Genomic DNA, 72,089 nt, shown 5'->3' with positions numbered 1-72,089 from the left:
CAACTCTTTCCCCCCTAGGGAGAATATGGGATCTGGGGTTTTTCACCCTCTTGCTCTGTGCTGAGCCAGGGGAGAGGCTATGGCAAGTGCTTACATGCTAGTCAGGCCACCATTTTTGTTCTCAGAGGTTCTGAATCTGGGAGCTTTCCTGTTAGTGCTCAGACTCAGACAAGGGAGAAACCAGCCCCTCGAGCAGCCTCCACAAACATCAGAACATTGGACATCTGGTCCAGTCCCTTTCCTCCCTTCCCAGGGAGAATCTGGGAGCTGGGCATTTGCTCCCAATCATGTGATGCTGTGCTGGGAAAGGGGTTATGGTGAGGGAGCTTCTCAATCAGCTTTGATATGGTTGGTTTCCTGCTTGCCCTGGGTGCAGGAGCCTCTCGACTGGTTTCTGGATTCATCACAAAGGGAGTTGTTGGTCTGTGTAGAATTGTTCAATTGGTGTGCCCATGGGGAGAAGGAGTGTCCAGGGCTTCCTATTCCTCCCTCTTATTGACATCACCACCCTGGAATACAAACCTTTCTCTCATTTCTGGGCTTTTGCACATGTTGTTCCCTCTATTGGGAAGAAAACTCTCTCCTCTTTTTCTGCCAGTATCTTAACATCTGTCAAGATGCTTCTCTGATATGACCTACCCTCTCACCCCCAGTAAGATTTATATGTCCCTCCTCTGCATTCTGGTAGCACTCTGTTTTACCTTCAAAATGCACTCACAACACTGTATTATAATTATTGTTATACTAGTATGTTTTTTTCCTATTTGACATTAACCTTATTTTTGTTTCCCTAGAACCTAGCACGTGAACTGGAATACAGCGAGAAGAACAAATAAGGAACAGTAGGAAAACTTGTCCTCTAGATACCTCCTTTTTCTTTGTGAGAAACAGTAGCCCGGGAGACCAGGAACTTGAGTTATATTCATAGCAATGCCACTAACTAGCTGTGTAAACTTGCATGAAGTCATTCTTTAGTTGTCACTCTCCATCTGTAAAATGAGGTTATTTGACTAAACCATGATCAGTCAACAATTTTGGTTAGCAGCATAACTATTTTTTTTCAACTAAATCATATTGTAAAACCCAAATAAAACACTGGAGCTATTCTGCATGACAAAAGGAGGCTGTCTAGGGCCCTGACAATTTAACCTTCCCTTTCCCATTGCCCCATCCCCACCTGCTCCATGCTTGGAGTACAGTTTGAAAACCACAGAACTAGGTGATCTATAAGATTCCAATCATCCCAAACACTCTTGGATTACTTATGTAATAAATTGAGCTGACCTCTTCCTCACTGATGTACCCCTTTCCCAGGCCCTGGGGTACATCTCCATCTTCACTGGGTTTTATTTTTGTAAGCCTGACAGCGTAAGGAAGTCAAGTTATTGTGGAAGTCAATAATCTCTGTTTTGGCATTTAGAATGTTTGTTGGCTGGTTTATTGGGGTATGTATGCTATCCTATTAATGAAGAAAAAGAATGGTATGTGTATCTTGGCTTTGAAATTGGAATATCATTTTAGAATCCTGTGTGGGATCAAACTATACAGTGGTGGCCAAGAGCCAGGGATAGAAAAAATTTAAGTGATCCTGTATGTGTAGTTTTTAATTCCTTCTGGTTTCTGAAAGGTGCTATATAAAAATATTATTGACCTGAGTAGTCAATTAAATTTTGGCACAGAGGGAACAAGTTTATTCTTTAGTGATACAGGGCAATAATTAAAATACAGTAATATGAGATCACTGTTTTTAACTTGCATCTAGTTGGTTGTTCGATTTATGGGAGAGATAAGGATTATTTTACAATTGGAGACAAATATAAGTAATCATAAAATTCTGCCTCTTTTTAAGAAAATTTTTGTGACAGAACTATTTATCAATCTTCTTTTAAAGCCCAGGCTTTATATATCTGATTACTTATATTTTCATGAGATTAGTACTATTATTCCCATGTTTAATTAAGGAAACTGAGTCTTGGATATGTTTAAGAACTTACTGAAATTCACAAAACTTGCAAGTGTAGTGTATGTAATAGAACTGTCAAAAGTACATGGAAAAACTACGTTACTTTAAAAATCTGTTTGTTCTGGAAGAATGTAAAAATGGAAAAACTTACCTCAAGATAAGGGATTAAAACCTACATTATCAACTTTGCTTCCAATCATATTGCAGTAACTGGTAGTATAGTTAACCTCGTATAGTACACTACTAGAAAACTAGACAAACAATGTGAACAGTTGATTTCTGACACTGAGCAGCAAGCAGTACAGGAGAGTGATCCTGGATAAAGGGGAACAAACAAGGTAAGTCCTACAGTTGTCCAAATTTTCTGCCTGGAGGCATTTTCTGTATCATTACAGGAAAGGGGGAGCCCAGACAGAACAATGGTCTATCTGAAAGGGGATAGAAATCAGAATTTGGGAGACTGATGCACATGTAACTTCCAAGGTAAAATAATGGGAAAAAAAGGAGTTATGGAGAGAAAAAGCTCAATAAATCTGCATGGATTTCCCTGAGTCTGGCTGAACATGAGCAGCACATGCATAACATGAAAATACGTGAAGCCAAACAAAGAATAACTATCATGGAAAGAACAATTACTACAAGGCTGTAGCTGAGCAATTTCCAGAGCACACACAGCACTGGAAGAATTTCCAGTTCTAACCATCCAGAGTGCAGAAACCTTGTTGAACATGTGGGGCACTCAGTAGGGCCCTTAGAAGGATCATGACTGTGTAGTAAGTCTAAGTTAGACATAGAGTATAGTATATGTTTGGTCACCTTTTTAAAATCTTGAAAATAAGGCTCAAAAGAATTAAGCTGATCTGCAAGAGACTTCATGACCTGTGAAAACCAAATTCAACACCTTTAAAGGATGACAACAAAATCCATACACTCAACAATGTTACATCCACAAATTGAGCATCTAATAAAAAGTTACAGTACATGTGAAGAAGCACAGGAAAATCTGACTCATAACCAGGAGAAAAACAGTCAATAGAAACAGACTCAGAAATGTAAGAACTGATAAAATTAGCAGATAGAGACTTTAAAACAGCTATTATAAATATGATTAAGGATTTAAAAGAAAATTTGAACATAATAAAGAGAGAAATTTAATATATAAAAAAGAATCTTTAGAGTTAAAAATATATAATATCTGAAACATTTTAAAAATCATTAGATGAGGTTAACAACAGAGTAGACACTGTGAAAGAAAAGAGCATTGAACTTGGAGACATAGCAATAGACTGTATCATAACTGGAATACAAAGAAAAAACACTAAAAAATTATCAAATCTACAGTGACAAAAGGGACAATATTAAGGATGCTAGTATATATTTAACTGAAGTCTCAGAGAGGGGATGGTCAGAAACATCATTTGAAACAATAATGGTTAAATATTTTTTATCAATTTTATAAAACCACATATCCAAGAAGCTAAAGAAACAAAAGCAAACTCAAAACCCACAAAAGGATGAACAAAAAGAAAATCACACCAATGCATATCATAATCAAAATGCTGAAGATCAATGAATGAGAAAAATCTTAAAAGCAGCCAGGAAGGGGTTTGGTCAGAAGACACACAGCATACATGAGAGGAAATATAAGAATGTCTTGTAACTTTTCTTCAGAAAAGAGTGAAAAGTAACAAGGACAAATATAAAAAATAGAAAGCAAATAACAAGATGTTAGACTTAAACAAATACATTAGTGAAAATAATGAAAACCCCAATTAAAAGGCAGACATTGTCAAGCTGGATAGAAAAGCAAAACTCTATGTTGTTTACAGAAAAACAAATGTTGAATATAAAGACTCAGATTAAATGTAAAAAGAGAGTAAAAGGTATACAAGCATCATTAGAAAACTAGAATGGCTATATTACGATCAAACAAAGTAGACTTTCAGACAAGGAATATAGCAGAAATAGAAAAGGGGCATTCATAGTTATAAATGGGCCACCAACTCATCAAAAAGATGCAATAGTCTTAATGTGTATGTACCTATTAGCAGAGCTTCAAAATCCATGAAGCAAAAACTGAAATATAAAGAGATAAATAAACATATACACAATTATAGTTGGAGATTTCACATTCCTTCTCTCAATAATTGATACAGCAAGTAGACAAAAAAAATCAGTAAGGATATAGAATAACACTATAAACCAACTTCACCTAATTGACATTTATAGAACACTATACTCAATAATGCAGAATACACATTCTTTTAAAGTGCATATGAAACATTCATCATAATAGACCATATGCTGGGACACAAAACAAGTCTAAATATGTTTCAACAGACTAAAATCACACAGAGTATCTTCTCTGACTGCAACACAATTAAATCAGAAGTCAGATCAGAACAGTATCTGGAAAATCCTCAAACATTTGGAAATTTTCCTGAGGCAAATGCCTGTGAAAAAAGCCTAAGGATATAGGGGATAGTTTGTGTTAATTTCACATTCAATAGCCTGATAACTCCCAACCGAGAATTATCCTTCCTCACTAGTGTTTGTCACCATGCAACAGCTGACTTTCATATGGAGAGAACTCGAAAACTTTATTTATCCACATTATCATCCCAGAAAGTACTCATCTCTTAAGAATTGGAAAGGAAACTGGATATAATTTGTAATTTACTAGAGAAACAGGTTTGATTTAATGTTAAGAATATAAACCAAAAAAAGTCAATGCAACTTGTTTTATTCTATTTGAACATATCATATAATTCTCACTACCCCAGCCTGCATGTTTAGAAAAAGGAAAAGCACTCTTTCACTTATACTTCACTCATTATGTTAGATTCAGCCCAATGGTCCAGCCTATGGGAACTATTTGTATCTGACTTGATTGTCATTTTCTACTCTGGGCCATCTCCCCATTTGGTAAGCATCTTTCAGACATATCATTCACACTTTCATTCTGCTTTTCTGTCATTAAAACAGATTTTTACACCATGACTCTCTTCCCTTAAGGGTAAGTTCCTTCCCATAAGCTTTCTCAGTCTGTTATGGGAATAGTTATGACACTGGAGGCCTTTTACTTTGAGTAAGTAGTTCAAACATTTTAGAATCACCAAGATGTATTTCTCCATGTTGCCTATAAGATGAATTTGAAACACCAGCAAATACCTAGCTAAAATCCAGATATACCAGCCCATGGCATTTCCTTCATTTAATAATGCTATCTACCATAAGTAGAAAAGATGATATGGCTGACCTTTCAGATACTGTTCTCTTTCAGGCAGGAAAGAGGTTGATGACAGAAGAGAAAGGAAATAGCTCCAGTATGCCATGTCCTGTCCTTGGTGAGCTGGCCAACACTACATTTAATAGTCATCAAGAACATTGCCCAAGTGTGGTGCTTCATGTTGATCATACCAACGTGCAGTCTGTTACTGTCTACAAACCATCCCTACCCACTGCTGGTCTGCCCATTGAGATCTGTGCCAAGGTTGCTGTTAAGGGTACTGAGTTTTTCATCAAAGGTTCTGTCTTCCATTATTGCTGTAGCCACTTGTATTATTTCCACTTATTTCAGGAGTTGCTGTTCACACTGTAACATACAGCTATTTGTTTACTTATTTGTCTGCTTACTTATTTATTATTCAGTGTTTCACTGGAGTTCTAGAAAGATGGGATTCAACCATGAACTGATAGGAATTGGGTAGACAGAAAATCTGAATGAGAGATGTGAAATTACACTTATTCTTCTACTCCAACACTAAGTTTTATCCCAACTTGTGATCTTTGATTTTCTCTTCCTGTAGAATGTGTTCTTTTCAAGTTTACTGCATCCTCAAAAAATAAAACATTAAAGTCATCCTCCAAACGGCTTCTAGACATGTTTGGATGCAGTGGTGATTCCACTTAGGCTCAGGCTGCAAAAAATCCTACATATATCATTCCCACTGGGGGCCATCGGACTATGAGAGCCATTCAAAGATGAATAACACATAGTCTCTGAACTCAAGGAACTTGCAAGTTACTTTACGTAAATCCCCAAAATTAGCAGGATATGTTCATATAGTAAAGGTCACTGATATATTTGTGAAGCATTAATCTTTCCTATGGCTCTATTAGGCACGGCAAAAGGAGAAAGGGAAATAAACAGAAAATAAGGGTGGGGGCTTCCCTGGTGGTGCAGTAGTTGAGAGTCCGCCTACCGATGCAGGGGACACGGGTTCGTGCCCCGGTCCAGGAAGATCCCACATGCCGCGGAGTGGCTGGGCCCGTGAGCCATGGCCTCTGAACCTGCGTGTCCGGGGACTGTGCTCCACAATGAGAGAGGCCACAACAGTAAGAGGCCCGTGTACCACAAAAAAAAAAAAAGAAAAAGAAAAAGAAAAAGAAAATAAGGGTGGCGTGAACACGTGGAGATTTGGGGAGAAGGGCGAGCTCCGAGAGGGAATGCAGACTTCCTCGTCATTTTCCACATACCTTGCCCTATGCATCTCTTGCATCTGGGTGTTCCTGAGTTATACCCTTTTTAATGAACCTGTAATATAGTACACTTTATGATTAGTCATAACAGCAAATAGACCTTCAAGATGGTGGAGGAGTAAGATGTGGAGATCAACTTCTTCCCAAAAACTACATTGGACATACATCTACATGTGGAACAACTCCTACAGAACACCTACTGAACACTGGCAGAAGACCTTAGACTTCCCAAAAGCTATGTGGCTGACAGTGTCTAGGTGCTCCGGCTGGGTGTCAGGCCAGTGCGCCTGAGGTGGGAGAGCTGAGTTCAGGACACTGGTCCACCAGAGACTTCCCAGCTCCACATAATATCAAATGGCAAAAGCTCTCCCAGAGATCTCCATCTCAACGCTAAGACCCAGCTCTACTCAATGACCAGCAAGCTAGAGTACTGGACACCCTATGCCAAACAACTAGCAAGACAGGAACACAATCCCACCTATTAGCAGAGAGGCTGCCTAAAATCATAATAAGGTCACAGACACCCCAAAACACACCACCAGACATGGTCCTGCCCACCAGAAAGACAAGATCCAGCCTCATCCACCAGAACACAGGCACCAGTCCCCTCCACCAGGAAGCCTACACAACACACTGAACCAACTTTACCCACTGGGGGCAGACACCAAAACAACAGGAACTATGAACCTGCAGCCTGCGAAAATGACAACCCAAACACAGTAAGCTAAGCAAAATGACAGAGAAACACACAGCAGACAAAGGAGCAAGGTGAAAACCCACCAGACCAAAGGAATGAAGAGGAAATAAGCAGTCAACCTGAAAAAGAATTCAGAGTAATGATAGTAAACATGATCTAAAATCTTGGAAATAGAATGGAGAAAATAAAAGAAATGTTTAACAAGGACCTACAAGAACTAAAGAACAAACAAACAATGATGAACAATACAGTAAATGAAATTAAAAATTCCCTAGAAGGAATCAATAGCAGAATAACTGAGGCAGAAGAACGGATAAGTGACCTGGAAGATTAGAGTGGAAATAACTGCACAGAGCAGAATAAAAAAAAAGAATGAAAAGAATTGAGGACAGTCTCAAAGACTTCTAGGAAAACATTAAATACACCAACATTTGAATTATAGGGATCCCAGAAGAAGAGAAAAGGAAGGGACTGAGAAAATATTTGAAGAGATTACAGTTGAAAACTTCCCTAATATGGGAAAGGAAATAGTTAATCAAGTCCAGGAAGTGCAGAGAATTCCATACAGGATATAACCAAGGAGAAACATGCCAAGACACATATTAATCAAACTATCAAAAATTAAATACAAAGAACAAATATTAAAAGCAGCAAGGGAAAAACAAGTAAAACATAAGGGAATCACCATAAGGTTAACAGCTGATCTTTCAGCAGAAACTCTGCAAGCCAGAAGGGAGTGGCAGGACATATTTAAAGTGATGAAAGGGAAAAACCTACAACCAAGATTACTCTACCCAACAAGGATCTCATTCAGATTTCACACAGAAATTAAAACCTTTACAGACAAGCAAAAGTTAAGAGAATTCAGCACCACCAAACCAGCTGTACAACAAATGCTAAAGGAACTTCTCTAGGCAGGAAACACAAGAGAAGGAAAAAACCTATAACAACAAACGCAAAACCATTAAGAAAATGGTAATAGGAACATACATATTGATAACAACCTTAAATGCAAATGGATTAAATGCTCCAACCAAAAGACATAGACTGGCTGAATGGACACAAAAACAACACCCACATATATGCTATCCACAAGAGACCCACTTCAGACCTAGGGACACATACAGACTGAAAGTGAGGGGATGGAAAAAGATATTCCATGCAAATGGAAACCAAAAGAAAGCTGGAGCAGCAATTCTTATATCAAAAAAAAATAGACTTTAAAATAAAGATTATTACAAGAGACAAAGAAGGACATTATGTAATGATCAAGGGATCAATCCAAGAAAAAGATATAACAATTGTAAATATTTATGCACCCAATATAGGAGGACTAAACTATATAAGGCAAATGCTAACAGCTATAAAAGGGGAAATTGACAGTAACACAGTCATAGTAGGGGACTTTAACACTCTACTTTTACCAATGGACAGATCATCCAAAATAAAAATAAATAAGGAAACACAAGCTTTAAATGATACATTAAACAAAATGGACTTAACTGATATATATAGGACATTCCATCCAAAAACAACAGAATACACTTTCAAGTGTTCATAGAACATTCTCCAGGATAGATCCTATCATGGGTCACAAATAAAGCCTTGGTAAATTTAAGAAAATTGAAATCATATCAAGTATCTTTTCTGACCATGCTATGCAACTAGATACCAATTACAGGAAAAAATCTGTAAAATACAAACACAGGGAGGCTAAACAATACACTACTAAGTAACCAAGAGATCACTGAAGAAATCTAAGAGGAAATCAAAAAATACCTAGAAACAAATGACAATGAAAACACGACGACCTAAAATGTAGGGGATGTAGCAAAAGCAGTTCTACGAGGGAATTTTATAACAATACAATCCTACCTCAAGAAACAAGAAACACCTCAAATAAACAACCTAACCTTAAACCTAGAGCGATTAGAGAAAGAAGAACAAAAAAACCCCAAATTTAGCAGAACGAAAGAAATCATAATGATCAGATGAAAAAGAAATGAAAAAAACAATAGCAAAGATCAATAAAACTAAAAGCTGGTTCTTTGAGAAGATAAACAAAATTGATAAACCATTAGCCACACTCATGAAGAAAAAAAAGGAGAAGACTCAAATCAATACAATTAGAAATGAAAAAGGAGAAGTAACCATTGACGCTACAGAAATACAAAGGATCATGAGAGATTACTACAAGCAACTATATGCCAATAAAATGGACAACCTGGAAGAAATGGACAAATTCTTACTTAGAAAAGCACAACCCTCCGAGACTGACCCAGGAAGAAAGAGAAAATTTAAACAGACCAATCACAAGCACTGAAATTGAGACTGTCATTAAAAATCTTCCAACAAACAAAAGCCCAGGACCAGATGGCTTCACAGGTGAATTCTATCAAACATTTAGAGAAGAGCTAACACCTATTCTCAAACTCTTCCAAAATATAGCAGAGGGAGGAACACTCCCAAACTCATTCTACAAGCACACCATCACCCTGATACCAAAACCAGACAAGGATGTCACAAAGTAAGAAAACTACAGGCCAATATTACTGATGAACATAGATGCAAAAATCCTCAACAAAATACTAGCAAACAGAATCCAACAGCACATTAAAGGATCATACACCATGATCAAGTGGTGTTTACCCCAGGAATGCAAGGATTCCTAAATATACACAAATCAATCGATGTGATAAACCATATTAAAAAATTGAGGGAGAAAAAACATATGATCAACTCAATAGATGCAGAAAAAGCTTTCAACAAAATTCAACACCCATTTATGATAGACACCCTCCAGAAAGTAGGCGTAGAGGGTACTTACCTCAACACAATAAAGGCAATGTATGAAAAACCCACAGTCAACATCATTCTCAATGATGAAAAGCTGAAAACATTTCCTCTAAGATCAGGAACAAGACAAGGTTGCCCACTCTCACCACTCTTATTCAACATAGTTCTGGAAGTTTTAGCCACAACAATGAGAGAAGGAAAGGAAATAAAAGGAAATCTGAAATCTGAAAAGAAGAAGTAAAGCTGTCACTGTTTTCAGATGACATGATACTATACATAGAGAATCCTAAAGATGCTACCAGAAAACTACTGGAGCTAATCAATGAATTTGGTAAAGTAGCAGGATACAAAATTAATGCACAGAAATATCTTCCATTCCTATACACTAATGATGAAAACTCTCAAAGAGTAATTAAGGAAACACTCCCATTTACCATTGCAACAAAAAAGAATAAAGTAGCGAGGAATAAACCTACCTAAAGAGACAAAAGACCTGTATGCAGAAAACTATAAGCCACTGATGAAAGAAATTAAAGATGATACAAACAGATGGAGAGATATATCATGTTCTTGGAGTAGAAGAATCAACATTGTGAAAATGACTATACTACCCAAAGCAATCTACAGATTCAGTGCAATCCCTATCAAACTACCAATGGGGTTTTTCACAGAACTAGAACAAAAAATTTCACAATATGTATGGAAACACAAAAGACCCTGAATAGCCAAAGTAATCTTGAGAAAGAAAAACGGAGCTGAGGAATCAGGTTCCCAGACTTCAGACTATACAACAAAGCTACAGTAATCAAGACAGTATGGCACTGGCACAAAAACAGAAATATAGTTAAATGGAACAGGATAGAAAACCCAGCGAGAAACCCACACACATATGGTCACCTTACCTTTGATAAGGGAGGCCAAGAATATACAATGGAGAAAGGCAGCCTCTTCAATAAGTGGTGCTGAGAATACTGGACAGCTACATGTAAAAGAAAGAAATTAGAACACTCCCTAACACCATACACAAAAATAAACTCAAAAAGGATTAAAGACCTAAATGTAAGACCAGACACTATAAAACTCTTAGAGGAAAACATAGGCAGAACACTCTATGACATAAATCACAGCAAGATCCTTTTTGATCCACCTACTAGAGAAATGGAAATAAAAATAAATAGATGGAACCTAATGAAACATAAAAGCTTTTGCACAGCAAAGGAAAACATAAACAAGACAAAAAGACAACCCTCAGAATGGGAGAAATATTTGCAAATGAAGCAACTGACAAAGGATTAATCTCCAAAATTTACAAGCAGCTCATGCAGCTCAATATCAATAAGACAAACAACTCAATCCAAAATCGGCAGAAAACTTACATAGACATTTCTCCAAAGAAGATATACAGATTGCTAACAAACAGATGAAAGGATGCTCAGCATCACTAATCATTAGAGAAATGCAAATGAAAACTATAATGAGGTATCACCTCACACCAGTCAGAATGGCCATCATCAAAAATCTACAAACAATAAATGCTGGAGGGGGTGTGGAGAAAAGGGAACCCTCTTGTACTGTTGGTGGGAAAGTAAATTGATACAACCACTATGGAGAACAGTATGGAGGTTCCTTAAAATCTAAAAATAGAACTACCATATGACGCAGCAATCCCACTACTGGGCATATACCCTGAGAAACCCATAATTCAAAAAGAGTCATGTACCACAATGTTCATTGCAGCTCTATTTACAATAGCCAGGACATGGAAGCAACCTATGTGTCCATCAACAGATGAATGGATAAAGAAGATGTGGCACATATATACAATGGAACATTACTCAGCCATAAAAAGAAATGCAATTGAGTTATTTGTAGTGAGGTGGATGGACCTAGAGTCTGTCACACAGAGTGATGTATGTCAGAAAGAAAAATACCATATGCTAACACATATATATGGAATCTTAAAAAAATATATGGTTCTGAAGAGCCTAGGGGCAGGACAGGAATAAAGATGCAGACGTAGAGAATGGACTTGAGGACACAGGGAGTAGGAAGGGTTATTTGGGACGAAGTGAGAGAGTGGCATGGACATATATACACTACGAAATGTAAAACAGATAGCTAGTAGGAAGCAGCCACATAGCATAGGGAGATCAGCTCGGTGCTTTGTGACCACCTAGAGGTGTGGGATAGCGAGGGTGGGAGGGAGAGGCAAGAGGGAGGAGATAGGGGGATATATGTATATGTATAGCTGATTCACTTTGTTATACAGCAGAACCTAACACACCATTGTAAAGCAATTATACTCTAATAAAGATGTTAAAAAAAAAAAAGAAAAAAGAAAGTAAGGGTGACCCAGCAGCTTCTTTCTTTTCATCGATGTAAATTCAGCACTCCAAGATTCTGAAATTTTAAGAGCTTGATAAGCTGCAGATTTTACAATAAGTTAAAGGACATGGATAGATTGTCAGATATTTTCCTCCTCAAGGTAAAGGATGTGGGCAATAGGTGGTGGGTAATAGTTACATGTATTTATATACATGCCACTTGTTCTCAGATTATTATCCATCTTTGAGGACAAATTTTCAAAAAAATGGTAATCAACTACAACTTGCCAGAAAAGAGTGATACATATTAGAGAGATATTAGCAGTTATACTCAACGATGATGTGTATTGGAGAAATACTGGCAGTTACACTAATGTTACCTACACCTCCCATCCACTGGGATTTGTTTCCCTACTTGCAAATGGCTAGGGGCTTAACTCATGGTCCTATGTTTCCTAAAGAAGCTTACTTTTCTCCCTTTAGAAAAATGTGTCCCCAATACAGAATAGCCTCCTAAAATAGAATCCAGAAAGAATTCCCTGCTAGTCTAAAGTGACTTTCAGAGACAATGTATTTTGACAACACCTTAAATTTTAGAAAGATAAACATAAAGTCAAGAGAATAAAGGCTCTCTTTTATTTTCTTTTGGAAAGAAAAAATAGCTTTAAAGTTATTGAACTGTATTTCTTTCTTGCAAGCTTCTCTATTCTGTTTATACCATGAGTCATTGTTTATTTAATTTAATTAACATTGGCCAGTGCCTGCAAACTAAAACACCATCTTAAAGCATTTGCTTGAAAAGTCTCCTTGTCCCTGAGCTGTCATTTCTTAGCATGATGGATAATGGATAGAAATAATTACCCTGAACAAGGTTAGACAGCTTAAATGATTAGAGTTTCAAAGAATTAGCAGCCTTAGCTAAACACCTTATTTTCCAAGATTAAAGAAAAATATCATAGAGACTGTGATGAATCTGAAAACCCTCTTCAAAGAGTGCCATTGTCAATGACAGGTAAGTTTACGCCAAGTATATTTGCAGAGACTCATTTAAATCAGACTGCCACGCAATACCTCATAAATTCCTCCACCAAAGTGACTTGAGATAGTTTTGAATGCCAAGTGTCAATGCAGGACACATAAGTGGATATATTGAGGCTTTGTCTGTACATCCCAAGGTCTTCATTAATCTCTCACAGACAGCACTTTATGTCTCTTCTGTAAGTCTAAATACATAAGGGTTTTTATTTGTTTTATTTTTTTTAAATAGGTTTTAATATTATCTGTAACTAGGATTGCATTTCCTGATGCAGGCCCATTCTCTTGGCTCTCACGGAATTGCTTTCTGTGCTGACACTTGGAAGGATTTACCACATCTACTTTATTAGAGCATTTTTATTGTTTAATAAATTTTTTTATTTTTATGTCCAATACTGTAAATAGTGAGAAGATGATGGAAAACTTTGGCGCCAATCAAATATCTAAGGAGGTAAGCAAATCAACTTAATAAAAGCTGTATTCTTTTCAGAACTATTTCTCAGACACACAGTGAACAGAGCTACAAAAGGACATTCAGGCTGATGGTTCTTTTCCCTTCCTGGAAAAAGAGGAGGCTCAATTTCCTGCCTATGGTCAAGAATAAGTTCTCTCCTCTCTTCTGTTGACATGCAGTTTTTATCCCAACCCAATGGAAAACATTTTCCAAGTATTTAAGAGGAATTTGAGGAAGAAAAATTGAGGCCATTTTAAAGAATTAGTTACTGCACCTGGTGAAAATCATGCAACTCACTACTTATGTGAAAAGTTAGTCTCCAGATTGAGTTCATGTTTCATCTGTAAAGCGGGGAGGATGATATTTATTTCACACTGATGATCTGAGATCCTAATGAGATTACATATATAAAAACACACAGCACAATATTTAGCCCACTGCGGGCAAAATTTTAAAAAAAAATGTTTGGAAGGGTAAAGTTGTATTCCCAGGGTCATGCAAGTAGAAGAGCTGGGATAGGAACCCAGGTCTAATATTAGAGCCTGTGGTTTTATTTAACCTCTACATCGGTGCTTCTCAAAGTGTGGTCCCCAGACCACCAGTATCAGAATGATGTGGGAACTTGTTTGAAACATAAAGTCTTGTGCCCCACCCCAGACATAATAAATCAGAAATTCTGGGGATTAGACCCATCTGCCAGTGTTTTAATGAGCCCTCAGGTGATTCTGACGCATGCTAACATTTGAGAACCACCGACCTATACTATACCACCTACCCACTGAAACAGAAAGAGCCTTCTCCAAGGCACTGAACAGAAGCTTTCTGTCTTGGTGTCATATAGAGATCCTGTGTGACTCTTCCTAGGAAATGACACAGGACATGCACTGGATCAGCTTCAGGTGGATCAGATCAGATTTGTCAGGAGACAGGTGGGTGGAACACTGACTGACTCTCCCCAACTGCAAAAGAAAAGCAACAGGAAGAAGCTACTGCCTCCTCTCCCTTGCCTGGCTCTTCTCCCTGATTACTTCTTTCCTCAGCTGACTCCAGGAAAGCTAGAAGTGACAGAATACAAATAATAGTCATTAATTTCTTACTGTAAATGATTTACCATGTATGCCTCATTACTACAATACATGATAATCATGCACGTGATTATAGAAGCCTTAAATTACTTAACTTCAGCCTTAAATCTTTCTCTTATATGTGTAGTTCTCTCAGAATCTGAATGCCTATCATTATTTAAAACCATTACCATAAGTATTACTTCTAGGTTTGCTTTTGTTTCTTCTTTTTCGTGCTCAAAAAAGTCTGGTTAACAGGGAGACAAAATCCTACCATATTCTATTTAAAAACTGGCATGATCTTTTTAAAAGTTTATGAGTAAAATGTGTGTAAATATTACCACCATATATATGTACTCTTTCTCTGAGTTTAAAGTTACCAAAGTGATGCCTCTTCCTTTTGGCCTTGGAGCTTAAATTCTTCTACCCTAGCAGAGAATGAAGAATTTTCCATGTATCTTGCAGAGAGTTGCTTTATTGCCACTGTAATAGCATGAAACTGAATGCATGATGATATTTTAAGAGAGATGTGGGAGAGAGCAGTTTGTACATAGTAATGGATCTTGGCAAACTCCACTCTTGCCTTGCTCCCCAGTGTCCTTTTAACAATGAAGTCACTGAAAATGTCAGATATTCTAGGAGCATTTTAAATTTCTGTTTTTTAGTAGAGCATCTGATCAATATGAAATGTAGGGCAAAATGAAACCATGAACTTAGTGGACAAATAAAACAAACCTGCCAGTAGATCAGATTTGTCTTCCTTCCTAACTAATATTTATGGAATGTGTTTCCATGGAAAAGCAAGGCTGGATTTGGAGTCACTCAGATCTAGGTTTGACTCTCAGTCCCACTTCTGTCACCTTGTTTGGGCTATCCACTTACCTTCTCTATGCTTCAGTTTCCTCATCTGTAAAATGAGGATGTAATGAGTTATTGAGAAAATGAGGTATCCATGTAATATACATGTAAAGTCTTAGTGTAACACTTGGCCCATGACTCAGCAAATGGATATCTTATTTATCTCTGCCCCTGCTACACAGTTGAGCTGTGGTTCTTTACAGAGTAAAGGTTCTCTTATGCTCTCCTTGAGAGATCTCCAAGGGTGAGTGACCAACACAACCCTCTCCCTGACACATAGTCACCCACATTATTGAGTATCCCTCTGGAAACAGGATCTCTGAAAAGTAGAAGAAAATGGTCTTTTCAAAAGAATATTGCTGATTAATAATGACTGTGTTGGGAATTTCCATCAAGTATAGTCCCACTGTCTACTAATTCAGAGGTACCTGGAAAAATTCAGGAATTTCAGGACACCAAAAACATCCTGTAGTCACGTCCCAATTTCTCTATGATGCTCTCTGAGATCCTAATTCTCTTTTTCTTTTTCTCTTTATCCCACCATGTCAAGTATGAGTTTCACATGAGGGAAAAAGTAAGTAATGTACCCAAGGGGAGAAAGCAATAAGATATATGTTTACGTATTCACAGTCTTCATCGGCCAGAAATTCAGGAACTGACTCTGAAGCCTAAAGAACTATAAGATTGCACACTCTGAGGCTAAGATTTGAGCCCAAATTATTCCCAAATAGAAATAGTTTGCTATGGTAGAAGAGCATGAATTTCATTATCAAGTAGACAGTGCTTGCTGCGATTTCTGGCCATGTGATCTTGAAGCAATCTTGCCCAGAGTCCCTTTGAGACTTAGTTTGCAATAATACTTATTCACAGGTTGTGAGGACTGAATCAAACGATGGATATAAAGTGCTTGGTATGTGGAAGGTAGTCAACTCTTAGAAACCATGATTGTATTTATTTGAGGTGTTTCTTCCCCATCCTTTTACTTGTTACTAAGCCGCACACTTTGATCTGAAAAGCAGAATTTAACTACCTTGTAAGGCATAATAAGTAGCCATTTGTCACTTTCATCCAACATGGAGTTCAAAGTAAAAAATTAACACTCACCCAGATGTCCTTTAGTCGGTGAATAGATAACTAAACCGTGGTACATCAAACGATGGAATATTATTCAGTGCTAAAAGGAAATGAGCTATCAAGCCATGAAAAGACATGGAGGAAACTTAAAAGCACATTACTAAGTGAAAGAAGCCAATCTGAAAAGGCTACATACTGTATGATTCCAACTATATGACATTCTGGAAAAGGCAAAACTATAGAGACAGTAAAAAGATCAGTGGTTGCAGCAGTTGGGGGTGGGGGAGAGATGAATAGGTGGAGCACAGAGAATCTTTAGGGTATCACACTCTGCATGATACCACAATGATGGATGTCCTTCTGCATTTTTCCAAACCCATAGAAGGTACAACACCAAGAGTGAAGTTCAATGTAAACTGTAGACTTTGGGTGATTATGATGTGTCAATGTGTAATCATAATTGTAACAATTGTAATGCACCATTCTGGTGGGCAATGTTGATAAAGGGGGAGGCTATGCACATATGAGGGCAGGGAGTTTAAGAAAAGTCTCTGTACCTCCCCCTTAATTTTGCTGTAAAACTTATACTTCTCTAAAAAAAAGTCTTAATATAAAAAATTTAACACTCTGACCTTGATTCAGTTCCAACTGTCTGGCCCTATCTTTCCTTATCTGTAAAGTGAGAGAAATGTGCTGAATAAATGTGATAATCACACATCTGCTTTTATAGGGTTTTTAGCACATGTCACAATTATAATGAATTGCTTGCTTATTTGATTAATATCTGTCTCTCACATCAGATTCTAAATTTCCATGAGAGACTGTCTTGTTCATCCCAGCATCCCCTAGGATCTAATAAAATACCTGGCACCTAGAAGATCCTCAGTAACTTTTTTGAAATGAATCAATGAATATGACATGGGGTGGCATAGAAATTAATTTGTTCTTTCATTCACCTCCCTCAATCATTCATACAATAAATATTTTTAAATGCTTGATATATACAAGGCCACATGCTCTGTGGTTGGCAAGGCAATATTCTGCTAGATTATCTCATTTAATCTTTATAAAACACAGTGGGGAGACTGCCAGTAGGTCCACATTAGAGATAAAAATAAAGCAGAACTTGAGGACATTGGGAATTTCTCTATGGTCATACAAATGTCAGTGAAAAAGTGAGCAAATACATGTTTTTTTTTTAATTTCAAAGTTTTTTTTTGAATATAGTGCTTATTATTGCAGGCACTATTCTAAGCACTTTACATATATTAAATTTACTTAATCTTTACCAAAAAAGGCTTTGAGGTGGTAACTTATTATCATCAGCTTTCAGATGAAGAAACTTGAGACCACAAAAGGTAAATGATTTTCCCACAGAAATTAGGGATTAAGCAATTTGCCTCTGAACTCAGTACATAGTGGAGAGGTAGGATCTGAACACACATAGTTCAGTGGCACTTAGCCATCACAGTCCAGCATGTCTCAGAAACCTAAAATGATTCTAAAATAAATATCAAATGCTGTTGAGCCTCCTTTGGTTGAAGTCAGCTGAGTTAGTGAGGGGATGGCTAAAAACTGGAGCATGGTGGACTTGATTCATGTGTGTGGTTTACAAAATTTTTTGATGTTTTTCCATTTTGATGCCTAGGCTAACACACTGATGTGCTACATTTAGTACATGCCCAATAATTTTTGCTGATGTTATGATCGAAATACACATTGTGCAACATAATCTGAGTCAGATCAAAAAATTCAAAATACAGCATACATCAAAGCAATTGCTAATGATTCAGCTGGCCAAATGCCCCCTTTCCTTAGCATAATATATGATATTCTAGAATGAGTCTTTCAACAAGAGTTGGCTTGGAATTTATCCTCAAGCACCTTCAGTTGTGCAATTTGATCTTAGTACAGAAAACGTGTTAATCCCTTCATCTAAAAACCAACCCAAATTGCCTAGAATAGGGGTTGTTAGAAGGAAAATTCACTCTGTAATACTGATGTTGTTATAAGGCAAGAGCTCATTCTTGTAACTTTGGGGGAAGAGTCAGAAATTGGAGTAAGAACCTCTAAATTCAAAGCTAGTCTCTGGGCTTCCCTGGTGGCGCAGTGGTTGAGAGTCCGCCTGCCGATGCAGGGGACACGGGTTCGTGCACCGGTCCGGGAAGATCCCACATGCCGTGGAGCGGCTGGGCCCGTGAGCTATGGCCGCTGAGCCTGTGCATCCGGAGCCTGTGCTCCGCAACGGGAGAGGCCGCAACAGTGAGAGGCCCGCGTATGGCAAAAAAAAAAAAAAAAAAAAAAAAAAAAAAGCTAGTCTCTACTTGAGATCAATATCTTCCACCTTAAGATGCTGATTTTAGTTTATGAACTCTCAGCAATCAGAATACCCCAAAATATGGGTTATGGGATCTTACAACTTTAGGTTTGTCAAACTGAGGACCTCCCCACACTGTTTAAAAATAAACAGGCTATAAAATCATGAAACTTCAACTGTTTTCAGTTCTAATCTCTCTAATGGAGATTGTGCCAAGTAAAATCTCAGAAGTAAGTGTAAAGGCACAGAAAATAGCTGGGTTATAATGAGCCTTAGCTTCTTGCAGCTACCTTAGTTTCAGCCGAGTACAGTCACATAACATTGGAAATAGCCCATCTGGCTGAAATTCAAAAAGAATAAACCCTTCTCTTTGTTAAGGCAACTTTGAGGCCAACTAGACAACCTCTGGGATATGTCAACAAATCCTGACTTTCAAAAATATTTTTCCCATTCCGATGTTTTTATTTTCTCCAACCGGATTGTAATTTTATTTGTACAATTCATTCATATATCATGTATTCATTCTTTCACTTCACAAATACTTATCGAGTGCCTTATGTAAACTTACAGTTCCTACCTTGGTTGGTATATAGCAGCTTCTCAGGAAAAAGGGTTTGAATAATGCCATTTTTCATCCGTCATTGTACTCATGTTCATCACACTTATAGCCTGTCAACTTGTGTTCATTCATTTAATAAATCTTTATTTATTGTTCTTGAGCTACTATGCCAAGCACTGGGGACACAATGATAAATCAAACACCATGGTCCTTGCCTTATGTGGCTTATGGTCAAAGATTCTCACAACACATATCAAATTTTTATTGGGATGAAGGAGACATGCTCATCAGCTCGAGTGGAAAAAGAACTTTAGATAGAAATTTCTCAGAAGTAACATTTGTCCTGAGATCTAAAGAGTGAGTACATGCTTCTCTAGGTGTCTTAGATGGGGTTCCCTAAAGGCAGCCCTGAGACACTGGTTCCTGCACTAGAGGTTTATCACAGAGAGATGGGAAGCCAGGCAACAGTGTGATCTCAGGCACAGCTGTGCAGAGAATAGCTTCAGCCAGACCCTGCGGGGAGACCTCTGGATTGTAAGCCTTGCCTCAGAATTGCCCCGATCTATGCAATTTTGCTGGCTTTTCAAACTGTCGCTTAGCACCATTGGTTAAAGGTCCTTGTGCGAGGGGAGTTTAAACACCCAGGAACTTCCGGCTAGCAATGCCACTCCAGTAACCAGAGGGCAACCATCAACAAAGGAGCTGAAGGTGCTGCACAGAAGGGTAAGGTACACAGAATTGATAAAAATGGCTCCTAGGGGATAGTGGGAAGCACTAGTATTGTCCTTTACTCTAGATGAGGGCCAAGTATTTCGGTATATGCAAAGCTCCTACAGTGGAACAAATCTTTGCCAGGATGAGGGCCTGAAAGAAATGCGGAATGGTTAGAGCCAGCCAAGACTGTAGATTGGCATGGGATGGGCTGGAGAGGCAGGAAGGCTGGTCATAGGTTGGGTTAAGGCCCTGACTTCCATCCAAGAGCAATGGGAGGATACTGAATGCTTCTGAGCAGGGGAGCAGCATATTTGCATTTGCATTTAAAGGCTTCCTCCAGCTAGAGGATGGAGAATGGATTGAAGAGATACCTGTGTGCAGGCAGGTAGACCCAGTTAGAAGGTTATCTAGAAAAGAAATGATGATGGAGTGGAATTGGGTAGTGGTAAAGAGAAGCAAGCATATTGGAAAAATTTTAGGAGGTAAAACCACTAGGAATTGCTGATGGATTGGATGGAGGAGGGGAGCCCTGGGAAATATCAAGATTTGTGGCTTACCTGGCCAGATGGATGGCGGTTTCATTCATGTGAAATTGTGAACACTGGAATGCTAGGTCTCAAGGCTCAAAACTAAGAAATATACACACACTATTCACAGGAGGAGGCCCGTCACCTACTGACTGTCTAATTCCCACAAGAAATTACCTGCTTCCTAGGTAATATTTTTTGGAAACAAGCAGAGAAACTACAACCAGAGATCAATTTCCAAATAGGGATTTCACAGACCTAGACAAACATTAGCCAACTTGCTCCAGGGAATGTACCATCCTATGAATGGGATGGGACTGACTGGGAAGAGAGACCTAGTATAGAGGAAAGAATTAAAACGTTAGACAGAATATAATTCCTGTTCATGCATGTGATTCAACTATAAGCCTAAATGACTCAAAAAAAATTTTAATTGAATGCAATAATGAAGATTCTAGCCCACAGTTGGGTACCAAAGTTGGTTCTAATTCTTCTGCATTCTAAATAATACTGGAATGGATATCAAAGGGATTGGTATTACTGGGTCAAAGGGAATATAATTCCAAAGCCCTTGGAATTTGCTTGCCCTTTAGTAGTGCTTCAATGCACTTTTCCTGCACCCGACCCTACACCCTTAGTTTTGCTAAAGAGAAGTATGTTATAGTCTCAGGGTAGGGGGTAGCATGTTATGGTTTTAGCTTATTTGTATTTGATTTCTTGTATGATTAAAGTTTTTGGTGTCATCTTCTTACCCATTTTTTAAAAGGTTTTTATTTACTTCACCCAAATATATGCCATTGTATTAGTAAATTTTCTTATCAATTTCTATGAATTTTTTACATATGACAATGTAAACTTTGTGTATTTAAACTTTGTATATTTAATGTAAATACTTTCCCAAGTATGTTATTTTATGTCCAGAGCCTTTAATTCTAGTCTACAGAAATAAGATTTTCCTTCCACATTTCTTCACTGCTTTTTTTTTTCCTTAGTTTAGAAAGTGTTCCCTTATTTACAGATAACAGTGTATTCTGGAATTTTTTTTTTAATCCAACAAGGCATGGGGGTTGGTAATAAGAATGTGTATAGATAAACCAAAATCAGTCATGTGGTTTTCATGTTGAAGCTGAGTGTCAGGGTTCATTATACCATTTTATTTTTTTTACTCTATAAAAATCTTTATTGATTTTTAAAAGTTATTTCTAATTCAAAGACCAGAAACATAGTTCTGCATCACTGCTAAAAGTTTTCTCACTGGGCTTCGTATTCCAGTCTTCTTTCCTACGATCTATTCTCAACATGACAACCAGGGTGATCTTTTAAAATGGTGGCATTTTAGCTCCCTATTTGACCCAAAGACCTTCAGTGGCCTGCAAGGCCCTAGGTGATCCATATATCCCTGTCACTCTTTACTGCTCTGATTTCACTACTGCTCTTCCCCTTTGCTGACTCTCCTTCAGTTATACTGCCCTCCTTGCCATTATTTGAACAAGTCAAGCACACTCCCACCTCAGAGCCTTTGCACCTGCTTTTCTTCTGTTGCTCCAGATTCCTGCATGTGAACTCCATTTCCTCCAGGTCTTCCTCAAATATTCCCTGATCAGTGACACTCTCCCTGAGCACTCCATGGAAAATAGCATCTCCCCCATCTCTCTATCCTCTTACCCTTCTTTTACCTCAGATCACCATCCATAGTATGTAGTTACTTCTTTATTTATAATCTATCTTTCAGAATCTGAACTCCTTATGGGTCCTTCTCAGTTTTCATTTTAAGTATATTTCCAGTACCCAGAACAGTGCTGAAAAAAGAAGTAGTCATTAAATAAATATAGGTTGAATAAATTAATGCTATTCAGGCAAAGATTCAGATGATATTCTTAATAATACAGAGAAATGTTCATGCTGTAATGCTAAGTGGAAAAAAAGCAGAACACAAAATTTTCACCTTTGAAAAAAATTATGAGTTAAAAATATCAGGGAGAAAATTCAGGTCCCTCTGAATGGGAGCATTTGTGTGATTATTTTATATATTTGCAAGTTTTTGTCAAAGACTTTTATAATAAGTATGTGAACTTTAAGAAAATATAGTAGCAAATTATAAATCTAAGTTTTCACTTCTGGGGCAATATCTTATATGACCAGTAATAATATCTGTACTCTATGAAAACACTCAAAATATATGTCACTAGGTTCTCCTGGACAACATAAAGATAAGGATGCTAATAATTTTATACTAAGGTGCTTAGTGAATGTCATTGGCAAGAAAAAATACACACTGAGTACTTGATATGCTCCAGGTGCTGAGGTAGATAACTTGGGAGTTTAAATGTAAGTAGGGATAATGCCTATCTTGTTTACTGTAAAATCCCTGGCACACAGCACATCAAAGAGTACAAAGTATGTGCTAAATAAGTAATTATTGAATACATTAGGAGATAGGACTTGGGCTACCACCTTCAAGCAATTTAGACTAAGTGAGAATTAACACCCAGAGCCCTAGACTTTGCTTATTATTTTACAAGATTTATCACACTGACAATTATTTATGTATACATGTCTTTCCTCCTAAACTGTAAAGTTTTGGTGGCAGAGGCCATATCTGTTTTGTCAACAACTGTATTCTCAGTGCCTAGCCCAGAGCCTGCTACATAATTGGGGTCCTGATAAATATTTGTGGCACGACTGATAGATGGATATGCCCAAAATTCCCAGCTAAGTTGAATGTATTAAAAGGCATGAGAGATACAAAGATGTTTAGAGAATTTAGGGAAGCAGAATTTACATCTTGTTTAAAGGAATCTGCAAAATACAAGGAAAAGAACTGGCATTGAGCTTGACCTTAAAGAATAAATCAACAATTTTCAGGTGTTATAAGAAAGTAGGCATGTGTCATTTTAAGCAAAAGGAATAGAATGATCAGTAGTATCAGATGTGCTTCTGTGAGCTTTTACTATTTGGCACCTTTTGAAAAGTTAATCCTATTTAAAGAAAAGTTTAATTGTGGGGACCGACAGCTGGTACCTTAAGTGCCAGATGCGGTTTTGTTTTATAGTTAATGGTGGCAACACTGCTTAATTGTATATTTACAAGCAAACACATGTCGTTTCATGAAAACTACTTGATAATTACACAGCGACTACTGGAACCCCTGATAATTACACAGTTACACGTGTTACTGCTACCAAGTTACCTCCTGATAGCTGAGTAATTAACTTGTCAACTCAGCAAATGGGGCTGGAGGGGAGGCATCTAAAACGCTTATTCCTTTTCTTACAGATGTCTGTGGGTTCCTTCAGCACTTGTTGAATTTGGTACCGTCCTCCTCTTGGTCACTTGGCACTTAACGTAGAGGCTGAAACACTTTCTGCCACCCTAAAATACCTAAACCTTTTCACACTTCCAGTGATTTTAACACATTTTGCCTTGCTGCTAATTTTGGGCGTATCCACCCATCACTCCATCCATCCATTCTCCCATCAGTCCATCCACCCATCCATCCATCAGTCCATCCATCCATTCATCCATGCATGCATCCATCCAACATCGCAGAAATGTTGATTGAACCTGTCCTATGCGCCAGGGCCTGTCTGGAAGTCTCTCTTCCCACTTCAGAAAGCAGGGTGTTATAGCCCAAAGAGCATGAATCAGTTTTCAAATTCAGGAACTTCTACTCTTCAGGTCTCTGATTTTGTGCAATTTTCCTAATCTATAAAATGGGCCTAATAATGCTCAACAGGGTGGTTATTAGCATGACAGATAATGAAAAGGACTAGTATAAAATAAGCACTCAATAAATTGTAACACCCAACCACTGCCCACCTCCCACTACCAGGCCCCAGTTAATCTTAACTGTTTCATGTCTTCATCAAAATAGATCCCAAAGAGCCTCTACTTGGGATTGTGTATATGGTCAAAATTAAAATAACTACATTAATTTTTTTAATTCTCAAAAGTCAGCTGTATTAACTAAATCAAAAGGCCTCTTATCAGAATATATTGAAATCAATGATTTTGCTAAATGGTGTCCCAAATACCTGAAATGGTAGAGACAAATAAGCAATACAAGACTTTTTTCCTATTTTAATAAAACCATTGCCCAAGTCAAAAACATAAGTCACAATCACACATATGCACTTAGAAGGTAGAATTCAGGAGTCCTCAGGGGGGCCTGGTCATTTGAGACTTCTCACAGCCCTCACTTCTGCTCCCTGCTTTAGCATTCCCCGTCACAAAGCTTCAGTTCGTAAGGAAGTGGCTCTCTGTCTGGAGAACAGGGCACCAGACACTGTGCAGAGACACAAATAAAATAGAAGGTGAAAATAACACCTACCTCTGGGATTAAATATTATTGAGGCTGAGACAGATTAATGACTTGCCCATGTTAATGAAAGCAGGAGGTAGCAGAACTATAGTTCAAACTCATCATCCCAACTCCTAACCCATGCTCTTTAGAGAACATCACCCTGCCTCAAGCCAATCTGTACAGGGCCTTGAAAAACTTTCATCCAACGCTTTATTATTTGCTTACATTTATTAAGTGTCTACTACATGATGATAAAATGTCATGCCCTAGAGGAATAAAATTATGTTTAACTAGCATCTAATCAATGCCTGCTATGTGGCAGTCACAAATTTTCCATACACATTAGCTCATCGGATCATCTCAACAACTATGTAGGAAAGATACTGTCATTATCCTCACTAGATGCAGGAAGAAACTGAGGCATAGAAAGCTTATATAACCTGCCTGAGGTCACACCCCATAAGTGGTACAAGTGAGATTTGAACCAAAGCTGACTGTCTGTGAAGGCCACACTGTTAGCCACCAGGCCAGCCCTGCTCTGTTTTGCTGAGATAGCTGCAAGGCCCAGCACAGGACTGGAACAAGGGCAAATGTGCTTCAGACCTTGGACATGAAAAGCTCACAGTCTAACAGGGAAGAAAGACACAGAAACAAATACCATTCAACGTGCTGCGTGTTACACTGTGTGGTTGTGATGGAGCCAGGATCCCAAATGCCTGCTCAGTCACTTCAAGCTCCTGAGAAAATATAACATAAAAGATGCCAACCATATGCACCCTGGTTATTCCTTGCCGTGGTTTTCATCTGAATCCCTGCCTACTCTAGGGAACTGGAATAGATCCCATGTGGAATAAGCAAATTTCAGGGGAGAACTCTAAGACAGAGCTCAGATCAAGCCCAAGTAATTAGAATTAGTTTCCCCATTTTCAGTCTCTCATGGTACCTGGTCCCTCCTAGCCCTCTAAGTCTTGGAAACTCCCTAGCAAAAGGTCTACCCAGCCTAAATTTTACATTCCAGACACAGAGGAGGAGAGAGTGTCATAAGGTAAGGAGTCACCTTGACCCCTTTGCTCCTCCAACGAAAGGTCCTTCTCACATGACCAGAATGCTCCTTCTGGCTAAAGAAAAGGAGCGGACTCTGTCAACATGACAGAGGGCTGGCCAAGTGCAGTGGAATCTCAGAGGATCTGTATGCACACCCGTTTGAGGAGAAAGAGAGGTTTCACAGAGGAGAGGATGTTTCAGGGACGACTAGGAAATGCCAAACACATGGGGAAGAAGAGAATTCCTGAAAGCAGAAATGTATGGAGGCACAGGATGGGAATGGTCAAGAAATCCAAAGTGTACCTGGGCACCTGAACAGGGAGAAGGAGGCTCTAGGAGTCACTGGGATAGATGATAAAGAATTTAGCCTGTTCAGTGGAGTAGTTCTAATTGTTCATGGGAGATCTTGAAGCATGGAAATGGCATGATTTATTTTAATCAGACCAGGTCCAGGAAGACAAGTCAAGAGCCTATTTCAGTTTTTCAGAGAGTGTGGGTTTGTGAATAAGCCGGAGATAAACTCGGGGGCTATTTAACTACTAACATTCAGGGCTTAGTGTCAGATATGGGGAGAGAGGAGGCAGGGATTGAAGAGTGTGCCTCAAAGCCTTCAACAGAAGGGAAAGTGACACATAGAAGTAAACACAACCACTAAAACCCCATAAACCTATTGTTAAAGAATTATGATTGCAAACTTGCCAAATAAATGGGCAAAGCTTAAGCTTCGTTCTCCTGTTTTCCTGATGGGTAGATGGTGCTAGTCATGGGTGGTAAGGCAGGAAAAAAGAGAGATTTAACCTGACTTCCAAGTGCAGCTCTTCTGTCCAAGTCCTAATGACATCCCTACTGCAGGCTATAGTGTCCAGTGTGGGTTTGTAACCTACCTGTCTGTGCAGAATTTCCCACTAGTGGCGGCTTTTCACTTACATATATCTGCTCTGAGCACCAGAATGTTAACTTTCAGATTTAATCTACCCAGCCAAGATATTCATCAACAAAAATGCTGAAATCTAATCTGTAACTCAATGAATGAAATAAAAGTATTATTGATAATGACTGAACCTGTTCTCTGAAATTGCAATAGTTTAAATAATAGCTGATGTTTGCTTGGAACTTTCTTTGTTCCCTGCCCTGTACTAACGGATTTATACACAGATTGCTAATGCAACCTGTGATGTAATATAAATTTCATTTAAGGTGCCTATTCTCCTCCCAGATTTGCTCCCTATAATTCTCCACAGCATTACCAAATACCATGGGAGCAAAAATAGGTTCATTGCTTATTTGGGCCAAAGCTTAATAGAACTTTTACAGTTGGAATGGGAGACAGTGAGGTATAGTGGGAAATGTTTGGGGCTTTGAAGTTAGAGAGAACTGGCTTTGGTTCAGCTCAGTTCAATTCAGTGCAACAGAGAGACACTGAGTCCCTACCACAGGAGTCTTAATAAATGTGTATGACTTTAAGGTAAGCACTGAGCTCGGGAGCAGGTATACAAAGAAGAGTGAAGACACAGCACCTGCTCTTAAGAAGCTTACAAGTTACTGGGAAGAAGAGGCACATAAATAGATACTTTCAAAATAAAGTGGACAATATTAAGATCAAGGTAAAAAAAAAATACTATAGGAGCACGAGGGAGAAACACTTAGCACAGCTGAGATGATTCCTGACCTAGGTCTTAAGACATAAGGAAGATATCCCAGCCAGGAATGGCGAGAATCCAATTTTAGGCATTGATTACATTATAAGTGAAGTCACATAGGAAGGTCACATGTATGAAAAATTATTAAAAAAACATAAAGTGAAAAGCAGGGCATATTGACTGTGTGAGCCTGGGCAAATTCCCTTACCTTTCTGAGTCCCAGGTTCCTCATCATAAAAAGATTATCAGCAATGTCTCTGTCACTAGCTGGTTGCAAAGATTAAAGATGAAAACCAATTAAGTACCCAGAACACTGTTCATATCAGAAATTCAAAGAAAGATAAAACATTTCTTCTATGGGATGTTAATAGGTGTTTTCTGTTAAGTTGCATCTATGGAGTTGACTAATTTCAAACTTTGAGCAGATTTCTTTAACTGGAACCTTTAATATGCTAATTCTCATTATGGACCTTTAAGGAAATGAGAGAATATACTTTAAGCTTTTCCAAAGTTTTTTTTTTTTTTCCCTAACTAAGCATCCCAAAGACTCATGTTCCATAATAGCACTGGGAAGTACTGGCCAGTGAGAACACGGGATGCCCAGCACAGCTTTAATCCATCTTAGCTTTAGGGAAACTGTGTTTCATTAGTTCATCTCTATATTTGAAAGCCAGAATATTTTTTGTCCTATGACAAACTGAAGTCTATGTCACAATGACCCACAGTGATTAAGGGTTCTATGTGTGTAAAGGCATTGAAGAGTTTCAGCTTTAGAATAGCTGATTTGTGAGAAGGGCTGGACTTCACTCCCTGGTCTCTTAAGTGTTTGAACTACCATCTGGAATGATAACCCCTTGCTTTATAAGCAAGGAGGCAGCCTGATATGGTGACTCTGAGCTCTATAGTAATGGGAAGAATCAATTAGATTCTCTGGGCCCGTTTCCAATTCTGAAAAACAAAATACTGTTATGCATCATCTATCAGCCCTTCTCTTAGATTCTGCAACAATATCACATCCTAGGTCAACCTAGAGAATACTCAGTCTCAAACCTCTAAACTTGGTGAGGCAGGAAGCCATGGCTTACGGAACAGAATTCCATACTTCCAGGTGGATTCCATACTCAGTGATACCTGAGCAGTAATGTAACAGTTCCCAGAAAGAACGGATGTGCCAAGTGGAAAGAGAATAGTATCTCCATCTAGCCTATGGCTTTTTGAAAGAAAATAAGGACTAACAGCCTGTGTTAAAAAGGAGTTGAAGGAGGACAGTGAGACAGAGAAGACTGGGAAGAAAGTTATTTGCTTAAGTGCAATGTGACCAGTTTAGGAGACTTCCAATTCTTCACCCAGAGTTCTTCCAAAGTTATATATCTGTATTTGTAACTGTCCAGTAACCATCTCCACCTACTGAACAGACAGCTCCAACTTAATGTGTTCAGAATAGAAATTGTGTTTTTCCTCCTCTACATAACTCTGAAGCAAGATGGTTTGAAGAGATCCCGCAGGTCTGGGGAGGCAACTTCCTGCATCAGATTGAGTGGTCCTCACAGCACTGGTGTAAGCGGACAGGAGAGTATTACTAGGGATTTCAGTTTCCTTTGTCCTCAGTGCTTTCCCTGGCACTATCTTATTTAATCCCTAATCCAAATACCATGGGAGCACAACTCCAAAGCCATGTACCTTTGACTAAGCTGTCTCATCTGAGGATGTCAGAGAGTTGGTACAGATGATGGTAGAGCCCAGGGATGCTGAGCTCTGGCCCTGGGGAGAGGCTGCTCCTTGTTCTACATCGTGCTCTCTGTCACGAGTGAGCATCTCAAAAGTGCTGACTACCACTAGAAGGAACTGTCAGGCAGGGGAAAAAAGGATAGGATACAAATTCAGCAACTATCTCATGTGATATACTGTGATCACTGTGCTTCCTGTGCATGTTCACCTGAGAGCCCCTCTCTCACACACACACAGCTCATCCCACCTCCCGTCCTGTCTCTCTCTCTCTCTCTCTCTCTCTCTCTCTCTCTCTCTCACACACACACACACACACACACACACACACACACACACACACCCTCTGCATACTTTCTGAGGACACTGGAAAAAAATGCAAAATATATTTTGAGCTACCACACAGCTCTCCCCAGCTTACATTTTATCCACATTAGCTTTCATTTATTGAGCACCTATTGTGAGCTTCTGCTGTACATGCCCAACCCAATTTAATTCTCACAGCATTCCTCTGAAACAGGTATTATAAATTGCATTTTGGAGACAAGGAAACTGCGGCACAGCAAGTTTCAAAATTGTTGGTGGTCACAAAGCTGGTTAGAACACAGGGGTGGAGGAAAAAGTACCTCAGATGAAGACCCAAGGTCTTCAGGCTGCAAAGCCTAGGATTTGGCCAAGGTGCTTGGCTGTCTCAGTGGGCTCTGTTGGTGTGGTGCTGGGTAGGCAATTCTATCAAGACAGCTTTCTGGTGAAGAAAAGTAATTTTAAAAATTACTGCTCCCTCCATTGCCTTAAACTTAACACTCACAGCAGTTGGGAAAGTGTATATCAAAGAGAGTTCTCATCCCTTCTCTCTGGAGCAGAAAAAAAAAGATCTAATGAATGTTATTTCATCCCGGTTCACCTGAGTTAATCGAGGAAAGCAGGAAGCATTTCTTGCTGCCAAAGACAAAGTCCAGAGGCCTCCCTCAAGTGCAGCAACACTGACACCCAGTGGCCAAGTCAGCCCTCCCCAGGACCTCTCTGAATCTCCTCCCACAGCCCCTGGTGGGAGGCCCTCCACCTCTCTCAGACTCTCGGGGCGGGTGTGCTGAGGAGGACAGAACTGTTGAGAAAGAAACAACCACTGGGTTGAGATAGCTGCCAGTAGAGTCCATTTTTGCTCCCATCAGAAGGCAAATACTGCTGCAGGTAACTGATGACAAAGCTAGCTCGTGGCCTGAGAGAACAGGACAGGAATAAAGAAGCAGACATAGAGAATGGACTTGAGGACACGGGGAGTGGGAAGGGTAAGCTGGGACAAAGCGAGAGAGAGGCATGAATATATATACACTACCAAACATAAAATCGATAGCTAGTGGGAAGCAGCCGCATAGCACAGGGAGATCAGTTCGGTGCTTTGTGACCACCTAGAGGGGTGGGATAGGGAGGGTGGGAGGGAGACGCAAGAGGGAGGGGATATGGGGATATATGTATACGTATAGCTGATTTACTTTGTTATACAGCAGAAACTAACAGAACACTGTAAAGCAATTATACTCCAATAAAGATGTTAAAAAAAAAGAAAGAGAGAACAGGAAATTAGACTTTCCCCCCCTAATTTCTGTATTTCATTATTTAATAATTTATATATCCCTTAACTGTGTTCCAAATATAGGCAACTTAAAAAGATGCGTTGATATTTGGTTAGGTAATCCATTTTATAATTTGGTGAGCAAGATGAAACAAAGGTAAACAATGAGAGAAACAAAAACACAGGTCTAGATTGAAACCTACACAACATGCATCACTAAAAAACGCAGCCCAAAGGTATGGATGGGACATGGATTCGCCTCTGGGTCTTCTGTAAACCAATGGAAGGATGAAGGCCTCATTGGTTACAGTCTATGAGATAAAAACAAACCATAAGCCAAAGAGAACACAACTATTCCTAATAGGGACAGCAGGGGAAAAAAACAAACCAGAAAACACCTCTCCTGATGTCTTTACAGAGAGGGCAATAAGTAAAGGGCGTGAGTAAGGTCAGTACACAGATGAGCATAACTGGCCCAGATGATCTTCTTTGTGGCTCAGTAACTCAGAAAACGCTAATACTCTCACTCATCCCTCCAGTTTTGCATTCTTAAAATAGTACAAGACTTTTGCTTTTCATTATTGGGCTTGATTGTGTATGTGTGTTTAGAATGCTTTGTGCTTCCCCTTTAAGTGATTGCTGCCAATTAACTTTGTTTGTCTAAAATGCAATAAGATTTCATTTTAAGAAGTCGATGCAGGGCTTTTACTGAGAACACAATAAATTAATCATTAAATCAATTGTATTGATTGGACCTTGCAAGACATGAAAAATTGTAGTGCAAGGAATATTTCCACCAAGGGTAGGAAGAGACTTCAGCATCCTAGGGGAAGGTGGGTCAGTATTCTCTGATAGTACTGCCTCATTCCTTCCCTGGGATGTTAGCTTCATTTGTCAACTCTAAAATAAATATGGAGACCATTTAGTCTCAAACATCTACCCTAAATAATAGCTTCCATTTATTAAGTACTCACTAGGCACGCCACACTATGCTGAGTGCTTGTATACATTATCTCACACAATCCTAACAATAAGTGTGAGAAAGGCATTCCTATCCCCTATTTGTGGACAAGAATACTGAGGCTAACAGACACAGAAACTTGTTCGAGGTGACCCATTTAATGAGAAGTAACGCCAGGATTTGAACCCAGTTCTGAGTAAACCCAAAGCCTGTGCTCTTAGCACTAAATTAAACCGTAAATTAACAGAATATAGAGGTCGGATGGAAACTACGACACACTATTCTGCCTATTGCCTGGGCTGCTCGTCTTCCTGACAGTGTGCTAACATGAGTGCAGGGAAGTGGAATGTTGGTGCCAAGATCAGGTTTTATTTGGAGGAAACAGAGTGTTGGTTACCAAAGGCAAGACTATGAGCAAAGGTCCAGGTGACGCACCTAACAGACCCCAGTGTGAAGGCACCTAACAGACCCCAGTATGAAGCACTAGGATGACAGCTGGTGGAAACAACCACCAGGGAAGGCAGGAGGCACTGAGGAAGGGCGGGCCACAGCTGTCCACTCGAAGTGGTATAGAGAGCCTTTGGCAGTTACCACGATTGGGGGGATATACAGATATCATTTCCAACCTTAAAGTTTACATCATGCACCATGAGCATGCACCTTAACATCGCTAAGCCTCAGTTTCCTCATCCATAAAATGGGACAGTCAGACCTCTCTCAAAGTGTTGTTGTGAAGTTTAAATGTGATATGTCTGTGAAGCCCTAAAGAGTCCGTCTGGTACCAAGTAGGTGGCTAGTAAAAGGATGCTTCTTTTTCCCCTCCCTTAAATCTCCCACAGCAGAGCCTCTGCTAAGGAACCTCTGAACTGGATTTAGCTGCATAGTGTTTTTCTCCCAGGCTTTCCCAATAGTTCTAGTCAATTTATCTCTTTACACTCTAAATAGCACGCCATCAATTCATAATCTGGCTTCACCTCTTTACCCTCAAGGAGATCTCCCTTGGCCCACCACTCGGAGACCAGGTGTGAAAGGGTAATCTGCTATCAGTCCTCACAAGTGTGAGTAGGGCTGGTGATGGGGTGATGCTGTGACAGAGGTGTCCACTTTGTTGCCTGACTCTCTGCTCCTTTTCATGGGATAAGGCCATCTGGTCTCAGAAGACTTGCTTTTCAAGGAAGCAAAGACAGAAAGAAACCTATACTGATCTTTCCCACCACCTTCTCTCCCAGAAGCAGAACCTTCCCAGTTTTAGTGCCAGAGATAACCTTTTCAGGATGATTCACTCAGAAAGACAGATATGAAAGGCTGAGGAGGCACTACTGCTTGACAAAATACCAGCCACAAAAAAAACCCAAGCGAGTTTTTATTTTGCTGGGCAAATTCTTTCAACCGATGCATACCTACTGGCTGATTAAAAATAAAGGTGGTTATTTATTCTTGAAGAGGCTACAGCAAAACGAGAAAAAGAAAAGTCTTGATTATAGTTGTAGCAGCATGTAAAGGCTGGCTGAGCATTCAGCTGAGATTTGAGCTTGAAGTTCTGGTACCAGATACAGTTTAGGATTCTAGGGAGGAACAGGAAATGGCCTAGCTCAGAGTATTCCTTTCCACTTCTTGAGTCCATTTATTTTATGGGTCTGACCGCATGCCAAAGCCATTTGGAGACTTCAAGAGTTTAAATAGCGATGTCCAATTAATAAGGTATAAAACCCTGCAGCTTCCTCACCCCCATGCATTTAGCCAGCCCCTCTCTGTTCTGACTGTCTAATTGATAGGAGACACTCGCAGGCCTGTGTCTCTGCATCCAGGCCAAGAATGGGAGCAGTCGGAGTGGTCTCCAGCATGGGTTTGTGTGTTTGGAACCATTTGAGCAGTCATGTCAAGACGAATTACTATTCCTCATGGACATGGTGTCTATGATTGGAATAGGATGAAAGCTCTGGTAGTTTTATTTCTTTCTGAGACATTCTGGAACATTTTAGCAGTGAATTTGTTTCCTGGCTTTTTTGGACTACAAACTCCCCACATATTATTTTAATAATGAGGCATTCTGCTGAGGGATTAATGGAATAGCTTTGCGGTGTCCAAAGTGACAATTAAAGCTGTTGTTTTTTCTCAGTGATGCATTCGTCTCTTTCGAAATGATTATTAAAAAAAAAAGCTCATGTTTAGATTTCACCTCTGCTTGAACGGAGTCAAACTGGAAAGTATATGGGAAACAACTTGGTTCCAGGAATATTCGATCATATTTAATGGAAGGGTCTATTAAATCTTTCCTCTTCTGTTTTGTTTTTTTTTTTCCCCAACTGGTTTTAGGTTAGAGCAGGTATTCACTACCAAATTTAGAAAGGATAAAAAGCTCTCTTCTTCTGGATGAAGCTTTTTGTTTGGGGGAGGGGGAACGCAGAGACAATCTTCAATCTCTTCTCCCAATAATTTGTAGATTACACAAACCCTTGTGCTTTTAAGAGATGGTTCCTCATTATATGGCACAACAGAATAAAATAATTGTCCTCTATTATCCTTGGGAGGCAGGGCCAAGTATCCCACCAAAGACATTATCATATCAAACAACCACTTTAAACGCAATGCGGAATACAGGCTTTATGGGAAAACTTTGGATTTCTCCCTCCTGCCAAAGGAGGTCTAAAAGATGAGCCCTTTTGTGGCTCTGGAGTTTCTCTAAGAGGTGTACCAGATGAAAGATGACTAAAGACATCCCAGATGGAAGAGTTGGCTAACAGCACTGCCATAAATACCTGATGGATATACAAGCCTCTTGGCGTGAAATATAGTCTTTGCTCTGATTTACACTTTTAGGGCATATTTAAAAGAATGCCACATTTGCTGTGGGCGGGGGGGCATTAATGAAAAGTGTTTTAGATTTGTGGGGAGAGGGTAAAGAGAGCCTCTACTCCTTGACATATACATTATTGTTTTTCCTCACCAGAACTCCTTCTTTGTCTCGAAGGACATCTTTGCTTTTCTGGACAGGTTTTACTCTTTGTTGGTTGGTTGATTTTTGTTTTTTGCAGAGAGGGCAAACTCCATTCTTCTAGATTGATTCTGAGGATTTTTTGCTGGAAGGAAAAGCTGTGATGTTATGGAAATAGTGTTGCCCTTTGAGTCCAGAGATAGGACTCTTTTTCTGTATATAACTCTGTGCTTACTTTTGTCACACTGTTGGTTACAGTGCTGTGTCTGGCACTTTGTAGGCTCTTAATAAATATTTGTTGTTTATCTGAGCCTCAATTTTCTCATCTGCAAAATGGGAGCTAGCAATATCTACACCACAAGGCTTCAACCCATATTTAACAAGAGCCTCTGTATGCCATATTCTTTGCTCAGCACTTTCTTCAAGAAACCTGTACAAGTACAGGATGGAAAGGAAATAAATAAAAAACAAACCAACATGTGAGAAGGTCATCACGTAGTGAAATCAAACAAACCTGAGTTCAAATCCCAACTCAGCCACTTGCTGGCTTAGTTACTTAGGGAAAATTACTTAGCCCATCTTGGCTTCCAGTTGTCAATTTGTAAAATGGAACATTAATAGTTCCTACCTCATAGGGTTATTGAAAAGATTAAATAAGATAATGCATTAAAACTCTTAAGAAATTGCCTGCGTATAATAAGTACTCCATAAATCTCAATCAGCCATTTGGCTGGACTTAATGAAACCTAATGCCTAGAATGAACTCTTCAAAACTTTTCTCTGATCAAACCATTGCTCAGGTGATATTTTTATTTTAGGACATCACAATTTTATTTTAGGACGTCACATCCAAAAAAGAATCCCTGAGACAATGAAAGGTTTTGAAATCATTTCATATGAAAAATGATTGAATAGCCTATTATCTGGATTTAAGGGGGAAAAAATCCATCACTATATACATATTTGAAGAGGGATTCAAGTCCTGAGGGATTTTTAAGAGCAATACTGGAACCATCTGATGGGGAGGTTGATACTACTTCTATTTAGAAGAGGACCTCCTGATATTTAAGGCTTTCTGAAAGTGGAATTTTCTCTTTCATGTAGATGTTAATCTCCTGCCACTACAGTTAAAAGAGTAGGCCTACGCTCAGTATGACATGGATCTGAATATCAGGTAGAGGAATGGACTTCCTTTCACCTTAAATGTTCTGTGACTGCACATAATGATTAGCAGGCTGACTCTCCTACTATTATACATTGAATGGCAAAAATCCAGACAGATCCTGTCTCTCCAGCTACTTAGTGGTAATGTGTGCTACAAATTCATTCTGCTAATTCCATTCTGTTTATAGAAAGTCATCACTCTACTGTGATGTGTCCTTCCTCGGGTACGAGGCCAAGCCCTTCACATTTCTTCTTGATTCTGTTCTCCCTCATAGTCTCTTGGTTTAGCTCTTAAGCCTCTTCCTCTCTAATTTTTTGTCTCCTGCGAAAAGGAGCCAAACCTCAACCTGAAAATATGCTCCAAGCTCTCCTGTGTTTCTATCTAACACTTCATTTTTCATCTTTTATCTCAGTTGATAAGGTGCTCTTGCTGTCTCCGGGTACTCAACCCCTACTTACTCCTCAATCCACCAACCTCCCTAATCTAGAACTGAAACAATTACAGCAAATTTCTCAGAGCTTCCCCATCGCCAACCCCAATAGTCATCTTTCAGATCTTTGCATGCTCTCCTTCTCTTACTCTTTTTTTTTTGAATCCTTCCAAAGTTTATTATTATTTTTCACAATCTTCTGCAATTATGTTTTCAGATAAATTCAACAGAAAAGGCCAAAAATATGTAACAGTATATATTTAGAAATCTCTAAAATATTCAACTGTGGTTTCTTCTTCTTTTTCAAAATACATCATTTTATTTTCCTCATAAGACAGTTATAAACCTTATCAATGTGACAGTCACGTGATTTCTTTAATCTCAAAATTTCCATGAGCATTCCTGGAGCTTATAGCCGGAGTAGTCCTGAGATTTCAAATATTAAATCTTTCCTCATAGCCACAAGTTCCTTTGATGTTTGAGTTATTAAACACAAAATCACTGATAATTTGTCTTCAACCTTGTTCATTTCCTGTTCCTAAAAGTGTCAGCTATGCTGTTTTGTTTTTTTTTTTTTTGATGAGCACTCTGATTCCATTTAGCACAACTTTTTTTTTCCATCAGATTTAGGTGAAAGAACAGAACATTTAGGAATGAATTAATAATACTAGGGATTCTATCCAACAATTCAACAACAAAGAAACAAACAAACAATTAAAAATGACCTTATCTTACTCTTATCTTTCCAGGCTTGTCTCTCTCTGCCCACCACAATTACCCACATAGATACACTGTGGGAACGGAGAGAGGAACAGATTAGCAGTAGTATGGAGGCAGGACATTTTGAGGACATATAAGAGAAACCATGAGTGGTTCATTTTGACTCACTTTGGCCTGAGTCTGATGGTGGTGGTGGGACCTAATAGAATTTAACAAGGCCTTAAATTCTAGGATAAGGTACTGAGAATTACTTATATCTGCAACAAGAAACCATTTTTCTTAGTAGGAAATTGTCGTGATCTTTAATTTTTTTAATTTATTTATTTTATTTATTTATTTTTGGCTGCATTGGGTCTTCATTACTGCACGTGGGCTTTTTCTAGTTGTGGCGAGCGGGAACTACTCTTCCTTGCAATGAGCGGGTTTCTCATTGCAGTGGCTTCTCTTGTTGTGGAGCATGGGCTCCAGGTGCGTGGGCTTCAGTAGTTGTGGCTCATGGGCTCAGTAGTTGTGGCTCGTGAGCTCTAGAGCGCAGGCTCAGCAGTTGTGGTGCACGGGCTTAGTTGCTCCGTGGCATGTAGAATCTTTCTGGACCAGGGCTCAAACCCGTGTCCCCTGCATTGGCAGGCGGATTCTTAACCACTGCGCCACCAGGGAAGCCCAGATGATCTTTAATTATAACACATTGGATAGACGACTCAAGGTAGGAAAACCATTTGGAAGGATCTATTTATTTTCTGCATCCTTTTCTGCTTCCTATCTAGTAACTGTGTTGTTTCATTTGGGGAAACGGTATTCAAAGTGAGCATTTGCTTGATTTCAGAAGAGCTTATAATATTGCCACTATCATGATGAACTCCCCAAAGCATAGCTATGGAATACTGATGGTCCTGGAGATGGTGTGGGATGGGCCAGAGAAAGGGCATTAAATAGCCTTGAAACACATGACAAGAATTTCAGTTATCTTTTAATCCATTCAATGATACCAACAAGGAAAACATCATTTTGGTGCTCTGTATCTTTAGCATCTAACACTTTGCTAATCTTCAGTTTTACAAAGAAATTATGCCTTAGGCACAGAGCCTTCTAGACATAAGACTCTACAGCAGGAATTTAATAATATTCTTTTTTTGTTACTACCATCTATTTATGTCAAGTGAAATTGCTTTCCATTTATGTTGGCATTATGCATCTTCCTTTTAAAATGCATTCATTTAAGTAAAATTTAAGAAGGAGGGAAGTTGATTTACAGAAAAATGTTAAACAAAAGTACAGGGCTATGCAGTTGTGGTGAAAATGAGAAAGGGAACACCAGTGAATAGAATTTGGAAAACCATAATTTGGTAGAAAATGTGGAATTTGGAGTCAGACAAGATTGGCTTAATATTCAAGGCATACTGAATAATGTAAGACAATTTTCTTAAAAGCCTTAGTGTCTTCATTTGGAAAAATGAAGAAAATAATACCTTCTTAATAAGACTGTTGAAAGGAATTAAAAGAGGAAATATTTTAAAAGTGCTGAGCACAACACAGTACTTAAGACACATAGTACATTTCAGTGTCCCTTTCCTTTCCTTTACCTGCTGACCACTAGGATTGGCCATTGCTCCCTGTTCCCAGGGTCCCCCCTTTCACAGTGTACCCTGTAGGCAGGCTCTTGTGTCTGATGCCCTCGGAGTTCTCTCCTTGCTAGTTTCTCTACTGACAGGCTGGCATGGGGCAGTCTGTCCGGCTTCTAGGAGGGGGAAATGCAGGGTTGCAGGTGGCAGGAACTCCTAGACAAGCTCTTCCCGTAGGCATCCTCCTTCTGCCTCTTCACCAAGACGTAGAGTCTTTTGTTTCTCCTCCTCTTCCCTTCTATGTGCAAAGCAGCTAACAATCTGCCCTTTAATTGGTTCCCCTATGGAGGAACTCATGAGCCCAAACTGGTACAGTCAAAACACTGAGAACCAGCTGATTTCTGACTTCTTAAGGATTCTTCACCAGATATAGAGTCAGACCCTACTTCACTTCTTATAAGCTTGGGAAAAACACTCAGTTTCCCTTTCTGAGTCACAATTTCTTATCTGCAAAATGGAATTATTAAGGACCTCTTTTTAGGGTCATTGTGAGCAGGTGAAGTCTTCTAGCGTAGTGCCTGGCATCTGATATGATGGCCATTCCACGGTATCAGTCCTCAACAAGTATTACCACGTTCATGGACAGAACCACCATTTCAGAGCTCAAAAGAATTTGGAGATTATTAAATTTGTTCTCTCATCAGAAACAAGAATCTTCTCCAGCTTTAAAACTGTCCACTCTCCAGCTGGAGGCTCCTTTCCTTGAAAGGTAGGTAGTTCCATTGTTTGACAGATTACCGTTGTTAGTTACAAGTTTGATTCAAATACTGAGTTTAAATTTGCCTTCATTTAATCTGCTGTTCTTTCTGGAGCAAGACTGGATAAATCTAAGATTTAATGATTTATTCATCATTATTAATCTGTTTCCAGGTGGCTTCTGATCTGTCATTTCTAAACTTCTCTGGTTCCTGTGAAGGACTTTCCCATTGCCTTTGGTTTCTCAGTACAGTACTAGATGGTTTTTCCCTAAATTTCAGTTAGTCCCACGAGCCTCATTATGTCATTCTGATGCAAAAAGAACCCTAAGACACTCAGACAAATACCTTGCATTACTTCTGGGATTTCTAGCCAGCAAACAAGAGTCCTTAATAAAGTAGCATCTAAATGGGAAGACAACACAAGTTGTCTTCAAAACCTAGAGTCACAGAAAGATTGAGGGAGGAGGGCAGCCACATGGTGGGTAGGGGAACAACCACTGCATAGAAGAGTAAATTCAGTGTAGCGTGCCCGACAGGACATGAAGAGGCCAAAATCATACCAGGTAGGAGCTGGGAGAGCCCTTGAACTTGCTAGCTATTTCTTTCTGTTATTACTAGAGAGGAAGCTGGAAGCTGCCATGGAGGAATAATATGTGCAACCACACAACACGTTAGTTAGGTCCCAGTTCTCTGACGCCTAACCCAGTGCTCTTTCCCCTACACCATGTCATCTCCTGCCCACCCACTACACTCTCCCTCCTGATGACTGTCCAAAGCCTCATTCCACAGTCGATGGAGCCATTTTCAACTCTAAGAGTCTGCACAGTCTCCAACAAGGCTCCTAAAGCCTTTAATCCTTAGAATCAAAGGATATAAGAATCTAGAATCTGGGAAGTATTTAGATAGTCTAGTACAAGTCTTCATTTATAGAGGGAAAAACAGAAAAGAAGAAAGGAAAGGAAAGGAAAGGAAAGGAAAGGAAAGGAAAGGAAAGGAAAGGAAAGGAAAGGAAAAAGGAAAGGAAAAAGGAAAGGAAAGGAAAAAAAAAAAAAAGACCTGAATTACTTTCCAAGTTTACACCTCTTGTTATGGACAGAGCTGGGATGCAAGTAATAACAATAACTAAGTTTACTGAATGGTTATTATGTGTCAGATACAGAGTGTTATGACACTTACAAACATTGCTTCATTTATTGCTCTCAACAAATGCACAATTTTGCCTGCGTTTTTCAGATGAGGAAACCAAAGCAGGTAGCACTAACCTGTCTCTTGAGGGACAATGCAGTTAGTTATATGCAAGACAGTGGGGATACAGAGGTGACTAAAACCCCACCATCATCGACATGGTGTATACAGTCTGGTCATAAAGACATAGACATAAACAAGTGAGTGTTGGGCACTGTGATGAGTGCAACAGTAAGAAATTTGGATAGAGGCAGCTCAGAAAACAAAGTAACCAATTCCCCTCTGGCCTACTTTACATACAAATTAGAATCCCATTACTCTCTTTCTTAACATTAGAATAAAGGCATTTTCCATGTATAAGAACTATGTTTTATAAGATCCTCATAATATTCTATGAAATAAACTATCATTTATTTTAAAAAAACTTTCTTATAATATTCATTATTATAAATCAGTCTTCAAAAAACATCTTTGAATACTAAACATTTTTCCCCTTTTTCCTTTGACCACAAAATGTAACTAGTGGCTCAAGATGTTCCGATTTCTTTCCCCAAAATCACTTCTCTCATTTTACATACAGGTAGTGAAGCCCACATCCAAAAGCATTAAGCTGTTTGACCATGTTAAAATAATTAATAAGTAGTTGATCTGAGCCTGGAACACAGGTTCATACAGTTTCCAAGGTGATGCCTAAAGGTTATAGGAGAAAAATATTTCTCTAGGTTGGGGTTTCTCCATCTTAGTACTATTGATATTCGGACCAGATAATTCTTTCTTCTGGGAGAGTATCCTGTGATTGTAGGATGTTTAGCAGCATCATTTGTCTCTACCAAATAGATGCCAATAGCACCCCGACACACATACCAGTTATGATAACCAAAAATATCTGCAGACAAATGTCCCCCAGGTCGGGGGCTGGCAAAATTGCCCTTGGTTGAGAACCACTGCTCTAAAAGTTTCCTGCTACTTTGATCTGAAAGCATATCCTCATTGACAGAAATGACAGTAACAAGACAACTTTTTCAATATTGAATAGACTTTGATTCACAACTATATGTGGACAAATGAACCAAGTGTAACTTACATATTAAACCTCAACAAATTCAGGATAAGATATCTGTAAGAGTTTTGAAGTAGGTTATTCCAAAAAACAAGAAGAAATATATTATTCTGAAAGGCTTTTAGGATTCCTGCTGGTGTCCAACAGAATATATGATCCACACAGACAATAAAATGAAGGAAAAGAACATAGAAACAGACATCAACTCCACAGCTATCTTGGTCTTCCAAGCTGCTAATCTCCTAGGATTTCTCTGAAAAGACAAACCATATGGAGGGCTTGTTACCTGGCACTAGTGTTTATGAATCCTTGGGTAGTTATACAGGGCCTTGGGAAAACTCTGGCAATCAATAAGGAAGACTGTAAAGGAATCGTTTCAGCTAATGCATAGGTGTCTGGTTTCTTAGATCACAGAATTAAAGGGGTCAAAATCTTGTAATGAGTCTACATATGTGGCCACTGATTGCATCCCCTACCATTCTGATTTCAAGAGACCATGGTTAGAGGGTGCTAGTGGATCTCCCAAAACCCATTCAGCATAAAGTAAGCAGAATTTGGCACAATTTCAGCTTTGCTTCAATTGCTCTCATATGTGTATAGAAAGTAAAGTCATAACTGGGTAGAAAAATGGCCTGGAAGTTTGCTTCAAGATAAAATGCCACCCAATGCATAGAGTCAAGGATTTCACAAAGGAGGACTGGGCCATTGTTTTTCTTCATGCATCTCTACATCCTGTGTCTTCGATTTGATGACTAAATGCCTGACCAACAGCACATAGACTCCTAGGTGTAGCAGAGGGGAAAGAAGCTCTAGTAATTACTAGCTGAGAGCTCATAGGCAGCTTTCTTCACTTCTCTGAATCCCAGTTTACTTAATTGAACATATGTCCCCAGATTTTGAGGGGATTCAATGAGATATTATACAACTCATCTAGCACAGCATCTACTTCATGATAAACACTCAATAAATGTTAGTTCTTTTTCCTTTTATTACTCTTCAATAGTCAGTCTGTTGGCTAATGAACATTCTTCTTATCTTGAAGGTCTTTGGGCATTTTGCCAAATAAACTCTTCAGTTAAAATCCAGGATAGAGTTGGATGGTAACCTCTGTAAGGAAAAGGATTGTGTTTGTCTTTTTCTGTTATATGAATGATACCTTAGTACTTGGCATATATTAGGTGCTCAAAAAAATCTTTGCTGAAAGAATAAATATATAAATAAATAAACTGATCAGACAATAACGTCTTGGTATTGGGAAAGGAAAAAATAGCATTTCTTTAGTGCCCACCTTGTGCTAATCATCTTGATATATACTCTCCAGCCATTAATTTATTTAATTTTCTCAAAGTTTAGTCCCATGTTTTAGAAGATGAAACTGTGGCTTAGGTAACTTGGCTAAGGTCACTTGGTAACTAAGTGGGTTTGGCTGAACTTCAAAGTCCTAACCCCTAGTACAGAATGTGAACTTAATTGGAAATAGAGTCATTGCAGATGTGATTAGTTAAGATAAGGTCATACTGCAGTAGGGTGGGCCCTTAATCCAATATGACTGGTGTCCTTATAAGAGGGGAGATTTGCACAGGAGGAATATGTCCATTTCATGATGGAGGCAGAGACTGGAGTGGAGTCCAAGGAATGCCAAGAATGGCTGGCAAACAACTGAAGCTTGGAAGCCTTTAGGATACCAACACTGCTCAAAACTCATTTCTGAGTATCCTGTACCCTTGATGTGTATCTTGAATTGGCATTTTTAAAAACGGACTCTTATTTACCTGGATATAATAATAGTGCCCACCACCACCATTGGACGGACCTGGTGCTCGAATGTCAAGTTATTACACACTAGGTAATCTCTGGCATGTCTTCATTGGCATTATAAAATGTGGCCGGAAAGACAGGCCCTCAGAGTAAGAAGTCCGTATTGGTGGTAGGAAACTCAGGTTAGGAGTACTTTTGTCACCAAGTATCGGTTATTTAGCATACAGCTCTCAAATGAGACTCGTCTGTGTTTCTGGATGAGATGATGGCACTCTGTTCAATCTGCTAAATGCCACTGTGCATAGAATAACATCTTGAGAAGCTACCTAATGCATAAGCTGTTTAATGCTATAAAATATACTACCTAAATTAAATGCCACTTACTTTTTCAGAGACGAATTAATCAACATCCTGGTCAAATTCAAAGCTTTTTGATGTATAAAACTTCATAAATTATAGGGGGGCAGGGAGGGAGGTGCACGAGGGAGGGGATATGGGGATATATGTATACATATAGCTTATTCACTTTGTTATACAGTAGAAACTAATACAACATGGTAAAGCAATTATACTCCAATTAAGATGTTTTATAAAAAACCTTCATAAATGGAACTAGCCCATCAATAAGCAAAGTATAACGAAAACCTGCCTAGATATTTGGGGGTGGGGAGCGCATGTTATTCTGAGTGTTTTTTTGCTCCTCAAATTAACAATCTCTGTAGAGGTAAACAAAGACCCCCAAATAAGAACAAGCACTGCTTATTGTCAGCAAGGGAGGCAGCCACTACTATAGCTTGAATTTGGCACAGACCCAAATCCAAGGCAGAAAGAGGAGTTGGAAAGCTTTATGGTGGCAAAAGGGGAAGGTGCGGGCTGATGGAAGGTTGAGGGAGTGGGGAAGCTGGAGGTGGGCTGACTAGAAGACGGGCATCCTACGTAACTGCTGAGGGAGAGCATATTTGGCTTCCCCTTATTGGTCCTAAGAGGATGGGTGTGGGCAAAAATGGCAAGCTGTCAGTTTAGTCCTGACCACTTGGGGCTGATTGCTGCAAAGGTGTGGTTTGACTCTCTGACCTGAACCCCACCTTTGTTGTCTTCAGTCAACTGAACACATGAGGCAACACCCAGAGCAGAGAGACACAGGCTTCTGGCAGGGAACTCTGGGCCTCAGTTCGATGTCTACCAAGGTCCAAGGCTGCACAAACCCAAAAGCATCTTCTGTTGAACATCCTCAGGCAGTTGTTCCTCCTGGCAGCTGCAAGGTGTCTAGAATTCATCCCAGATGTCCATGGGACTGCCTGTTCCTAGTGCCTTTCCCTGAAGAATCGCCTCAGGACATAGCTTTCGCTTTCTGACCCAGCCCAAATGCCAGCACAAATCCACTGTCCTTGCTTTGAGACTGTGACTCCATCTATGACAATTTGTTTGGTAGGATACTTGCATGAGTTGAATCCTGGTTACCTAGGGAACTTACAAGACTTGGAGCACTTCCTTGAACTTGACCTAAGGCATAGAAGTGGGCTAAACCAGGCTTTGCCATGCTGGGAGGTTGGAGTGAGGGGCTTGTTAAAGCTGCAGGACCACAGCTCTCAGAGGGAAGGCTGAATTCGCAGCTACACACATTCTTGGAGGGAAGGGCCTCTTCCAGGACAGGGGAGAGTCTTTGAAGTGGAAAGGAAACAAGGATGCCTGGACTCCCAGGATAGTTCTTTTGGAGGTAAATGTGATCTCAACCACTCAGGCAAGACTAGGACCTCAAGTAAGCTGAGAAAGCCCATGCCCTTTGAAGTCTGGAAGCTTGCTCTGGCTCTAGGCCAGGATATACTTTGAACAGTTTGGAAATAAGAAAGTCCCTGGGGTTTTCTACACTGCTTACCTGTGTCTCCTGGCTCTTGCTATTGGGTGGGGAGACAGCAGCCTGCTTGGGGTTCCTGGTGCCAAGCTCATTCCAAAGGGCTGGTGAGGCAGGGTGGGAGCCACCTCTGTCTCCAACCTGCCAGGTACCATACTTCTCCTAAGGGAGGGCCTTCTGCTAGGCTGACGTCTGAACCTGAATTTGAAAAGGTCAAAGGCTCAAGAGGCTGACTGGTGTCCTAGGAATCTTCTGAAGGGAAGAGGGATTTAGTCATCAGACACAATAGAGAGGTTCTGGACTCCCTCAGTTTGGTCTCATTCTCCCAGAGTCTCCTGCTGCCCAGACCTCATCCAGGTGTCCAGGCTGGTCAAGATGTTGGGTCAAGTCTCCAAAGATCTTATGTGTCTCCTGACCTGCTCTTGGATCAGGGACTCAAAGCTGAGATGGAAGGAGTGGAGTTGGCTGTTGTAGAACCTCAGCAGCTCATCCAGGAGCTGTTTGTTCTTGGCTTCAAGGTCATCCCATACAGGCCAAAGGTCTTCTGGGCAGCACCAGCCCTGCCTTCTCCTTTTCCTCATACTTCTCCACCTTGGCCTGCAATCACCTATAGTCCTAGTATATAGGAAGGCTGCTTCCTACCACCTTCTCACCACCATGCTGAGGTTCTGGAAGACACTGCCAAACTTTTTCAGGGTTCAGTAATGGTCTTTCAGATCTGGTTCACTTTTTCCTGGTTGAAGGTATCCATCCACGTCATGGCCATGTCCAGGGTGATCACCATGTTCAGTAAATCCTGGTCTTGCTGGCAGAGGGGATTAGAGAGTAAGTCTAAGGACATCTTCATAGCAGATTTGATGACCAGGTCAGCACTGGGACTCTTCTTCATGTCCTTTCTCAGCCTCCTGGTCTGCTCTTCCAGCTGCTGGAGTTTTCTATACTTCCTTTCACAGTCTCTCTCCACTGCTGACCAGTCTTGGAAGGAATTCAGCTCATGTTCATGAATGTGGCCCTGCTGCCAGCATCTTCAGCTGCAACTCGGTCCTCCTTTTTTTTTTTTTTTTTTTTAAGGAGACTTGTTTTACTTAGAGTGGAAAATTCTGCCAAGGACAAAGTCAACACAACCATATGCATGGAACACAAATATATGTATGGAACATTACATATACAAAGGGTGCTTGTAGGGTTGTAGCAATGCAGAAGTAAGAAGTTAGGAACAGGGAAGAATTCTCCCCTACAGGTTTCAGAGGGAGCATGGCCCTGACTTGATTTCAAACTTCTGGCCTTCAGAACTGTGACACAATAAACTTCAATAGTTTTAAGCCACCTCGTTTGTGGTGTTCTGTGATGGCAACCCTAGGAAATGAATACATATCCTCTGTGCAAAGTATTGCCCAGCATGTTAGAGATTCTCTCAGAAGAATGTTCCTCTCTGTTGCTGGAGGTGCTCAAACACAAGTAGGAAGACTACTCAGTGGTGATGTTGTTGAGGAATTTAAATTATTACTTATTTTTAAGAGTCCCACGTAAGCCAGATTCTATAATCTTAAGATATGAAGAGCTTGGAGGGGAATGATTCTGGCATTACATTACAACATTTGGAGGTGACTCTGATGAGTATTACCAGGACAGTTAGATTTTTCTAAATTGGCCCAGTCTTATAAGCTACAGCCACCAATTAGAAAAATATTTTTTAAATTAAATTTATTTACTCATTTATTTTTGGCTGCATTGGGTCTTCGTTGCTGCACGCAGGCTTTCTCTAGCTGTGGTGAGTGGGGGCTACTCTTTGTTGCGGTGCACAGGCTTCTCACTGAGGTGGCTTCTCTTGTTGTGGAGCACGGGTTCTAGGCACGCGGGCTTCAGTAGTTGTGGCACGTGGGCTCAGTAGTTGTGCCTCGTGGGCTCTAGAGCACAGGCTCAGTAGTTGTGGCGCACGGGCTTAGTTGCTTGGCAGCATGTGGGATCTTCCTGGACCAGGGATCGAACCCGTGTCCCTTGCATTGGCAGGCAGATTCCTAACCGCTGCACCACCAGGGAAGCCCAGAAAAAGACTTTTTTAAAGTGCTGTTAAGGTCTTTCTCAATGATTTATCCACTTTCAAAGAGTGTTCGCCCTCCATGTGCACTGTGGATTTAACTGCTTTGTCTATATCTTGCCATTTTTCAGACCTAGGAGTGAAAATGTGTTTCAGGTGTGAAATACTGTCTTGAACTAAGAAAGCAGGAGTGACTAAGACTCACCCAAGCCCTCCAACAGAGCCCCAAACTCCTTACCTGCTCTTAGAATTTAAGTATTAGATGCCTAAGACTGTGGAAACCACCAAACCTACAAATGATTGAGTTATTTGTAGTGAGGTGGATGGACATAGAGTCTGTCATACAGAGTGAAGTAAGTCAGAAGGAGAAAAACAAATACCGTATGCTAACACATATACATGGAATCTAAAAAAAAAAAAAAGTTTCTGAAGAACATAGGGGCAGGACAGGAATAAAGACACAGATGTAGAGAATGGACTTGAGGACACGGGGAGTGGGAAGGGTAAGCTGGGACGAAGTGAGAGAGGGGAGTGGGAAGGGTAAGCTGGGACGAAGTGAGAGAGTGGCAGGGACATATATACACTACCAAATGTAAAATCGATAGCTAGTGGGAAGCGGCCACATAGCACAGGGAGATCAGATTGGTGCTTTGTGACCACCTAGACGGGTGGGATAGGGAGGGTGGGAGGGAAACACAAGAGGGAGGAGATATGGGGATATATGTATACATATAGCTGATTCACTTTGTTATAAAGCAGAAACTAACATACCATTGTAAAGCAATTATACTGCAATAAAGATGTCAAAAATAAACAAACAAAAAGCAAATTTTTTAAAAAATTGCACAAATTTCAAAAGTTTCTGGCCTATGTTCCTTGTTGGAAATGGAGCCTCCTGCCTTTTTAGTGTTAAAGGAGTCTCAGTTTCCTTCTTGAGATTATCCCCCATTATTGGATATTGATTTATTATTTTCATAAAATTGCACATGGGAGCCTGTTGCCTGAGACCAGTCATAAATTATAAAAACGTGTTCAGCTCCTCTGTAGGGACTGATCGTCTTATGGGGAGAATTACCCAGAACTAAATTTAACTGCTTTGTATAGGTTTGCAAGAAGGTTTGATGTCCCTGGCCCTCTAATGAGGAAGGGAAAGTAGAAAGGGGCTAACATTTTCTAACAACCTACTAGGGACCAAATTCTTTGCATGGTACTTAATTTAATGCTCTTAACACAATGAAGCACAATCACCACCTGCTTTGATAGAAGATAAAGTAGAGGCACAGAATGATGAAAGACTTTCCCCAGGCTAGTGAAGGAGCAGAGCCAGAGTCAAACCTAACTTTGTCTGCCTCTGAAGTTAAACCTCTTTCCAATTACTGCATTGCCATTCTAAAGTGGAGTAGTAATATCTCAGCTAGAGGTGGACAGAGTGGTTTTTATTAATATCAACCTAAACCTTGTGCTCTTCAAGTTCTGAGAGATTTGCTCCAAGGAGCCATTAAGAAAGGACACTGATCCAAAGGCTATCAATTAACACGTTCTTCATACACAGCTATAAGCAGCTATTTAAAACCTGGGTAATATCTTCCTAAAAATACGTATCAGTTGTCTGGGTATTTATGCCCTATCACTCTTGGTTTTCCATCCTTGACTCCATTAATAGAATTTTCCTTAATTCCCTTTCTCTTTTTATGGCTTCGCAAGAGGCTAATTTGCAGGCAAAACTGCTAATTTTACAGTTGCTTTCTGCTTCCTCAGCACGAGACTGACTGAGGAGTTATTAATAGAAGAATAGGATTCCCTTTTCATCCTTTTGCTACTGACTGTTGTAGGAGGTGGGAAAAACTCCATTATTTAATAACATTTGTTCTTCTTGAAAGGTCATCATTCCAGCCTTTCAGTTTCCACTAAAGTATAGCAGTATCAGCAGCCACAGCCACCTTCTCTTCCTGAAGGGATTCTGGAATTCCTCCAGGTTATACAGTTGGCATAAAACTGTCTTTGAGATCCTCCTTGGGAATGGGGTCCAGCTGGGAAATTCTCTCGGTATTTCTGTGCATTTTCCAAATAGTAATTTCTAGCCACAATTATTTTTAAATGTGCCAGTCACCTACATTCCTGAAAAGGATGCTGAATTTGGAATATATTAGTTGAGAATTGTATTTGGCTGCTCATAGCAGAGAATAGAAATAATAGTGGCATAAACAAGAAAACATTATTTTTCACATAAAATATGTTTTAAAATAGACATTCAGGATTGGTATGGTGAGTTCACATTGTCATCAGAGACCCAAGCTCCTTCTGCCTTTCAATTTTATTGTCACTACCATGTAGTTTCCATCCTCACAGCTGACCTATGGTCTCAGATAGCCACTGGACCTATGACTATAAATTTATGATTCTAATCAGGAATCAGAACATAGAGTAAAGGGCAAAAGGGACAGATCAGCTGTCTCTCCATCACTTATGGGACTTTCCCATAGGTCCTCGCAACAGATTCTGTTTATATCTCAAGCTGTAAGGGAGACTGGGAACCATACATAGTCTTTTATCTGGGCACACTGCTGCCTCCATAGTAACTAGGGTTATCTTACTAAGAAGAAAGGGTAGGACAATATTAGAGAGGCAAATAGCATGTCTGCTACATGGAACAAAGAGAATGACTAAATAAAATTAAGCCAATAAACCCTTACTAAGCACCTATTTTATGCCTGGAGATGAAATAGAAAGTTTAGATTAATTCCTTTAAGGAACAAAAACTTACCTACATTATATACCTCATGTCTTCTTAGCCTAGAATGCTTTTTCCTTCCTTGTTCACCTGGAGAACTTGTATTAATTATTCAAGGCTGTTCTCCAATATCACCTGCTGTCTGATGCTTCCTTGGAAGATTCTTCCCAGGAAGAATTAATCTATTGCCAGGTGCTTAGCTCTGTCCCTATAGCACCTTATCCTTCACTCTACTTCACCACTTAATTCCTCAGAGGCAGTGTGCTGAAGTGAGGGTAACATGAGAAGTAGGAAATGCTGACGTCAACTCCCAGGTCTGTTGCTTACTAGCACTGAGACAGATGCTTTTGCCCTTTGGGCTACAGTTTTCCTGCTGCAGAAGAGAGAACGCTAAGTTCCACTTCAGGGACTTTTGTGAAGATTAAATGAGATTTCTTAGGAAATACTATCCAAAAGAAATTTATATCAGTTATGTCAAAATTAAATCAAACTGATGTGAAAGTCCAAAGCATTTTTTAAAATAGAAAAGGTTATTACAAAATAGTAAGTTTTAAATTCCTGGTAATTTTAATGATTCTAAATCTATACGGACTTAAGATAACCTCAACATAATGTAATGCAAAAGAATGAAAGTGAAACCTCAGATAGAAATAGATAAACCTATGACCTATTAGAATATTATAACACAATTATCTGTGAAAAATTAAGCACAAAGGTCAGTAAAGAGCTAGAAAATTTGAACAACACAACTAACATGTTTGATTTAATGAATATCTATCTATATCAGTCTTGAATCAATGTCAGAGAACACACATCCTATTTAAACACATGCAGACTCTTTATGAAAAACTGTCCTAGGCCATAATGCAATCTCAACCGATTTCAAAGAATTGTCATCATACAGACCATCCTCTCTGACCATAATGTAACTAATGCAGTGAAAAGTTACTCACAAAAATATAATTAAACACAATATAAAATTGGAAATTTTAAAATTTACTTTTAATGCCAACCCCAGTTAAATAAAATTCTCTACCTACTCTCCAACATCCTCACAGCAGAACTGATCAGAGAAAAATCAAAACCCTGCTGATTGGTCTCATCTTACATTCATGACCATTAAACTCAAGCAGAACTTTAAGATTGCTTGGTATTCATGCTAATTTCACTCATCCTCCTACTCTCTTATGTAACTACTCTACACCTTTTTCTCTTTCCCCAAACCACGACCCCTACTCCCATACTTCCTCTCAGCTTAGACCTTGCTTACTATTTCTCTCAGAAGAAAGAAGCAATCAGAAGATAACTTTAACAAGCTCACATCAGAAAATATATTCATTCACCTGTTTCTTCTTTAGCTTTTCTTATGACGCATAAACGCTTCATGTACCCTATGGACTTCAACCCCTCCACTTTTACACCAAGTCCCACTTTCTGTCACCCACTCAAGAATAGCTCCTGCACTTCTCCACCTTATTTCCTATGTCACAAATTTTCATAATCACACAGACATGTAAATTTTCCCATCTTATAAAGAGAACATATTTTCCTCCATGTACTTCCCTCTCCCCTTTTACAGAAAAAAATCCTTACGGTGGCTGTGAGAATCCATCTGGTGACCTCCAACTACAGGGAGTGTAACTGACCAAGAACCCAATTGCTATGCTCTAAAATCTACCTCTACACTTGCACCAAGGCCATGTTTCGCACAAGCGACTTAGTCAGTGGCCAAGTATAGCAGGAACACTAAAGCAGGTACGTTGAGTCCACTAAATAAGACTCCTCTGATGCCTTTGGCTACAACTCTCTGATAGCCTTATGGAAATGTCCTTTAGTCACGTGGTAGTCTATGACGTGTCCCTCCAACCTTCAGTCCCTTTCCCCCTCATGAAGGTCAGACTTACAAGCAGTTGAAGGACTATCCCAATCTTTTTAAGCTCTCTCCCCACTTTCTCTAACACAGGTATGTTTCCTAATAAAATCCTTGCACATTTAATTTCATCTGGGAATCTGCTTCTCAGAGGATTCAAACTAATTCACTCCTCTGAAGAGTTTACTTTCCTCACTCTCCATTCCTCTCCTCTCACTTTGTCTTGAATCCATCCTAATCAAGTTTTTGAGCCACAACTCCATTGAAACTGTTCTTGTCAGCAAATTCCAAGACTGCTCAATTGAAAGATTAAACTTCTCCATATTTTAGTTGCTCCACCAGCAGTATTTGATACAGTTCATCCCTCCCTCTTCTTCAAACTGAAAGGCTGACAGGATATACTAAACTGTAACTTGTGTATTCAACTGCTACTCACCTTCTCCATTTAGATGTTTTATATGTATCTCTGATTTAACCAGCCCAAAACTGGGGATTTGATGATCTTCCCTCCAAATATTCATTCTCTCTTAATCTTCTTCAATCTGTAAATGAACATTCCATCCTGAAAGAGGGGACACTACTACATATCCTATGGACATTAAAAGGTTAAGGAGTAATACTATGGACAATTCGATGACCACAAATGTGATAACCGAGATGAAATAGACCAGTCATTTGAAAGACACAATTTTCCAAAACTCACACAAGACAATCAGAATAGGCCTATATCTATTAAGGAAATTGAGTTTGGCTAAAGCTGGTCTTTGTCTTCTCTACATTAGTGAATCACCACTTCAAACAATTGCTTACTTTCTTCCCTGAAAAGCAGTTTCTGGTTATTGGACTGGCCAATATTAATATTTTTATTGAGTAATCAATATTCCATTTATTGAGTGTTTCCTATGAGATATTATGTTGTGCTAGCTGCTTTTGATATATACTTCTTACTTCTTTTAACAACCATCCCATTTAATGGATGAGAAAATTGTAGCTCAGTGAAATTTAGTTGTTTGTCCATTATCCAACAGTTAGCTGAATGGATGACCTGGGATTTTAAAACAGCTGTCTGACTCCAAAGCCTGTGCTTTCTCTATAGCCCCATGCTAGTGCATAAGAAGGTGCCCTAGAACCTATGAATCAATGAGATATCACTGTCCATTCACTAAAGGGTTAATATTTTTGCCTGCTCCTGTTCTAGCTTCTTGGAAGAAGATGTAGGGTCTTTACCTCTACAACATCTACCATGAAGCTCACCCTGAGCATTTGATCTCCTGCTAGTATGCTTTCTGACACATACTGGAAAATAAAACTAGGAAGCCAGGCATGGTTTAGTCATACTTGTTAAACTTTTATGCTACCAGTCAGAAATGATGTTGACCTTAAAGTTATGATTAGAAGCACACATTCTGAAAAAGAACACAGTTCAATAACAACAAAACCAGTAAGACCTGGGAGAGGCTTCTGAGAGCCCACAGATGATATGAAGCATAAACAGCTGCTGTATGATATATTATTGCCTCTGGCATTCACTATTTATGGTGAAACTGTAAGGTGGTACAGTTTTTCCCTGTACACATGTTTTTCAAGAGAGAAGGAGGGAAATCATGCAATTTTTTTGTAGTTTCAAAGGGGCAAGAGAGAGGAAGTGGTTTGAGAGGGACAGAAAATATGGTCCACCCACTTCTGCTATCCATTGCCTGCTTTCCAAGCATGTGAACTGAAGAGTAAGAAGTCTGGTAAACTGGAAAGTTAGAGTTGTTACAGACAGATATGCCTTTGATATCATTTCTTTACTACATTTTTATTGAGGTAAAATATAAATAACATAAAACTTACCATTTCAACAATTTGAAGTGTACAGTTCAGCGGCATTAAGTACATTCACAATGTTGTACAACCACTACCACTATCTAGTTCCATAATTTTTCTTAATCATAAATGGAAACCACATATCTGTTAGTAGTCACTTCCTATTTCCCCCTTCCCCCAGCTCCTTGCAACTAATAACCTCCTCTCTGCCTCTACAGATTTTCCTATTCTGAAGGTTTTACATAAGAAACCTACATACGGAGGCAAAAGACCTATACACCAAAAACTATAAGATGCTAATGAAAGGAATGAAAGACGACACAAACAGATGAAAAAATATACCATGTTCTTGGACTGGAAGAATCAATATTGTGAAAATGACTATACTACCCAAAGCAATCTACAGATTCAATAAAATCCCTAGCAAATTACCAAAGCAATTTTTCACAAAACTAAAACAGAAAATTTTACAATTTGTATGGAAACACAAAAGACCCCAAATAGCAAAAGAAATATTGAGAAAGAAAAACGGAGCTGGAGGAATCAGGCTCCCTGACTTCAGACTATACTACAAAGCTACAGTGATCAAGACAGTATGGTACCAGCACAAAAACAGAAATATAGATCAATGGAACAGGACAGAAAGCCCAGAGAAAAACCCATGCACATATGGTTACCTAACCTATGACAAAGGAGGCAAGAATATATAATGGAGAAAAGACAGTTTCTTCAATAAGTGGTGATGGGAAAACTGGACAGCTATATGTAAAAGAATAAAATTAGAACAGTTCCTAACACCATACACAAAAATAAACTCAAAATGGATTAAAGACCTGAATGTAAGGTCAGATACTATAACATTTTTAGAGGAAAACATAGGCAGAACACTCTTTGACATAAATCACAGCAGGATCTTTTTTGACTGCCTAGAGTAATGAAAATACAACAAAAGTAAACACATGGGACCTAATTAAATTTAAAAGCATTTGCACAGCAAAGGAAACCATAAACAAGACAAAAAGACAACCCTCAGAATGGGAGAAAATATTTGCAAACGTAGCAACTGACAAAGGATTAATCTGCAAAATGTATAAGAAACTCATGCAGCCCAATATCAAAAAAACAAACAACATCAGAAATTGGACAGAAGACCTAAATAGACATTTCTCCAAAGAAGACATACAGATAGCCAAAAAACACATGAAAAGATGCTCAACATCACTAATTATTGGAGAAATGCAAATCAAAACAACAATGAGGTATCACCTCACACCAGTCAGAATGGTCATCATTAAAAAATATACAAACAGGGGAGAGACCTTCAAGATGGTGGAGGAGTAAGACGTGGAGATCACCTTCGTCCCGACAAACACATGAGAAATACATCTACATATGAAACAACTCCTATAGAACACCACTGGACCCTGGCAGAGACCTCAGACTTCCCAAAAGGCAAGAAACTCCCCATGGGCCTGGCCATGTGGCTGACAGAGTCTGGGTGTTCCAGCCAGCTGCCAGGCCTGTGCCTCTGAGGTGGGAGAGCGGAGTTCATGACATTAGTCCACCAGAGACCTCCTACCTCCACATAATATCAAATGGTGAAAGCTCTCCCAGAGATCTCCATCTCAACGCTAAGACCTAGTTAGTTCCACTCAAGGACCAGCAACATACAGTGCTGGACATCCTATGCCAAACAACTAGCAAGACAACAACACAACACAACCCAGTAGCAGAGAGGCTGCATGAAATCATAATAAGGTCATAGATACCCCAAAACACACCACCAGACACAGTCCCACCCACGAGAAAGACAAGATCCAGCCTCATCCACCAGAACACAGGCACCAGTCCCCTCCACCAGAAAGCCTACACAAGCCCCTGAACCAACCTTACCCACTGGGGGCAGACAACAAAAACAACGGGAACTATGAACCTGCAACCTGCAAAAAGGATATCCCCAAACACAGTAACTTAAGCAAAATGAGAACACAGAAAAACACACAGCAGATGAAGGAGCAAGGTAAAAACCCACCTGACCAAACACATGAAGAAGAAATAGGCAGTCTACCTGAAAAAGAATTCAGAGTAATGACAGTAAAGATGATCCAAAATCTCGAAATAGAATGCAGAATATACAAGAAACGTTTACAAGGATCTAGGAGAACTAAAGAGCAAACAATGATGAACAACACAATAAATGAAATTTAAAATTCTCTATAAGGAATCAACAGCAGAATAACTGAGGCAGAAGAACGGATAGGTGACCAGGAAGATAAAATAGTGGAAATAACTACTGCAGAGCAGAATAAAAAAAAATGAATGAAAAGAATTGAGGACAGTCTCAGAGACCTCTGGGATAACAATAAACACATCAACATTCAAATTATAGGGGTCCCAGAAGCAGAAGAGAAAAAGAAAGGGACTGTGAAAATATTTGAAGAGATTGTAGCTGAAAACTTCCCTAATATGGGAAAGGAAATAGTTAATCAAGTCCAGGAAGCACAGAGAGCCCCATACAGGATAAATCCAAGGAGAAACAGGCCAAGACACATATTAATCAAACTATCAAAAATTAAATACAAAGAACAAATATTAAAAGCAGCAAGGGAAAAACAACAAATAACATACAAGGGAATCCCCATAAGGTTAACAGCTGATCTTTCAGCAGAAACTCTGCAAGTCAGAAGGGAGTGGCAGGACATATTTAAAGTGATGAAAGAGAAAAACCTACAACCAAGATTACTCTACCAGGCAAGGATATCATTCAGATTTGACGGAGAAATTAAAAGCTTTATAGACAAGCAGAAGGAAAGACAATTCAGCACCACCAAACCAGCTTTACAACAAATGCTAAAGGAACTTCTTTATGCGGGAAACACAAGAAAAGAGAAAGACCTACAATAATAAACCCAAAACAATTAAGAAAACAGTAATAGGAACATACATATCAATAATTACCTTAAATGTAAATGGATTAAATGCTCCAACCAAAAGACATAGACTGGCTGAACAGATACAAAAACAAGACCCGTATATATGCTGTCTACAAGAGACCCACTTCAGACCTAGGGACACATACGACTGAGAGTGAGGGGATGGAAAATGATATTCCATTTAATCTCCAAAATTTACAAGCATCTCATGCAGCTCAATATCAAAAGAGCAAACAATGCAATCCAAAAATAGCAGAAGACCTAAATAGATATTTCTCCAAAGAAGATATACAGATTGCCAACAAACACATGAAACGATGCTCAACATCACTAATCATTAGAGTAATGCAAATCAAAACTACAATGAAGTATCACCTCACACTGATCAGAATACCCATCATCAAAAAATCTACAAACAGGGCTTCCCTGGTGGTGCAGTGGTTGAGAGTCCACCTGCCGATGCAGGGGACATGGGTTCGTGGCCCGATCTGGGAAGATCCCACAAGCCGCTGGGGCCGTGAGCCATGGCCGCTGAGCCTGCACGTCCGGAGCCTGTGCTCCACAAAAGGAGAGGCCACAACAGTGAGAGGCCTGTGTACCGCAAAAAAAAAAAAGAAAATCTACAAACAATAAATGCTGGAGAGGGTGTGGAGAAAAGGGAACCCTCATGCACTGTTGGTGGGAATGTAAATTGATACAGCCACTATGGAGAACAGTATGGAGGTTCCTTAAAAAACTACAAATAGAGGCTTTCCTCATGGCACAGTGGTTGAGAGTCTGCCTGCCAATGCAGGGGACATGGGTTCGTGCCCCGGTCCAGGAAGATCCCACATGCCATGGAGCGGCTGGGTCTGTGAGCCATGGCCGCTGAGCCTGCGCGTGCGGAGCCTGTGCTGCGCAATGGGAGAGGCTACAACAGTGAGAGACCCGCGTACCACAAAACAAAAACAAAAACAAAAAAACAACTACAAATAGAACAACCATATGACCCAGCAATCCCACTACTGGGCATATACCCTGACAAAACCATAATTCAAAAAGTGTCATGTACCATGATGTTAATTGCAGCTCTATTTACAATAGCCAGGACGTTGAAGAAACCTAAATGTCCACTGACAGATGAACAGATAAAGAAGATGTGGCCCATATATACAATGGAATACTACTCAGCCATAAAAAGAAACAAAACTGAGTTATTTGTAGTGAGGTGGATGGACGTAGAGTCTGACATACAGAAGTAATTCAGAATGAGAAAAACAAATACCATATGCTAACACATATATATATGGAATCTTAAAAACAAAAAAAAAGGTTCTGAAGAACCTAGGGCCAGGACAGGAATAAAGATACAGACATAGAGAATGGACTTGGGGACATAGGGAGGAGAAAGGGTAAGCTGGGATGAAGTGAGAGAGTAGCAAAGACATATATACACTGCCAAATGTAAAATAGATAGCTAATGGGAAGCAGCCACATACCACAGAGAGGTCAGCTCGGTGTTTTGTGATCACCTAGAGGGGTGGCATAGGGAAAGTGGGAGGGAGATGCAAGAGGGAGGAGATATGGGGATATACTTTAATGTATAGATTCACTGTGTTATAAAGCAGAAACTAACACACCATTGTAAGGCAATTATACTCCAATAAAGATATTAAAAGAATTGTTAAAAATAAAATACAATAGGCATAATCTACACAAAAGAAGAAATCTACAAACAAGAAGTGCTGGAGAGGGTGTGGAGAAATGGAGACCCTCTTGCACTGTTGGTAGAAGTGTAAATTGATACAGCCCTTATGGAAAACAGTATGGAGTTTCCCTAAAAAACTAAAAATAGAAGTACCGTATGACCCAGCAATCCCACTACTGGGCATATACCCAGAGAAAACCATAGTTCAAAAAGACACATGCACCCCAATGTTTATTGCAGCACTATTTACAATAGACAGAACATGGAAGCAACCTAAATGTCCATCAACAGAGGAATGGATAAAGAAGATGTGGTACATATATACAATGGTATATTACTCAGTCATATAAAGGAATGAAATTGGGTCATTTGTAGAGACATGGATGGACCTAGAGACTGTCATAGAGTGAAGTATGTCAGAAACAGAGAAACAAATATATATTAACATGCATATGTGGAATCTAGAAAATGGTATAGATGATCTTATTTGCAAAGCAGAAATAGAGACACAGATGTACAGCATGAATATAGGGATACCAAGGGGGAAAGGGGGTGAGGGTGGGAGGAATTGGGAGATTTGGATTTATATATATACACTATTGATACTATTTGTAAAATATATAACAAATGAGAACCTACTATAAACTCAGAGAACTCTACTCAGTGCTCTGTGGTGAACTAAATGGGAAGGGAATCTAAAAAAGAGTATATATATATATAACTGATTCACTTTAGTGTACAGCAGAAACTAAAATAACATTGTAAAGCAACTATACTCAAAAAAAATTTAATAAAAAAAATAGAATCATACAATTTGTGGTATTTAATAGCTGACATCTTTCATTTAGCATCATGTTTTCCACATTAACCCACAATATACCATGAATTAGTACTTCATTCCTTTATATGGCTGAATAATGCTCCATTGTATAGATAGTCCACATTTTGTTTACCCATTCATCAGCTGATGAACATTTGGATGTTCCTACCTTTTGACTATTGTTGAATAGTGCTTCTTGGAGATCATTTTAGATGCACCCAAATCTATCTGTCAAGTGTTGAAGACAGTCGCAGTAACTCCACTCTTTTCCCAAGTGCCCTAGGCCTCACACCTTTGCACAGGCTGCCAGCTCCACTCCCACACTGGTGAATCAGTTTCAATTTCATCTTCTCCAAGTCCCTCTTCTTTTACTCTACATTAACAAGCTCTTCACCATGCAAGTCTCTACCTCATGCTCTTCCTTGTTTCCTTTTTTCATCACAATTTTTAAAAAATATCTTTATTGGAGTATAATTGCTTTACATTGTTGTGTTAGTTTCTGCTGTACAGCAAAGTGAGTCAGTTATACATATATATATTTATATATATACTCTTTTACATATCTGCTGTATAACAAAGTGAATCAGCTATATGTATACTTATATCCCCATAAACCCTCACTCTTGCATCTCCCTCCCACCCTCCCTATCCCACCCCTCTAATGGGTCACAAAGCACCGAGTTGATCTCCCTGTGCTATGCAGCTGCTTCCCACTAGCTATTTTACATTTGGTAATGTATACATGTCAATGCCACTCCCTCATTTCATCCCAGCTTAACCTTCCCCCTCTCCGTGTCCTTAATCCATTCTCTACATCTGAGTCTTTATTCCTTTCTGGCCCCTAGGTTATTCAGAACCATATTTTTTTAGATTCCACATATATGTGTTAGCATATGGTATTTGTTTTTCTGTTTCTGACTTACTTCACCGTGTATGACAGATTCTAGGTGCATCCACCTTACTACAAATAACTCAATTTTGTTTCTTTTTATGGCTGAGTAATACTCCGTTGTTATATGTGCCACATCTTCTCTACCTGTTCATGTCTCAATGGACACTTAGGTTGCTTCCATGCCCTGCTTACTGTAAATAGAGCTGCAGTGAACATTGTGGTACATGACTCTTTTCTTTCTTTTTTTTTTTTAATGGAAGAAAATATTTTATTCAAAATAGCTGTTTTCCCTGGCACTTTTTCAGGAGAATCATTGATCTTCTTTATATAGTATACTTTTGTATGGGATACATAAATACATTCTTTTATCTTTTTTTTGAATTTTTGAATTTTATTTATTTTTTTATACAGCAGGTTCTTCTTAGTCATCCATTTCATACACATCAGTGTATACATGTCAATCCCAATCTCCCAATTCATCACACCCCCACCCCCACCCCCCGCCGCTTCCCCCCTTGGTGTCCATATGTTTGTTCTCTACATCTGTGTCTCAATTTCTGCTCTGAAAACCGGTTCCTCTGTACCAGTTTCCTAGGTTCCACATATATGCATTAATACACGATATTTGTTTTTCTCTTTCTGACTTACTTCACTCTGTATGACAGTCTCTAGATCCATCCATGTCTCTACAAATGACCCAATTTCGTTGCTTTTTATGGCTGAGTAATATTCCATTGTATATATTATCACATCATCTTTATCCAGTCGTCTGTCGATGGGCATTTAGGTTCCTTCCATGACCTGGCTATCGTAAATAGTGCTGCAATGAACATTAGGGTGCATGTGTCTTTTTGAATTATGGTTTTCTCTGGGTATATGCCCAGTAGTGGGATTGCTAGGTCATGTGGTAGTTCTATTTGTAGTTTTTTAAGGAACCTCCATACTGTTCTCCATAGTGGCTTATCAATTTACATTCCCACCAACAGTGCAAGAGGGTTCCCTTTTCTCCACACCCTCTCCAGCATTTGTTGTTTGTAGATTTTCTGATGATGCCCATTCTCACTGGTATAAGGTGATACCTCATTGTAGTTTTGATTTGCATTTCTCTGATAATTAGTGATGCTGAGCAGCGATTCATGTGCTTCATGGCCATCTGTATGTCTTCTTTGAAGAAATGTCTATTTAGGTCTTCTGCCCATTTTTGGATTGGGTTGTTTGTTTTTGGAATATTGAGCTGCATGAGCTGTTTATATATTTTGGAGATCAATCCTTTGTCCATTGATTCATTTGCAAATACTTTCTCCTATTCAGAGGGTCGTCTTTTCATTTGGTTTATGGTTTCCTTTGCTGTGCAAAAGCTTTGAAGTTTCATTAGGTCCCATTTGTTTACTTCTGTTTTTATTTCCATTGCTCTAGGAGGTGGATCAAAAAGATCTTGCTGTGATTAATGTCAAAGTGTGTTCTTCCTATGTTTTCCTCTAAGAGTTTGATAGTGTCTGGCCTTACATTTAGGTCTTTAATCCATTTTGAGTTTATTTTTGTGTATGGTGTTAGGGAGTGTTCTAATTTCATACTTTTACATGTACCTGTCCAGTCTTCCCAGCACCACTTATTGAAGAGGCTGTCTTTTCTCCACTGTATATTCCTGCCTCCTCTATCAAAGATAAGGTGACCATATGTACCTGGGTTTATCTCTGGGCTTTCTATCTTGTTCCATTGATCTATGTTTCTGTTTTTGTGCCAGTACCATATTGTCTTCATGACTGTAGCTTTGTTGTATAGTCTGAGGTCAGGGAGTCTGATTCCTCCACCTCCGTTTTTGTCCTGCAAGACTGCTTTGGATATACAGGGTCTTTTGTGTCTCCATACAAATTTTAAGATTTTTTGTTCTAGTTTTGTAAAAAATGCCATTGGTGTTTTGATAGAGATTGTACTGAATCTGTAGATTGCTTTGAGTAGTATAGTCATTTTCACAATGTTGATTCTTCCAATCCAAGAACATGTTATATCTCTCTATCTGGTTGTATCATCTTTAATTTCTTTCATCAGTGTCTTATAGTTTTCTGTATACAGGTCCTTTGTCAACCTAGGTTCGTTTATTCCTAGGTATTTTATTCTTTTTGTTGCAATGGTAAATGGGAGTGTTTCCTTAATTTCTCTTTCAGATTTTTCATCATTAATATATAGGAATGTAAGAGATTTCTGTGCATTAATTTTGTATCCTGCAACTTTAAAAAATTCATTGATTAGCTCTAGTAGATTTCTGGTGGCATCTTTAGGATTCTCTATGTAGAGTATCATGTCATCTACGAACAATGACAGTTTTACTTCTTCTTTTCCAATTTGGATTCCTTTTCTTTCTTTTTCTTCTTCTTTTTCTTCTTGCCGTGGCTAGGACTTCCAAAACTATGTTGAATAATAGTGGTGAGAGTGGACATCCTTGTCTTGTTCCTGATTTTAGAGGAAATGCTTTCAGTTTTTCACCATTGAGAATGATGTTTTTGCTGTGGGTTTGTCATATATGGCCTTTATTATGTTGAGGTAGGTTCCCTCTATGCCCACTTTCTGGAGAGTTTTTATCATAAATCAGTGTTGAATTTTGTCAAAAGCTTTTTCTGCATCTATTGAGATGATCATATGATTTTTCTACTTCAATTTGTGAATATGGTGTATCACACTGATTGATTTGCATATGCTGAAGAATCCTTGCATCCCTGGGAGAAATCCCACTTGATCATGGAGTATGATCCTTCTAATATGTTGTTGGATTCTGTTTTCTAGTGTTTTGTTGAGGAGTTTTGCATCTATATTCGTCAGTGATATTGGTCCTTAATTTTCTTTTTTGTAGATTCTTTGTCTAGTTTTGGTATCAGGGTGATGGTGGCCTCACAGACTGAGTTTGGGAAATTTCCTTCCTCTGCAAGTTTTTGGAAGAGTTTGAGAAGGATGGGTGTAGCTCTTCTCTAAATATTTGATAGAATTCACCTTTGAAGCCATCTGGTCATGGACTTTTGTTTGTTGGAAGATTTTTAATCGCAGTTTCGATTTCATTACTTGTGATTGGTCTGTTCATATTTACTATTTCTTCCTGGTTCAGTCTTGGAAGGTTATACCTTTCTAAGAATTTGTCCATTTCTTCCACATTGTCCAGTTTATTGGCATAGAGTTGCTTGTAGTAGTCTCTTAGGATGCTTTGTATTTCTGCCATGTCTGTTGTAACTTCTCGTTTTTCATTTCTAATTTTTTGATTTGAGTCCTCTCCCTCTTTTTCTTGATGAGTCTGGCTAATGGTTTATCAATTTTGTTTATCTTCTCAAAGAACCAGCTTTTAGTTTTATTAATCTTTGCTATTGTTTTGTTTCTGTTTCATTTATTTCTGCTCTGATTTTTATGATTTCTTTCCTTCTGTTAGCTTTGGGTTTTGTTTGTTCTTCTTTCTCTAGTTCCTTTAGGGTTCCTGTAGGGTTCCGGTAGGGTTAGATTGTTTATTTGAGATTATTTATTTGAGATTTTTCTTGTTTCTTGAGGAAGGCTTATATAGCTATAAACTTCCCTCTGAGAACTGCTTTTGCTGCATCCCATAAGTTTTGAATCTTCGTGTTTTCATTGTCATTTGTCTCCAGGTATTTTTTTTTTTTTGATTTCCTCTGATTTCTTCAGTGATCTCTTGCTTATTTAGTAATGTATTGTTTAGCCTCCATGCTTTTGTGTTTTTTACATTTTTCCCCCATAATTCATTTCTAATCTCATAGTGTTGTGGTCAGAAAACATGCTTGATGTGATTTCAATTTTATTAAATTTACTGTGGCTTGATTTGTGACCCAAGATGTGATCTATCCTGGAGAATGTTCTGTGTGCACTTGAGAAGAAAGTGTAATCTGCTGTTTTGGAATGGAATGTCCTATAAATGTCAATTAAATCTATCTGGCCTATTGTGTCATTTAAAGCCTCTGTTTCCTTATTTATTTTAATTTTGGATGATCTGTCCATTGGTGTAAGTGAGGTGTTAAAGTCCCCCACTATTACTGTCAATTTCCTCTTTTCTAGCTGTTAGCAGTTGCCTTATGTACTGAGGTGCTCCTATGTTGTGTGCATATATATTTATAATTGTTATATCTTCTTCTTGGATAGATCCCTTGATCATTATGTAGTGTCCTTCCTTGTCTCTTCTAACATTCTTTATTTTAAAGTCTATTTTATCTGATATGAGCATTGCTACTCCAGCTTTCTTTTGATTTCCGTTTGCATGGAATATCTTTTTCCATGCCCTCACTTTCAGTCTGTATGTGTGCTTAGGTCTGAAGTGGGTCTCTTGTAGACAGCATATATATGAGTCTTGTTTTTGTGTCCATTCAGCGAGCCTGTGTCTTTTGGTTGCAGCATTTAAACCATTCATGTTTAAGGTAATTATCGATATATATGTTCCTATGACCATTTTCTTAATAGGTTTGGGTTTGTTTTTGTAGGTCCCTTTCTTCTCTTGTGTCTCCCACTTACAGAAATTCCTTTAGCATTTGTTGTACAGCTGGTTTGGTGGTGCTGAATTCTCTTAGCTTTTGCTTTCTGTAAAGCTTTTGATTTCTCCATCGAATCTGAATGATATCCTTGCCAGGTAGAGTAATCTTGATTGTAGGTTCTTCCCTTTCATCACTTTAAGTATATCATGCCACTCACTTCTGGCTTGTAGCGCTTCTGCTGAGAAATCAACTGTTAACCTTATGGGAGTTCCCTTGTATGTTATTTGTCATTTTTCCCTTGCTGCTTTCAATAATTTTTCTTTGTTTTTAATTTTTGTCAATTTTTTCCTATGTGTCTCAGCATGTCTCTCCTTGGGTTTATCCTGTATGGGACTGTCTGCACTTCCTGGACTTGGGTGGCTATTTCCTTTCCCATGTTAGGGAAATTTTCGACTGTATCTCTTCAAATATTTTCTCAGGTCCTTCCTCTCTCTCTTCTCCTTCTGGGGTCACAATAATGCAAATGTTTTTGTGTTTAATGTTGTCCCAGAGGTCTCTTAGGCTGTCTTCATTTGTTTTCATTCTTTTTTCTTTATTCTGTTCTGCAGCAGTGAATTCCACCATTCTGTCTTCCAGGTCACTTATCTGTTCTTCTGCCTCAGTTATTGGTATTGATTGGTATTGATTCCTCTAGTGTAGTTTTCATTTCAGTTATTGTATTGTTCATCTCTGTTTGTTTGTTCTTTAATTCTTCTAGGTCTTTGCTAAACATTTCTTGCATCTTCTCAATCTTTGCCTGCATTCTTTTTCCAAGGTTCTGGATCATCTTCACTATCATTATTTTTTTTATTATTTTTCTGGAAGATTTCCTATCTCCACTTAATTTAGTTGTTTTTCTGGGGTTTTATCTTGTTCCTTCATCTGGTATATAGCCCTCTGCCTTTCATCTTGTCTATCTTTCTGTGAATGTGTTTTTTGTTCCACAGGCTGCAGGACTCTAGCTCTTCTTGCTTCTGCTGTCTGCCCTCTGGTGGATGAAGCTATTTACGAGGCTTGTGCAAGTTTCCTGATGGGATGGACTGGTGGTTGGTAGAGCTGGCTGTTGCTCTGGTGGGCAGAGCTAAGTAAAACTTTATTTCACTTGACTGATGATGGGTGGGGCTGGGTTCCCTCCCTGTTCTTGTTTGGTCTGAGGCAACCCAACACTGGAGCCTACCCAGGCTCTTTGGTGGGTCTAATGGCTGACTCTGGAAGGGCTCACGCCAAGGAGTACTTCCCAGGACTTCTGCTGCTAGTGTCCTTGTTCTCACAGTGAGACAGAGCCACCCCCCGCCTCTGCAGGAGACCCTCCAACACTAGCAGGTAGGTCTGGTTTAGTCTCCTATGGGGTCACTGCTCCTTCCCCTGGGTCCTCATGCACACACTATTTTGTGTGCCCTCCAAGAGTGGAGTCTCTGTTTCCCCCAGTCCTGTCGAAGTCCTGCAATCAAATCTCACTAGGCTTCAAAGTCTGATTCTCTTGGATTTCCTCCTCCTGTTGCCAGTCCCCCAGTTTGGGAAGCCTGACGTGAGGCTCAGAACCTTCACTCCAGTGGGTGGACTTCTGTGGTAATAGTGTTCTCCAGTTTGTGAGTCACACTCAGCAGTTATGGGATTTGATTTTATTGTGATTGCGCCTCTCCTAGCATCTCATTGTGGCTTCTCCTTTGTCTTTGGATGTGGGTTATCTCTTTTGGTGAGTTCCAGTGTCTTCCTGTCAATGTTTGTTCAGGAGTTAGTTGTGATTCCTGTGTTCTTGCAGGAGGGAGTGAGAACTTGTCCTTCTACTCTACCTTCTTGAACCAATCTGTATTTAATTTTTGATAGTTTGATTAATATGTGTCTTGGTGCGTTTCTCCTTGGATTTACCCTGTATGGGACTCTCTGTGCTTGCTGGACTTGACTATTTCCTTTCCCATATTAGGGAAGTTTTCAACTATAATCTCCTCAAATATTTTCTTAGGCCCTTTCTTTTTCTCTTATTCTATAATTCAAACGTTGTTGCATTTACTGTTGTCCCCGAGTCTCTGAGACTGTCCTCAATCCTTTTCATTCTGCTCTGTGGTAGTTATTTCCATTATTTTATCTTCCTGGTCACTTATCCATTCTTCTGCCTCAGTTATTCGGCTGTTGATTCCTTCTAGAGAATTTTTAATTTCATTTATTGTGTTTTTCATCATTATTTGTTTGCTCTTTAGTTCTTCTAGATCCTTGTAAATGTTTCTTGTATTTTCTCTATTCTATTTTGAAGATTTGGATCATCTTTACTATCATTACTGAATTCTTTTTCAGATAGACTATTTCCTCTTCATTTGTTTGTTCTGGTAGGTTTTTACCTTGCTCCTTCATCTGCTGCATATTTCTCTGTCTTCTCATTTTGCTTATCTTACTGTGTTTGGGGTCTCCTTTTCGCAGGCTGCAGCTTCGTAATTCCCATTGCTTTTGGTGTCTGCCCCCAGTGGGTAAGGTTGGTTCAGTAGTGGGTTGTGTAGACTTCCTGGTGGAGGGGACTAGTGTCTGTGTTCTGGTGGATGAGGCTGGATCTTGTCTTTCTGGTGGGCAGGACCACGTCTGGTGGTGTGTTTTGGGGTGACTGTGAAATTATTATGATTTTAGGCAGCTTCTCTGCCAATTGGTGCAGCTGTGTTCCTGTCTTGATAGTTGTTTGGCATGGGGTGTCCAGCACTGGAGCTTGCTAGTTGTTGAGTGGAGCTGGGTCTTAGCATTGAGACAGAGATCTCTGGGAGAGCTCTCACTGATTGATATTACATGGGGCTGGGAGGTCTTTCTTGGTCCAATGTCCTGAACTTGGCTCTCCCACCTCAGAGGCTCAGGCCTGACACCCGGCCGGAATACCAAGACCCTGTCAGCCACATGGCCAGGTATGTATGGAGTTTCTTGCCTGTTGGGAAGTCTGAGGTCTTCTGCCAGCATTCAGTAGGTGTTCTGTAGGAGTTGTTGCGCATGTAGATGTATTTTTGATGTATTTGTGGGGAGGAAGGTGATCTCCACGTCTTCCTCTTCCACCATCCTGAAGGTCCATCCTTCATCACAATTTATAATGAGGTTGTCAATTGTGTTTAATGTGCCTCCTCTACTCTCTACGGAAAGTCAACTCCTTAAGGATAGGAGACCCTATCTACTTATTCACCGAGGAGTTGTTCTCAGCACTAATGACACTGCCTGCCACATAGCAAGGGTTTAAATAACACCCAGTAATGGAGATATTTAGCTAAATGTGCTTTTGAGACCTTATCAGACATCTTGCTGGGCTCTATTCAAACTCTGGGAGTCAAATATTGTTGTTTAAACACCTTCTTGACTGGATTGGTAAATGTTGTCTGGCCACTGTGAAAAGAGCTATCCTGATGCTATTGTTTTGCTTAGTTGGAGCCAGATCATGGAGAGCTTGTTAAGCCAGGCTTCCTCTTCTTTGAGTATGGTTTCCCCAGATATTCATCTGCCTCATCGACTGGATCTTTGCTTCATGGTCCCTCCTTTGTGAGACATACATTCACTACCCTACTTAAAACTGTGGTCTGAGGGGGGCCTCTTTTCTTACATTTCTTACCCTCCTTTTTGGACTTATTTTTTTTCCTCAGTGCTCATCACCATCTGACAAACCATCTTGTCTATTGCCTGCATCTCCCTACTAAAATAAAGTCCAAGAGGGCAGAAATTTTCATGTTTTGTTCACTGCTGTAACTCAGTACACTGTATGATTACCATGTATACAAGTGCTCAATTAATATTTGGTGAATGAATGAATGAATAAATAAATGAATTGAAAGACTTTTTCCTGGGGACATATGTTGGCACCAGTGCCGGTCTATAGATTTTTCAGTCCCATCTAGACCAGAATGTGTGGGACTCTATGGCTCCTGGCTTTGAGTCACTAAGTCTTAGCATTGACCCTAGAACTCTTGGGCTCTATTCTGGCTCCAAACTGTCAGGAGAATCATGTGCTTCACTACCCTGTATAATACTTAAATGTTACTCTTCTGAGCTCTCTCTTCCTCCCCTTCCAAAGATGTATACAGTTCTAATTCCTACAAATCACAATATCTAAAATAGGCTTTTTCTATCTCTTCTGAATGGATTGCCCTGGTCAATCTTACTTCAGAGTGGGAAATAACATTTATGTTATTGTATTTATAAGCTGGGCATTGTATTTATAAGCTGTATCTCATTTAATTGTAGTAACAGTCCCAGGAGTCAGGTGGGTATTATTCTATCCCTTTTACCGATGAGGAAATAAATATCTGAAATTAAGCCTGAAGTCACCTAGCATGTAAGAAATAATGCTCAGGATGAACCCACATGTGACTGTAAATCTGCAGTTCAAACTATTTCCACCCTTGGATTTTATATTAGTTTTCTACTGTTGAAAAAAAGCCCATCATGGTTAGCAGCTTAACACAACACCTATTCATTATCTCACAGCTCCATAGGGTAGATATCTGGTACTGTATGGCTGAGTCCTTTGCTCAAGCTGAAATTAAGATATGAGCCAGCTGTGTTCTCATCTGCAGCTCAGGGACTTCTTTCAAGCTCATTCCTGTTATGAGCAGAATTCAATTATTTCCGATTGTAGGACTAAAGTCCCCATCACTTGCTAGCTGTTAGCTCAAGCTGTACTCAGCTTCTAGAAACCATCCACATTTTTCATCATATGGCCCCCTGAAGCCAGTAGTAGGTCATGGAATCTTTCTCATACTTGTAATCTTTCTGACTTCTTCTGATACCAGCCACATAAAACTCTCTGCTTTTTAAGCGTTCATGTTTTTATATTAGACCCACCCAGATAACCTCCTTTTGCCATATAATCATGTAACATAATCATGGGAGTGATATCTCATCATATTCACAGGTTATACCCACATTCAAAGGGAAGGCACTTATTATACAGGGAGAAAGATCATCGAGTTTACTCTTAGAATTGTGCCTACCACAGATATTGCAAACCTGAAATAAGTCCTAGTGTTTCATTGGCAGCCACATGGCCTCAATGCAGGCACTGATATCCTGGTGGCTTTCCTGCAATCCACAAGCTTCCTAAAACAGCCAGAAGCAGATTTCCATCTTTTCTTATTTCAGTCTCCTCTAATTCCATGAGATGCCTTCATTCTCTCTAAGAGTTGGCTGGGCTAGGCAAGGACTGAACCAATAATAATTAATTGTCTAATGTACATGATGATGAAAAAGGGGTTGGGGGAGAAATACAAGTAAACTTTTAAACACATTCATAAGTGTAACTAGAAACTAGAAAAATATATCAAGAAAGAGCCAAAATTATTTTTCTTATCTTTATGAAAGATACATTTGGTACCACACTTCCTCCTATAATTTTTGTCTTCTTGCTGAGTTTCATGTAAACTCCAAGCTGCAAAAATGAAAGCTCCATGCTGGTGTCCACACAATGAAACCCAAAATGGTCTGAAATGGCTATGAGCAATTGGTGCTAACTATGATTCAAAACTGAGGATATGATGGTCTCTTCAACTCAAACAAAGGGCACTGCTATCTTGAGAGGCACTGGGCTCAGCTTTCCCCTGCTCACCCCAGCATACAACTTGATGAGATAACACATCTGCCTCAGATTTCAATAAATGTCCCTGTGGGAGTATGCAGAAAGTAGACTTTCTTACTTGAAAGAACAGAAGGATCCTATAACACTCCGAAGTATAACAGCATGTCCTAATGGAACACTTTAACCAGTAGGAACTTTCTGTCTACCATAGGATTTCCATGTCATCTCTCAAACCTCCAACAAAGAAATGAAAATTTACAGCTGCTAGTTTTCTAAATAGCTCTCCTCTGCAGCCTTTCCTGAGACCCTGAAAAATCCCAAAATTGCTTTGTTCTCAACTCTGTTAGCGTCTGTGAATCTTTTTAGTTTATATTGCCATTATTTTTCTTATCACTTTTGCAAGACTGTTACCTTCTTGAGTGAGGAATCTGTGCCTTATTGTATATTTATATAATTCAATGTCTGGCACTTAATAATTGATTAATAAAATGTCTAGTCATGCACCACCAGCCAAATCAGTGTTCTGTTATTGTTCCTATTGTGCTGTTTTATCTTTAAGTCTCCTTAAGGTTATGTGTTTATGAGTTAGTGGTTTGAGTTACTTAGCTCACTGATTATTAATATGAGCTAACCAGGGAGATGTAGGTTCTGTCTCTGCTGGTAGCGAGTTGTAGTGTGAGCTTGCTGGGAGCATCTGGGATGGATCAAAAGGATCTGGTGAAAGTAACAAAAACACAGGAATGGATTAGCAAAGTTCAAACAGGGACTGGTGAATCCATCCAGAAAAACACTGAGCTCCAAAGGAAATGTTAATTTGGCCACTGACAGCCTCTTGCACCACTGAGATCCATTTGTTCTCTCCTGTCCTAAGAATCTCCAGGGCTATAATATATATCCTTTTTAAATATATATATATATATATATATATATATATATATATATATATACATGAAGGTGTTATCACTCCTTCTCTGAGAGGAGAGGTCCAATAATTCACATTCAATATGGTGGCCAGTTGTAATATCCTGGAACATGAAAGCAAGAGAGTTTGTACAAGTTACAGCCCTACTGCTGTAGTTTGTCTAAAGGGCAAAATTGATATTCAACTCCTTTATCAATTGTCCATCCTAGATTCCCCTCACCCTTGTCTAGCATGTTAGCTGATCTGGGTCATTTGCCTAGTGGGGTGACCCAGACTTTAATACCTAAGAGATAGCAACTAAGTGCTCTGTCCTTGTTCAAGTATGTTTGCTGTAGTTGACCATAGTCATTACCAGGCATGGAAGTATGAAGAGACACCCCAGTGATTCCTCTGGATTAGTATAGCAGTCACCCTTTCTCCTGATAGTGACAGGTAGGTTAAATTGCCACAGCCAGTACAGTAATGCTCTTCTTAGCCTCCTGGTCTACTCACTTGTGAGAAGTCCAAAGTGGCTCGATGGTAGTTACAACAATCAGTTTAGTAGAACTCTATCCCCCGGAAAAGAGTGCCCCCACCACAGAACTAGATTCTGTACCTGGCAGAGACTAAGATTAAGGAAATGGAAGCACAGATCCCACAAGCAGATCACAGGGCATGAGAGTTAGGGTTGCCACGTTCACCCCTTATTTTCCAGAGCCATATATTTTAGTTAAACAGGACAAAATACCACCAGTTCAAGTTATATGCCATGTCTTGGAGGACAATTTCCCACCCTGCAAGCATTGTCCCACCACCAGTGCCTTAGCTGAGCATTCACAGGCCATTCCAA

General features: G+C 39.3%; 1 long non-coding RNA gene and 1 pseudogene across 2 annotated transcripts; both read right to left on the bottom strand.

The window, feature by feature from the left end:
• Positions 1-24,963: 24,963 nt before the first annotated feature.
• Positions 24,964-52,692, bottom strand: LOC307190996. The gene is made up of 3 exons (XR_013829574.1): positions 52,608-52,692; positions 28,060-28,118; positions 24,964-25,149 (listed from the first exon to the last, which is right to left on the bottom strand). It is a non-coding gene; the product is annotated as an uncharacterized lncRNA (long non-coding RNA).
• On the bottom strand, positions 45,839-46,517 carry LOC307193591 (bridging integrator 3-like; annotated as a pseudogene). The gene has a single exon. The product of its transcript is annotated as a bridging integrator 3-like (transcript).
• Positions 52,693-72,089: the final 19,397 nt, after the last annotated feature.

The sequence above is a fragment of the Stenella coeruleoalba genome, assembly GCF_951394435.1.
Source record: "Stenella coeruleoalba genome assembly, chromosome: 1".
NCBI classification, from domain to species: domain Eukaryota; kingdom Metazoa; phylum Chordata; class Mammalia; order Artiodactyla; family Delphinidae; genus Stenella; species Stenella coeruleoalba.
The sequence above is the reverse complement of the archived record's forward strand: the minus strand, read 5'-3'. Positions and strand labels throughout refer to the sequence as shown.